The sequence below is a fragment of the Hyperoodon ampullatus genome, assembly GCF_949752795.1.
Source record: "Hyperoodon ampullatus genome assembly, chromosome: 7".
Lineage (NCBI taxonomy): Eukaryota > Metazoa > Chordata > Mammalia > Artiodactyla > Ziphiidae > Hyperoodon > Hyperoodon ampullatus.
The window spans coordinates 15,994,188-16,046,539 of NC_136920.1; the positions used below are offsets into that span (position 1 = coordinate 15,994,188).

The following is a 52,352-nucleotide window of genomic DNA, read 5'->3' on the forward strand; positions in this document are numbered from 1 at the left end:
CTAGTCATATTGGATCAGGGCCCCTTCTAATGACCTCATTTTACCTTTTTAAAGATGGTGTCTCCAGGAAATTCCCTGGCCGTCCAGTGGTTAGGACTCCATGCTCTCACTGCAGAGGACCCGGGTTCGATCCCTGGTCAGGGAACTAAAATCCCACAAGCCAGGTGGCACAGCCAAAAAAAAAGATGGTATCTCCAATAAGGCACATTCCGAGGTTGGGGGGTGCGGTCTACATATCAACACCAACCTATGAACGGGGGCACAATTCAGCACCCCATAACACAAAGGAATGGGGGGTGACTGCTAATGAGCACAGGACTTCTTTTCAGGGTGATGAAAATGTTCTGATGTTAGAAATTTGTGCTGATCAATGCACAAATTTGTGAATACAGGCACACCTCGAAAATACTGCAGGTTTGGTCCCAGACCACCACAGTAAAGTGAACATCACAATAAAGCAAGTCACATGAATTTTTTGGTTTCCCAGTGCATATAAAAGTTACGTCTGTGCTATATTGTAGTCTATTAAGTGTGCAATAGCATTATGTCTAAAAACACAATGTTCAGACCTAAACTAAAAAATCTTTTATTGCTAAAGATACTAACCATCCTCTGAGCCTTCAGTGAGTCATAGTAGTAACATCAAAGATCACTGATTACACCTCACCATAAGAAACATAATAATAATGACAGAGCTTGACATATTATGAGAATTGCCAAAATGTGACACAGAGACAAGAAGTGAGCATACGTTGTTGGAAAAATGGTGCCGATAGACTTGCTCGATGCTGGTTTGCCACAAATCTTCAATTTGTAAAAAACGAAATATCTGCAAAGTGCAATAAAATGAGATGTGCTTGTATACTAAAAGCCAGTGTCCACTCTGAAAGGACAAATTTGCCCTGGGGCAAGAAGGAGTCTGGTTTGCAGAGAGGGAAGAGAAAGATGGGGTGAGTCAAGCTGGTGGGGATGGCAGGAGCCTCTCTCAACCCCATAAGCCCCAGTACTTCACTGGTCTGCTCCCTATATAAGACTTTGCCCTTCTCCAGTGTGTCTGGCATTAAAACTCATTGTAAAGCACTCTTTCAAACTGGGACTGGGATTGGAATTGGGTATCTTTTAAACCTTCAAAGACCAACTTCTGTTCCTCATGGGCAGTTTGCCATGGAGCATACGGACGCAGCTCTAGATAACCTCTTGCTTATTGTCACATAGTGTTTCCTGTGTGTCAGGCAGGCACTGTTCTAAGTCCTTGTCAATTACTAAGTCATTTAGTTCCAGCAGTCCAGTAAAGGGACTTCCCTGCAGTCCAGTGGTTAAGACTTCGCCTTCCAATGCAGGGGGTATGGGTTCGATCCCTGGTCAGAGAGCTAAGGTCCCACATGGCTCGTGGGCAAAAAGCCAAAACATAGGGCTTCCCTGGTGGCGCAGTGGTTGAGAGTCCGCTTGCCGATGCAGGGGACACGGGTTCGTGCCCCGGTTCGGGAGGATCCCACGTGCTGTGGAGCGGCTGGGCCCGTGAGCCATGGCGGCTGGGCCTGCGCGTCCAGAGCCTGTGCTCTGCAACGGGAGAGGCCACAGCAGTGAGAGGCCCGCGTACTGCCAAAAAAAAAAAAAAAGCCAAAATATAAAACAGAAGCAATATTGTAACAAATTCAATAAAGACTTTAAAGAATGGTCCACATCAAAAAGAAAGAAATCTTAAAAAAAAAATCCAGTAAAGTAGGAACCATTATTCTCCTGCCCAAAGTCACACTGCCCATACAGATAATAAACGGCGGAGTCAGAATTCAAACCCTGGCAGCCTGGCTCCAGGGTCCACGCTGTTACCCACCACACTGTGGGGCTCATAGCAAGCCTGTGGGTTAGGGTTTATTAGCCTATTGCAGCCTCAATTTACAGATGAGAAAACTGAGGCCCAGAGAGGTGAATGACTTGTTGGCTGGGGTCGGACTGTGAGTTAGGACACGTTGGGATGGTGTGGGCATGTGCACGGGTAAGGGACCTCGGCGCCCAGTGACTCACAGGAACAGAGCCTGGGGTCGGTGGGTCTGGGGGGAAGGTTGTGATGGGGAGAGGCCCCAGCCTCCTGCTGCCTGTGTGCCCAGCCTCATCCCTGATTCTTCCAGCTCTCAGCCCACCCCTGGAGGCAGCTCCTTGGCAAGGCTGCGGGGACGGCCTGCCTGGCCAGGAGGCTCAGGGCCAGTGTCAGAGGTGCTGAAGAGACGCCCAAGGGGATGCCTGGGGGGGCAGGCACCTTCCTCCCAGCTCGGGAGTGGGTGTGGCAGAGGCCCCGCGTGACCTTGTGGCTGACATTCCTTGGCGGCCACGTGGCCCCAACTGGCAGGGACAGCTGCGGACAGCGACGGACCAGCTTTGTTCGCAGGGTGGCGCCTGCTCTCCATCCAGGCCCTGCGCCTTCTGGGGGCTCGGTGGGCAGCTGGCGCCGTGGGTCCCCCGCCATGAGTGTCTAGAGGCACGGAGCCACCAGGGTCTCTCTGGAGGGGGCTCAGGGCACTGGGAGGATGGGGCAGGACCAGACGAAGCAGCAGATCGCGAAGGGGCTCCAGCTGTACCAGTCTAACCAGACAGAGAAGGCGCTGCAGGTGTGGACGAAGGTGCTGGAGAAGAGCTCGGACCTCGTGGGGCGTTTCCGCGTGCTGGGCTGCCTGGTCACGGCCCACTCGGAGATGGGCCGCTATAAGGAGATGCTGAAGGTGGGAGCGCCGCGGCCGGGCTGGGAGGGCGGGGCCGGGGCGGGATTTCTCCCAGGCCTCCCAGCCCCCCTCCCGCCTCCTCAGGCTCCCCTGTATCCCACAGGCTAGTGGCTGGGGCCTGAGGCTCTGAATCCACTGGGTCTCGGCTTTGGATTTGGGCCTGTGGCCTTGAACTCCGGTGTCTGAAGCTCTGAGACTGAGGTTCTCAGCCTCAGGGTTCGGGGAGCTGAAGGCCAGGTCTCAGAGTCGAGGTTCCAGCCTTCCTATTCGGGGTTCTGAGTCTGAGTCTAGGGGGCGCTGGCTCCAGGTTTGAGGCTGTGGATGGGTGGGTGGTGGAGACTGCAGACCTAGGCTCAGGATGGAGAGGTGGAAGCTGTGGGTCTGGGTTTGGGAGGTGGAGGCTCCTGGGCTGCAGCTTCTGGGGCTTCTGGGACTGGGGAGCAGGGAGCGCATCTGAGGCCAGGGCTGGACGCTCTGGGCCTGAGGCTTTGGGCTGTGAGGCTTGGAGGGACGGAGGCTCGGGTCCCAGGCTCAGGGTCCAGGCTGACGCTCCCGGCCTGCCACCCTGGCGGGCAGTTTGCTGTGGTACAGATCGACACGGCTCGGGAGCTGGAGGATGCCGACTTCCTCCTGGAGAGCTACCTGAACCTGGCGCGCAGCAACGAGAAGCTGTGCGAGTTTCACAAGACCATCTCCTACTGCAAGACCTGCCTCGGCCTGCCCGGCACCCGGGCAGCCACCCAGCTCGGAGGCCAGGTCAGCCTGAGCATGGGCAACGCCTTCCTGGGCCTCAGCCTCTTCCAGAAGGCCCTGGAGAGCTTCGAGAAGGCCCTGCGCTATGCCCACAACAACGATGACACCATGCTCGAGTGCCGTGTCTGTTGCAGCCTGGGCAGCTTCTACGCCCAGGTCAAGGTGGGCCCGGCCCCCCAGGGAGGGCGGTAGAGTCTCGGGCTCCCTGAGAGTCTCCCGTGAGCCACGCTCCCTGTTGCATCACCTCGTTCAATCCTCCCATTTAGGTAGGGATGAGGCAGACGGAAGCCTGGGAGGGAAAAGACAGCCAGGAAGTAAAGACATGGCCAGGCAGGGCAGAGCCAGAATTCAAGCCTTGATCTGTCTGACTTCCTGGGGGAATGGGAAGCTCCTATGTGAGGACAGGCCGTGAACCTGTACTGCCACGTGTTTGTTGTGTGATCTTGGGCAAGTCACCTCTCCTCTCTGAACCTATGAAATGAAGGAGAATGGAACCCACTTTACAGCGTGGTTGTAAGGATTCATTCATCAAATATGTACTGAGCATCTATGATATCCCAGACACTGTTGGCCTAGGGTGCAACAGTGAAAACAACAGCCAAGTCCCTGGGTTCATGAACCTTGCATTCTAGCTGGGAGAGAAAGACAAATAAATGCAATCAGCAAATCAAGTATACAGCATGGTGGAAAGTGCCTAGGAAAAAGGCGAGCAGGGAAAGGGGGTTGGAAGTGCTGAGGATGAGGTGTTGCAATTTCCAACAGGATGGTTGGAAGGCCTTGTAGAGGTGATGTCTGATGTCTTGGAGGAGGTGAGAGGGTGAACCATGCAGAAATCTGGCAAAAGAATGAAAAAGAGGGAACAGTTAAAGCACAGCTCTGCCCTTGGGGGACCTTACCCAGTATGTTCCAGGAAGGATGGAGGCCAGCATGGCTGCAGCAGCTGTGTGAGAAGAAGGTAGGTGGTGGTGGGGTCAGAGAGGTAAGGGGGAAGGGAAATGGCAGACTGAGAAGAAACTGACGGGGTCAGTGACCTCAGGCTTTTGGTCCTGAGCATCTGCTCTCTTTCCCCCTAGGCATCTAGGCTGTGCTTGGCCCATGGGGGATGTTAGTGCCTGGCACATAGTAGATGCTTAAAAAATCCTGGAGAGTGTAAATGCTGATGGATCAGAGGTGGAAGTATGAGGAAGTGAGGGTCATCCACGACCACACTGAGGATTTTGTTTTCAGCAACTAGATGTATGGGGAAGCCATTCAGTGAGATGCAATAGGATTGGAGAGGGATAGGGGTGTTTTATAACCTTTTTTATTATGAAGAAAATTAACCATGCAGGAAAGCAGAATAATATAATGAATCTCCATATACCCACTACTTAGATTTAACAATTATTAATATTTTGCCATATTTGACTTACATATTTTTCACTGAAGTGATGTGATGCAAAATTATAGACATCATGATATTTTACCCCAAAGTAATTCTGTATGCATTTCTGGGAAAAAAAAAAAAAAAAAAAAAGACCGTTTTATATATATATAAATATAAGGACACTTTCTTACACACTTTCTTACATAATCACAATACTATTTATCACACACACCATATTGAACAATTATCTCTTAAATTTCTCTACTTATCCTGAAAATATGCCTTTATCCTCGGCTTGTTTGAATTGGAACACAAACAAGAACCACACATTGCAGCGGTTATTATGTCTCCCGAGTCTCTTTCTATAGAGAATTCCTACCCTTCCCTTTATTTTCCATGGTTTATTGAGGAAGCCGGATGAATTGCCTTGTAGAATGTTCCATCTCATTGTCTCATTGCTTCCTCAAGGAGTCATGTAAGTTGTTTCTTTGTCTCCATTACTCTCTATGAACTAGAACTTACATAATGACTTAGTAAGATTTAGGTCACGCATTTTTGGTGAGAATACTATACAAGCGAGGCTGCGTGCTTCATGTTACATCATATCGGTAGTTAAGAGAGTAACCACCTGATCCCACTGTTTTCAGCTTTGCTGTCTTCCTTTCACGACCGGTAGGTTAACTTGTGGGGTGATACTTTGGCTGTGAATATTCAGTTCTGCAACAACATTTTCCGTAATGGTTTGAGCATCCATTGATGTTTGTTGCCTGAATAACTTCTTTCATTTCAACTCTCATGAAATGGTGATTTCCAAGTTCTATCATGACTTCTGCAATTACTAGCTGGGATTTTTTCTATAAGGAAGAACTTTCCCTCTTTAACTGGAGCTAGTGGATTACTCTGAAATACAGTTCCTTAAGGAAAGGCAGAATAAATACTTTTTCCTTTTCCTTTAATTACCACTTTCCAGAATAATGAGTTGATGTGATAGTTGCCTTCAATGATCACACTTACTTGTTTTGCTTCCTCTTTTTGTAGTATCGTTGTGAAATCATGGATTTAAAAAAATATTCAGAAAAAAAATATTCAGTACTTGTCAGTCAGTTGCAATCATTGTTCCTTTTGATGCTCATATTATCTTAATTTTAGTCAGTGGAATTCTCTTCAATATGGCTACTGTGTCCTATTGACGAGACTTCATTTAGTCTTTAAAAGAAAACATTCTTGTTTTCTGGCACAATAGCCTGTCCCACACTCGTTTTGTATACTGTCGTCCCTCGGCATCTGTGGAGGATTGGTTCCAGGATCCCCCAGGACACCCAAATCCGGGAATGCTCAAGTCACTTATATAAAATGGTGTAGTATTTGCATAAAATCTACATACATTCCCTCCACCCCATACTTTAAATCATCTCTAGATTACTTATAATACCTAATACAATGTAAATGCTATGTAAATATAAACTGGTGTGTGGCAAATTCAAGTTTTGTTTTTTCAGAACTTTCTGGATTTTTCCCCCCAATATTTTCAACCCTCAGTTGGTTGAATTCAAGGATGTGGAACCCTCGAATACAGAGGGCCCACTCTATTTCCTGCTCCAAACCTGGAGCCAGCCATTCCTCCGGGTCCTTTTTTTAGTAGGAAATGGTATTTAAAGACCAAACATGGGCTCTCAGGATGCTCGTGGCTACTGGGTTGTTGCTACTAAATCTCTTCCGCTGTGAGGACAACTGGACTTTATACTGATATTTCCAATTCAAATCCAATGTTTCAGGACTTTCCTTAATTTATTTCAGACTTGATTCTCTTTTCTCTTAGACTGAAAATCTTGGTTTCTAAATATTTACTTTATCCTACAAAGTACATAAAATAATTTCAAAAGACAATACCAATATTGTCTTACTCAAAAAAAAAAAAATGATGAATGAGGTTTGATTTCTTTGCCATTCTTTTGTCTTTATAATATATCCCACTATGGCTGAACTGTTCAAGTATATATTTTAAGGTCCTTTGAAATAATAACTTTTCTGTATGGCTATATTAATATATAACATATATAATATAATATATAATATATTAATATATATTATAAAAGAATCATAATATACTATGATAGAATATTATAATATACCTTGATTGTATTATAATATATACTTATGATTAGAATTGATTATAATATTAATATAATGATATACATTAAGGTCATTTGTTTCCATTTTCTATTTTTAGGGTTTTTAAAATTAAATTTAATATTTTAAAGTCTGTAAAACATTTACATGGCTTCAAGTTAAAAAGTACATAGTAGGGACTTCCCTGGTGGTCCAGGTGAGACTCTGTGCTCCCAATGCGGGGGCCCCCGGGTTCGAGCCCTGGTCAGGGAGCTAGATCCCGCATGCGTGCCGCAACCGAGAGCCCGCATGCCCCAATGAGGAGCCCACGTGCCACAGCTAAGACCCGGTGCAGCCAAAAAGAAATAAATTAGTAATAAATAAGTTAATAAAAAGTACATAGTACAAATTAAGTATGTTAGGAACAGGTTTTTATTGGGGTTACTGAGAGTTCTCTTTTGGTCATATTAGCTTGTTAAATATTAAATAAAAATTCAAATAGGTTTTCTACAAAGAAGAACAGAGAAGTGGGGCTGTAGCTAAATGGGACATGAGATCAAAGAAGGTTATTTGATTTTTATTTTTGTTTTTGTTTTTCAAATGAGATAAGAAATGCCAGGCTGTGATTTTACATTGATAGGAATGATTCAGTAGAAAGAGACTGGGGAGGGGGTTCCAGAGCCCACATGGAGGGGGTCATATTTAATTTGTTAGGAGCAGGGAGTAGCAGGAAGGAGGCAGTGTGGGAACAGATCTGGTGGGTTTGACGGATAAGGTGGATAAGGGAGCTCCTCTCTGATTTTCTTCTCTTTTTTAAAAAATAATTAAGTTATTTATTCATTTATTTTTGGCTGCGTTGGGTCTTTGTTGCTTCACGCGGGCTTTCTCTAGTTGCAGCGAGCGGGGGCTACTCTTCGTTGCGGTGCACGGGCTTCTCATTGCGGTGGCTTCTCTTGTTGTGGAGCACGGGCTCTAGGTGCGCAGACTTCAGTAGTTGTGGTGCACAGGCTAAGTAGTTGTGGCACGCGGGCTCAGTAGTTGTGGCTCGCAGTCTCTGGAGCACAGGCTCAGTAGTTGTGGTGCACGGGCTTAGTTGCTCTGCAGCATGTGGGATCTTCCTGGACCAGGGCCCCTGCATTGGCAGGTGGATTCTTTTTTTTTTTTTTTTTTTTTTTTTTTTTTTTTTTTTTGCGGTACGCGGGCCTCTCACTGTTGTGGTCTCTCCCGTTGCGGAGCACAGGCTCCGCACGCGCAGGCTCAGCGGCCATGGCTCACGGGCCCAGCCGCTCCGCGGCATATGGGATCCTCCCAAACCGGGGCACGAACCCGTATCCCCCGCATCGGCAGGCGGACTCCCAACCACTGCGCCACCAGGGAGGCCCTGGCAGGTGGATTCTTAACCACTGCACCACCAGGGAAGTCCCTCTTCTGTTTTCTTAATGGTGCATAAGGTGAGCTCATGTGCTAATAATGGACAGGTTCAGAAGACATTTGGAAATTTGAGGAGAAAGAAAGGTGAGAGGATGATTTCTTTGCCTTAGCGAGTCTGTCCCAATGTTCTTTCAGCTGACTGTGCTGGCAGTCACCGAACATTCAGTGATGACTGGGTGCCAGGGGGCAAACTCCAGTGGGGTTGGAGTGGGCTCTGATATCCCCACCACCCCCCTTCTGTGTGTCTCGGAAGCCGAGGGGCCCAACTGGGACTGGGTGAGAGGAGGAGCCAACTGTATTTTCTTCCTTCTCATTCATCCGTTCATTCATTCATTCAATAAATACTTACTAAGTGCCAGGCACTGTGCTAGGCTCTTGCCATTCATCGGCAAACCAGATGGAAACCCCTGTGTTCATGGAGCCCACACCCGTGCACTGGCTGTTCCCTCTGTCTGGATCACTCTTTCCCTGGACACCAGAATGAATGAATGAATGAATGAATGAACACGCAGTGGAGCGTTCCACTTAGGGGCAGCCCCTGCCACTCTGTGTGCCCCCTCCCATCCCACCCCCTCCCTGTGTCCCCTGCAGGACTACGAGAAAGCCCTGTTCTTCCCCTGCAAGGCTGCAGAGCTCGTCAACGACTATGGCAAAGGCTGGAGCCTCAAGTACCGGGCCATGAGCCAGTACCACATGGCTGTGGCGTATCGCCTGCTGGGCCACCTGGGCAGTGCCATGGAGTGCTGTGAGGTGGGGCAGCAGGGAAGGGGGGCAGTTAGAGGGTGGGAGAGTAGGTGGGGTCTGGGCCCAGGGCCTCTTCCTGCCAACTCAGCCCACTGAGGCCCCCAAGCCTTGCCCCTGGCCCCTCCTCTCTACAGCTGAGCCCCTGAAGGATGTGTTTGTTCCCCAGTCCCCGTGCCCCAAACCTCATTCCCTTCTAGTCTGTTTTCAGGGGAGGGCACTTCCCTCTGCCCCCCCACCACTGCCAAAAAAAGTGCCCTTATGGGGCACTTTAAGTAGGAAGAGAGCCAGTCTCTGGAGTTCCACTGATCTGGGTTCGAATCCCAACTTTGCCACTTAATAACCTGGTGACCTTGGTCAAGTCACTTTTGTTCTCAGAGCCCCAGTTTCCAGTGCTGTCAGACCTCAGTGGTTCAGTGCATGGGCCTCAGCACCATGAAAGGTGTATTGGGCTCTGAGGATGTTGGTGACCCTGGATTGCCCATCAGAGGGGCCCAATGGGTGAAGGCACCCCAGTGGTGGGGGGCAGACGGGCAGGTCTGAGTAACCGGCCTCTGTCACAGGAGTCTATGAAGATTGCACTGCAGCATGGGGACCGGCCACTGCAGGCACTCTGCCTCCTCTGCTTTGCTGACATCCACCGGAGCCGAGGGGACCTGGAGGTGAGGTCACTGGGATGCAGGGGGAGGTGGTGCGAGCCTGGCCTGGCCTGACTCCACCCCTGACCTGGCTGTGCAGACAGCCTTCCCTAGGTACGACTCTGCCATGAGCATCATGACCGAGATTGGAAACCGCCTGGGGCAGGTACAGGTGCTGCTGGGTGTGGCCAAGTGCTGGGTGGCCAGGAAGGCGCTGGACAAGGTGAGGTGGACCCCTTTCCTGCAGCCCACAGCTCTCCCCAGTGCTCCCACTTGAGGCCAGTAGGTCAACCAACAATGTGTGGGTCTGGTTCTGGGCTGGACTCTTTCAGACACTTTGTCTAACATCAGCCTCACCCCAGTCCCATGAGGCCAGGGGATTCCAGATCATTTTCCAAGCTCAGAGAAGGTCCATGACTTGCCCAGTCAAACAGTTAGTAAAGGGCCAGGCCTGGGGTTTGCACTCAGGACACTTTAACTGCCTCCTGTGATTTCATGACACCTCGTGAAAGAGGAATGTTCTTCCCATTCTATATCTGAGTAAACTGAGGCAGCTCTGGTGACTGTACCCCAGCCTTTTCCTCTTACCTTCACACACAGGGCAGCTGCCCAGAGGTGCTGCCCTCCCCAGACCCACCCCTCCCTACCCCTTCCTTCCCTGTGAGCCAAGGCCTCTGTCAGACAGCTCTGCCTGCAGCCCTGGCCTGTGCTCACCTTCCAGGCTCTGGATGCCATCGAGAGAGCCCAGGACCTGGCCGAAGAGGTGGGGAACAAGGTCAGAACTGAGTCCGTCTGCTGGGTCTGGAGTCAAGAGCCCAAGGTGGGATCTTGGGAGCGTGGGGAGGCCCCCCTGAGCCTGCTCATGCCCTGAGCCTCTCCTGATCTCCAGGAGCTGCCCCCATCATCCCCAGACCCTGACTGTTTCTCTTCCACCCAGAGAGCACTTTGGAGGGCAGGGCAAGAATTCCATAGCTCAGGGGATATCAGAATTCCTCAGAGGTTTCTTGATGGTCATTAAAACTCCTAACAGTGGCCTCCACTCATACAGAGGTGGGCATCACAGGGCTCTTCTAGGTATCGGTTCCAGGCCTCACTGGCTCCCTGCAAGGTGGGTACAGCAAGCCCCATTTTACAGATGAGGAAAGTGAGGCTCAGAGATGTGCTCAAGGTCCCACACCTGGTAACTGGTCTGTCTTAACTCCAAAGCCCGTGTTCCTTTCATAGTATACGTGGCCTCTCCAAATTTGATAATCCTATCCAAACCTTTAAATGTTGAAAATAACCTCAGTGTTTCTCAAAGTCTTCTAGAAGATGTGCATTTCTCAGGGGTCAGGTGCACAGTCCAATTAACATGCCAAACATATGTGCCTTGGCTGGATGATACCTGCTCCGGTTTACTCAGATATCTCGGGCTCTTTAGAAGCACTGATGAGCTGCTGTGTGTATTTAATTAACAAAAACAAGAAAGAAAATTAATTATTATGAAGTCAATGCAGCAGGTTTGGTCAATAAAATCCTTCAAAAACACGGAGTCCCCAGCGGGTTCTAGGAGTAAGGATCACCCGTCTCACCTACCTCCTTTCTGCATGAGGGGAAACCGAGGCCTAGAGAGGGCAGGACGTTTTTCCTAGGCCCACCAGCAAGGCAGGAGTGCAGCCAGGACGGGACCCCTGTGTACGGACCACCCGGTGGCCCCGTGGGGACAGCTTCTTGGGCTGGGCAAGGAGGGAAGCAAGGCAGCTGCTCACTAGCACCGACTTGTCTCATCCCCACGTCCCACTCTCCTGGCCGCACCGGCCCCAGCTGAGCCAGCTCAAGCTGCACTGCCTGAGCGAGAGCATCTACCGCAGCAGAGGTCTGCAGCGGGAGCTGCGCGCCCACGTTGTGCGCTTCCACGAGTGCGTGGAGGAGACGGAGCTCTACTGCGGCCTGTGCGGCGAGTCCATAGGCGAGAAGAACAGCCGGCTGCAGGCTCTGCCCTGCTCCCACATCTTCCACCTCAGGTGAGTGCCCCACCGGTGGACACGAGGCACTCGGGGCCTCTCTGGGGCCTAGTCACAATAGTCATACGAACAGCAAAGACCTACACAGTGCTTTCGGCATCCCATGCCTGTTCTAAGCGTTTCCTATTAACTCATTGAATCCTCCCAGTAGCCCTATGAGGTGGATGTTCTAGTATTCTCCCCAAAGAGGACCAGAGAGGCATCTCAAAGGTCATGGGATTTAGATGCCCAGGGCCAGAGCTGCCTCCATCACAACCTCCTGACTTCCAGCCCAGGCTCTGCCCTGGAGGCCTCCCCAGGCAGAGTGCGAGGGGCCAGCAGGGCTGCTGGCAGGAGCCTGGGGGCTGTGGATACCTCCTGCACCTGCAGAGGAGGGGGGAGGAGAGAGGGCCAGGCCCAGGATGGGAGGACAGGCCCGCTGAGTGGACAGGGCCCTTTGCTTCCCAAGGTGCCTGCAGAACAACGGGACGCGGAGCTGCCCCAACTGCCACCGCTCATCCATGAAGCCTGGCTTTGTGTGACCCCATCAGGTCGTGGGCTTCTGCCTCGCCTCCTCTGCTCCTTCTCTGGCCTCACGCTGGAGGCTGCCCTGACCGGCTGTGCCTCCAGCACCTGTTTACTCCTGGGGCAGCCTCCAGGGCCTCCTCTGGCCTCAGCCAGGGCCTGGGGCCTGCCCACTGCTGCTCCTCCAGGCCCAGCTGCCCTCCCCCACCTCTTTTTACTTTGCTCTTTACAGAAAAATAAACCGTTTGTACCTGGTCCCAGCAATTCTGATTTTCCCTGCCCGGGGTCTGACGGGTGGAGGAGAGTGGGAGTGAGGCTCCCCACGTGAGCTTCCTCAGACACACGTGTCTCTGTGCCTATATGTAGGAGTTCCTCCAGCTGCCCTTCCAGGTTTTGGGGCTGCCACTGTGAGCCAGAGGCAAGATCCTGCAGGTGAGGAACACCTTTAAATGCTGACATGCAGGGCTGGAGAGGAAGATGTGATGAACAGTAAACATAGTAAACCAGCAACGTAGAAAGCCTGTTAGAAAGATGTTATGGATGGAACTGTGTCCCCCAGATTCATGTGTTGAAGCCCTAACCCCCAGCATGACTACATCAGGAGACAGGGCCTTTAAGGAGGTAATTAGGGTTAAATGAGGTCATGAGGATGGGGCCCTAATCCATTAGGACTGGTGTCCTCATAAGAAGAGGGGGAAACACCAGAGAGCTTTCTCTCTCTCTGTGCTGCACAGAGAAAAGACTGTCTGAGGACACAGTCTTACCGCAAACATCTGCAAGCCAGGAAGAGAGGCCTCACCAGAAACCTGATTTCCTGGCACCTTGATGTTGGACCTCCCAGCCACCAGAACGGTGAGGAAATACATTTCTGTTGTTTAAGCCACCCAGTCTGTGGTATTTTGTTATGCTGAAACTAATGGCAGAAACCAGCAGACTAATACAAAAGTGATAAGTGCTTTGGAACAATAAAGAATAGAGCAGCATTCCTCTTCCTCATCTTCATTCCCTTCTCTTCTTGTCAGTCCTAAAACCATTAGGTGGGACAGAGCAAGACAGGCATCCATGTGGAGGGGTGGCCTGGTGTGGGATATCGGAGCCCAACTAGGTGAGGAGAGTGTCCACACAAGGGAAGCCCCAGTGTGGGGAGGTGGATCCTGTGTGGAGAGAGAAGGGTCCCCACGCATATGGGTGCCTCATCCTGGAGTGTAAGAGCCCAAGTAAGGGGAGAAAGGAGTTCACATGAGGACAAGGCTTGGTGCTGGGTATTGGGGCCAAGAAAGGTGAAGAAGACATCCATGCAGATGGGCAGTCTGGGAGCTGGAGCCTGAACAGGGCAAGGAGGGCAGCTATGCTCAGGGCAGCCTGGTGTGGTGTGTCAGAGTCAGAGCAGGGTGATGAGGATACCCTGGAGGAGAAAGGCCTAGCATAGGCACCTGAGCAAAGTGAGGAGAGCATCCACATGGTGGTGGTGGGTGGAATATGGTCCAGTGCAGAGTGTCAGAGACCAAGTCAGGTAAGGAGGGCAGCTGGCATGGGCTGTCGGGGCCTAAGTGGGCTAAGGAGAAACCCAAGTGGGAGAAGGTTCGGTGTGAGGTGTCAGAGCTTTCTTTCTTTTCTTTTTTTTTTATTTAACTTTTTGGCTGAGCCACGTGGCTTGTGGGATCCTAGTTCCCTGACGAGGGAGCGGACCCGCACCCTCAGCAGTGAAAGTGCAGAGTCCTTACCACTGGACTACCAGGGAATTCCCTGTTAGAGCTTGAGTAGAGCAAATAGGGCATGCACATGGGGCATTTGAACAAAGACGGACTGAAGAAGGATCTGTGCCTGGAAGGGAGTGGCAATGAGAATTTGATTACATAGAAGGGTTGATCAAATAAGTAAACATATTAAAGGTAATGGGTGGCAGGTCACTATTGAAGAAGAGAGTTACAAATAAGGAAAGGGAGAAAACCAAAGGGACCCAGTCATATTGAATTGGAATTGTAGAGATTAGTGTGAACTATTGGATTTCTAAATATATAGCTTAATAGAGAAATAAATATAGTTACAAATGTGTGTGTGTGTTTGTGTGTACGTGCAAACACTCGTGCCTGGGAGTGACATGCCAGTAGCAATGAGCACATCTAGCGCCCAGATATTGGCTTCTAAATACCATGTTCCACTAATAGAACCAAGACTCTTTGGAGAAATGGCTGATTCTAGGCCTGGACCAGGGAAAGTACAAGATGAACCTGGAATATCTTATGTCAGAAAGCAAAGAAAGCTGAAAGAATGATGAAGATAACCCAAAAGGACACAGGAGCAAGAATGAATGGGCTCCCACTGGCCCATTAATAATGACTGTCTTAATCAGCTCAGGCTGCCATAACACAATACCATACACTGGGTGGCTAAAACAATTGAAATTTATTTTCTCACAGTTTTGGAGAATGAAAGTACAAGATCAAGGTACCAGCAGGGGTGGTTCCTGGTGAGGCCCTCTTCCTGGCTTGCAGACAGCCACTTTCTCACTGTGTCCTCACATGGCGTTTTCTCTGTGCTTATGTATAGAGAGGGAGAGAGCAAGATCTTCCTCTCGTCCTCTTCTTATAAGGTCACTAATCCCATCATGAGGTCCCCACCCTCATGACCTAATTGAACCCTAATTACCTCCCAAAGGTCCCATCTCCAAATACCTTACATTGAGGTTTAGACCTTCAGCATATGAATTTGGAGGTGGGGATACAAACATTCAGTCCATAGCAATGATTTATTGGATAAAACAAGAATCCATACTGATGTAAATAAATAAATGAATAAATTAAAAATTTGATGAATAAGAATGGGATATTTACATAGTTCCAAAGTACTTCCCCACAAAATACTTATTAATTTCAAGGGGAAAACAATTAACCTCACGGTGGAGAAGGTTTGCAGATACGAGATTAATCAAGTGAGAAAGGTTAACATCTCCAGTAATGGGACAAAATGAAATCAACTGCTACCTGAATGAATGGAGTGAGAAACTCAGTATCTCTTTTGTGATATTCCTGCAAAGATGAATCAGCTGAATGTAAAATCATGAGGAAACACCAGATAAACACAAATTTAGAAATATTCTACAGAATAACTGTAATCTTCAAAAGTGTCAAGGTCATGAAGCCAAGGAAAGACTGAGAAACAACTCCAGACTGAAAGAAACGAAAGAGCTACAACTAAATACAATGCCTAATTCTGGTCTTGATTCTGGACTGGATCCAAGTCCGGAACCAGTATGTCCTTTAATGCTGTGAAGGACATTATTGGGACAATTGGTGGAATTTGAATGCAGTCTGAGGATTAAATGGTAGAAACAAATCAAGGTTAACTTCCTGATATTGAAGGTTGTATTGTGCTTAAGTATGAACATGTCCTTGATTGTAGGAAATTCCCACCAAAGTATTTGAGGTGATGTGGTATCCCGTCAGCAATTTTCCCTCAAATGATGCAAGAAAAAAAATTATTTGCAACTTTTCTTTAGGTTTGAGATTATTTTCAAACTAAAAATATATAATTAAAAAAAAAAAGAGCAGCACAGGGTAAGGGGTTGAGGAGCGTGGGGACAGGAAGGACCCAGCAGGGCAGGCTGCACCATTAAAAGGCTGTGAGTGTGGGTCTGGACGAGAAGGAGGTATTTGAGCAAAGACTTGAAGGAGCAAAGGTAAGGGAGTGAAGCAAGAAAATATCCTGGAAAGAACATTCCAGGAGAATGGAACAGAGTCCAAGATAGGAGCTGGCCTGGCCTGGTCACGGAGCAGCAAGGAGCCCTGAAACTGTGAGCAGGGAAGAAAGGAGTGGGAGTCGAGGTCCTGGAGAAAATCGTGGGAAAGCAAAGACCTGCAGGGCCCTGGGCCTTTGTAGGGACCTGGGGCCGTTGTAGGGACTTTGGCTTTTACTCTGAGTCTCACAGCTGCTGCAGGGTTTTGAGCAGAGGAGTGACATGATCTGATGAGGCTTTAAAATAATTCCTTTGGTTGCTGTGTTGAGAACAGACTACACAAGACAACTGGCCTGGATGCTTCAAAAATGTTGATGTCATAAAAGACCAAAAAAGGTTGGGGGACTGTTCCAGACTAAAGGAGGCTAAAGAGACCTGACAACTGAATGCAGTGTATGATCCTTGACTTGATACAGGATTTTTTTTTAAAGGCTGTAAGGGATGTTTTGGAGATGACTGGAGAAATTTTCATATGGATTATATATTAGATATTACTGCATCAATATTAAATTCTTTAGGTATGACAATATATTATGCTATAATGTGTTGTAGTTACATATTAGAAGGTCTTTACTCTTAGGAGACACAAGCTGAAATATTAGAGGTGAAGTGTCATGGTGTCTTCAACTTACTTTGAAATGGTCCAGAAAAACACACATACACAAACAGAGCAAAAGCAAATGCAAAATGTCATCAATTAGTGAATCTAGGTGAAAGATGTACAGGTACTCATTGTCTATTCTTTCAACTTTTTAATATATTTAACACTTTTCACAATAACAGACTCTAAGAAGTATATTCATCAGGGTTCTCTGGAGGAACAGATCCAATAGGAGTCATATATAATATATATAAAGAGATTTATTATAAGGAATTGGCTCACACAATTATGGAGTTGGGAAATCTCCATGGTCTGTAGGGTAAATTGGCAAACTGGAAACCCAGGAATGCTGATGGTTTAGTTCCAGTCTGAATCAGAAGGGCTGAGAGCCAGTAGAGCTGATGGTGTAAATTCTAGTCTGAAAGCTAGCAGACACAAGACCCTATAAGAGATGATATTTCAGTTCAAGTTCCAAGCCTGGAAAAGACCCATGTCCCAGCTCAAGGCCATCAGGCAGGAGGAGGTCCCTCTATCTAGGGGGATGGTCAGGTTTTTCTTCTATTCAGGCCTTCAACTGATTGGACGAGGCCCATCCACTTTAGGGAATCCCCTAATTCCTAACTGGGCCAGATTTTGAGGTTGAAAACCCCCTTCAAAAGCACCCTTTCAGTTACCCGCCAGATTAGGACTACATTTCCCAAGGGCCCTGCGGGGTGCTCTCGTCTTTTCTCCCTCCCCTTTCCATTTGTTACCCAGGCCCCGCCCCGCTGCTCGTGCCAGCCAATAGCGAATTCGCCTCTCGCGCCGGCATCAACAGGACGGGGGCGGGAACGTTTCAGGAGCCGTGGGGGCGGGTCCTGTGGCCTCGGCTTCATCTTTTAAGTCGGAGAAGCAGTTTCGCTGTGGCAACTGGCCCAAGCTAATTCCGTCAAGAGTCGGACTTGGAGAAGGAGTCTGGCACTAATCAAGAGCAGGCGTGAGTAGAGATAATATTAACCTTTCTCCCCGGCTAATGCCCAGTCTGATCTTCGGCCTTCTCCTGCAGGGGGTGAATCTGCTGCCGAAACTCGAGAGTCCAGTGACTCGGCAGGAGAAGATGGCGACCGTGTGGGATGAGGCTGAGGTGCGCGCCGGGAGAGCTGGGGGCCCTGGAGCCGGGGCCAGTGGAGAGACGCACGTGGCGGAAGCGGAGGCGGTGGCTGGGGGGGGATTCAAGGTCTAGCCCGGTCCCGGGGTTGGGACCGCTTGGGATGTGGGCAGGCGTCCCGACTCCTCCATTCTGGTTTTATGGGCGGGGAGTGGGCTAACTGAGGCTGTGAGTGGGCTTACTCACAGTCCTGAGTTAACTAACCTGACTTTAAGAAAGAAAATTTTGTTTTTCACAGCAAGATGGAATCGGGGAGGAGGTACTCAAGATGTCCACAGAAGAGATCATCCAGCGCACACGGCTGCTGGACAGTGAAATTAAGGTGGGCGCACAGCCCCTATGTCAGGCAGTGAAGCCCTTACACAGCAGGCCCTGGTGATCCACCTGCCTCGCTCACGTCGTTCTCGGCCTCCCTAGGCGAGGCGTGGGGACCGCGGTTTCCTTCTCGGACCAGGAAAAAAGAAAACTAAGCTTTAAACGGGACCAGAGGAGGGACAGGGTGATGGGAAACCAGGCCTGAGAGAAGGAATCATCAGACTGCCTTTCCCAGCAAGGTCTTTAAGTATTCCTCTCAAGAATCCTTTTAGGAAATCCCCATTTTACAGATGAGGAAACTGAGGCTCAGAGAGTTTTTGTTTGTTTGTTTTACTGTGGTGAAGTACGCAGCCTGTAACAAAAGGCAGAACCTAAAATCTGTGTTTGCGTGACTCAAAGTCTTGCTCTTTTCCCTTTAGTACAACTAATACTTCACCAGGAGGTTTCCACACTGGCCTCCTCTTCTGACCTCTGCTGGTTGTGGACACAGGCGCTGAGCATTCAGAGAGCCTTAGAGCTGAGTGAAGGAGGGCAGGAGGGTCCCCCAGGCAGCCTGGATAAGGCTCACCAATTACAAGGCCCTAGGATAAGCTGAGCTATAGCTGAATATTTGCCTCCAATCACCCTCATCCCAGATCATGAAGAGCGAAGTGTTGCGAGTCACCCACGAACTCCAAGCCATGAAGGACAAAATCAAAGAGAACAGTGAGAAAATCAAAGTGAACAAGACTCTGCCGTACCTGGTCTCCAACGTCATCGAGGTGTGTGTGTATGTGGAGGGGAAGAGAGGGGTCAGTGGGGCTTGGGACAGCCTGCGATGGGCCCACTGGGGAAAGAGTGGATGGGTGTTTTGAGGCCTAAATTGCATGTAAGAGCTAAACCTCCTAGGGTTTCCTCTCCAGTGTGCATTTCCAGGGAGATATATAGGGCCTGAAAAAGCCTTGGAAGGCTCGCATGTTTCCTTTTCTACTGGTTATTTTTTCCTGGGGGTAGATGAGCTCTGCAGAGAAGCAACACCTGAGCAGAGATCTTACTAATCTGGTTTATTAACCACACCTTTGCTGGGCTCAGGGCTAGTCTGAGGACTGAGGTAGGGATGGCCAGCCCTGCCAGTGTTGAGATTTTCTCAGCCTCAGAAGCACTGGGCTCTGGAGAGTTCAAGGAACTGAGCTGGGCTTGATCTGAGCTTTTTCCTTTCCCAGCTTCTAGATGTTGATCCCAACGATCAAGAGGAAGATGGTGCCAATATTGACCTGGATTCCCAGAGGAAGGGCAAGTGTGCAGTGATCAAAACCTCTACACGACAGGTGAGGCTGGCCCAGCCATAGGAGAACTGAGGAGGGTGAGGGGTGGATGTGGGACAGGGAGCCTTACTAAGGCAGTAATTGAGGCTGCACCTGGAATCTCTCCTACAGACATACTTCCTGCCTGTGATTGGGTTGGTGGATGCTGAAAAGCTGAAGCCAGGAGACTTGGTGGTGAGTGGTGTCCCTGAGCCCAGGCAGGGCTTTTCCAGCGAGGTTTCTCCCACTGATTAGCTGAGCCCCTGCCCCAGGCCCAGGTCATTGTTGGTCCTGAATGTCTGCAGAGCAGCCTGCAGAGTCTGAGAGCATGTCTGCTGCTCTTTGATTCTTGTGTTGCCCACTCTCATATCTTTCCTTTCATTCTGTAGACACCTGTCACCCAGCCACTCAGGTAGGCCTTGAGCTGAGACAAATCTGAAGTCTTTGTGCTGTGTCCCCAGGGTGTGAACAAAGACTCCTATCTGATCCTGGAGACCCTGCCCACAGAGTACGACTCGCGGGTGAAGGCCATGGAGGTGGACGAGAGGCCCACAGAGCAATACAGTGACATCGGGGGCCTGGATAAGCAGATTCAGGAGGTGAAGGAGGCATGGCAGCCTGACCAGCCTTTTGTATTTCTCTACTTCAGTGACCAGAGCACTTTCCCCCAGTTTGCCTCTTACCCTCATAGCATCCTAGGGAGGCAAGGAGGAGACCATGTAACAGTTGAGGAGACTGAGATCTCCTCAACTGAATGACTTGCCCAGGATCACAGAAGGTTAGGGCCAGAGCCAGGACTGGAACTCAGGCTCCTTTTTCTTGGCCCCGTGTCTTTTCTGCCATATCCATCTGTTCCTGGGGAGTCCATAGCCAGCCTTGGTGGGAGCGAGCATTCTGTGTCCTCTGGATGTGGGGGAAGGAGAGGGCAGTGTCTCTGTACTGAAGTAGGAGGGTTACAGATCGGGGTTGAAGCTATTCAGGGTTGGGCTGTAGGAGCCCACAGGGCTTCACTGTCCTCACCCCGGACTTCTTTCCGGCAGCTGGTGGAGGCCATCGTCCTGCCAATGAACCACAAGGAGAAGTTTGAGAACTTAGGGATCCAGCCTCCAAAGGGGGTGCTAATGTACGGGCCCCCAGGTACGGGGAAGACCCTGCTGGCCCGGGCCTGTGCTGCACAGACCAAGGTGAGTGCTTCGGGAGGGATGAGGAAGCTAAAGCTCTGCCAGTGGGCTGAGGTCGAAGGGGCTTCTCATCGTGCCTTTGGCCTGATATGTCAACCCCACCCCCGCCCCAGGCCACCTTCCTGAAGCTGGCTGGCCCCCAGCTGGTGCAGATGTTCATTGGGGATGGTGCCAAGCTAGTCCGGGATGCCTTTGCTCTGGCCAAGGAGAAAGCTCCATCCATCATCTTCATTGATGAGCTGGATGCCATCGGCACCAAGCGGTAAGGGGGTGCTGAGTGCCACCAAGGGGATTGTTCTCAATTCCAGCTCTCCCACCCTGTTCCCGACTCCCCCTGGGATGGTGGAAGCTCTGTTCTTGTGGTTGTACTTCTTAAATTCTCTTCTAAGTAGCCTCCCTGCTTCGTTTCTTTTCCCCTGACCATCCTTTCTCCTCACAGCTGCCAGCATGTTCCTTTCAAAACTTCACTCAGCTGCACCCACAGTCCCTCACGCAAACAGATCCTGCTTTCCCTTCCTGGGCCTCCCCATTGCTTCTTGGGATAAATGCTGGGCTTGCCGTGGCCTGCAAGGCCCCTGTGTGGCTGCCCCTGCTCCCCTCCAGCTTCATCCTGTCCCTGCCTTCCCCTTCCCCTTCCCTCTGGACTCCCTCCACAGTGTCCCCTCAGTTTGCAGGCCCAGTCTGGTGGGAGAGATTTTGCATCTGCTGTTTCCTCTCTGGAATGTGCTTTTCTTTTTCCCCTGTTCTCCATTGGCTGGTTGCCCAGCCGATGTGTTTTCAGCCTTCAGATCTCAGCCTGAGGGGACACTTCCTCAGAGACGCTTGCCTGGGCTCCCTGTTATGTGCCAAGCCTGGGCCAGATCTCTGTATTTCTAAGTTTTAGCTCAGATATGATGACACGTCCATCAGGGGCATAGGCCAGGCAGTGGGTTTTGCTCACTGTTTTATCTTAAACCCAGCACCTGATCCCAGGAGCTTCTCCAGTCCCTGACACCATTTCTGTGCTGGTCCCTGGGCTGGGGGCCCCAGGTTGAGTGCGACTTTGCCCTGCCCTGGATGGGTTGGGTTGGGCTTCTGGTGGTGGAGGAGAGGAGGGCTCTCCCTGAGCTGTGTCCTCACTCGTGTGTCGTGCCTCCTGTGTGCCCCAGCTTTGACAGTGAGAAGGCCGGGGACCGGGAGGTGCAGAGGACGATGCTGGAGCTTCTGAACCAGCTGGACGGGTTCCAGCCGAACACCCAAGTGAAGGTGAGTATTGTCACTTCACAGGTGAAGAACGTGGGGCTTAGAGTTCAGGGGATCTTCTCTGTCATCTAGCTGATGGAGCTAGAATTAGAATTGGGGTCGGTCTTGAATATTCCCTGCCGTTTCATGTGGACCCTGAGCTACCTCTTTGCCCGTCGTGGCTATGACTGTTGCCTGTCTGTGAACGCTTCCTTCTCAACTCAAGTTTCCGCTTCTCCTGTTGCTCAGGTAATTGCAGCCACTAACAGGGTGGACATCCTGGACCCTGCCCTGCTCCGCTCAGGCCGCCTGGACCGCAAGATCGAGTTCCCGATGCCCAACGAGGAGGCCCGGGCCAGAATCATGCAGATCCACTCCCGAAAGATGAATGTCAGGTGGGCAAAGACACAAGCAAGGCGCTGAGACCTAAAGGGGCAGCAGCAGAGCTGTCTCTGGCCTCTTTGTACTGACCTTCCCCAGGCCTAGGTTCTCCCCCTCTCCATGTCCCTTTCACAGCGAGCGCTGTTCCACACGCTGGCCTCCATTTCTCCCCAGGTGCCCGACAGAGTCGTGCCGGGGCCCAGGCCCCGACTGCAGGTGCTGTGCCCCTTAGGGCCCACCTGCACACACACACCCACAGCCCTCCCCCATGGTCAGAAGGTGTGCAGGCTGGAGGCCCTGTTTCCTGGCCACCCCTGCCCCAGCAGATGAACGCAGCCCAGCATGGCCCAGGGCAATCCTGCCAGGGGCCAGGTGGACCTGGGTTCAGATCTGTGTGACCATCAGCAGGTGGCGTGACCTCTCTAAGCCTCTGTTTTCTCATCTGGGACTTGGGGATAAGGGCTCCGACCTCACGGGGTTGCGGCAATGTCAAGTGCAGTACTTGGCGCATGAGATGAGTAACTGGCAGCAGCAGTGCTGTGCTGATGCAGGGCCCGTGCTGCTTGGGAGGCAGAGGGATGGCTCTTTTGTCTCCACAACCTCCTGTTCCCCTGCCTCAGGCTGAATTCCCGAGTCTCAGGTGCAGACTTCCAGAATGCTAGCGCTCAGGAGACACTAGGAGTAACTTGGTCTAATCTGCTTTGACCTACCTCCGTTCCTCTCCCCCTCTTGTGTGGAGGAGAGAACAAGGCACAGTGGGGAAGGGAGTCGCCCGTGACGGCGGCGAGTTGACCTCGCTGCTTGACGGAGGCACGTGGGAGGACGTGGGCTCCCCCGCCCACTCCCGTCAGTGGCTGAGCCCTGTGATACCTCCCCACCTCCCAGCCCTGACGTGAACTACGAGGAGCTGGCCCGCTGTACAGACGACTTCAACGGGGCCCAGTGCAAGGCCGTGTGTGTGGAGGCGGTGAGTAGTGGGCCGAGCGGCTGGGTGCTTCATGCCTCCTCCCCTGGACAGGCTGCTAAGGGGAAGAGGCTGAGAAGGTGGAGGCCTCTGGGAGCCGGGCTGGGGGTCTGGGGAGGCACCCTAGAGCCTGTCTGTCCTGGGTGCAGGGCATGATCGCGCTGCGCAGGGGCGCCACAGAGCTCACCCACGAGGACTACATGGAGGGCATCCTGGAGGTACAGGCCAAGAAGAAAGCCAACCTGCAGTACTACGCCTAAGGGGTCGCCTGCCACACCTGTTCTCTGGCCTCTTGCTGGTTAAAATTCGTAATAAAGGATGGTTTCAGGTTCCCGCCACCACCTGTCTGGCTCGCCTTCCCTGGGCTCTGGGTAGAGGAGTGGGGGCAGATGCAGGAGGCCCCTTCCCCAGGTGCTGCTACCCGAGACAGCCGAGGGCCTCAAATGCCTTGTCGGGGTGAGGCCTTGGAGGGGTGGGCGCGTGCCACAGCTGTTCCCGGGGGTCTTCTGCCTCCCCCATCATGTCCCTCCAGACCTCTCTCTCCACACTCCCTGACCTGCCTCTCTGAGCTTTTGAGGCCCGTGGTGCTGCAGCTCTAGTATGAGGGGCCTGAAGGGAAGCCAAACTAGTTTTTCCCTTCTTTTTTGAATTTTGGTGCTCTGGCCCTAGGCCTCGCTTCCTTATAAAGCCCCGGCTCTGGGTCTTTGCTCCCTTGTTTCCTGGCCCCCAAGCCTCCTGTTTCTCTACACGTTCCTTTTAGCTGTTGGCCCGTTTCCTCTGGCCGAAAAATGAACGTTGAGCAAGATCTACTCTGAGAGCCCTTCTAGGCCTAAGCGTGGTCACGCTGTGTTCTCTCCCACCCCCCAGTTCTGCTGTCAGCCCCATATCCCATCAGCTTCCTTTACCATCTTGCTGGTCCTCTTCTGTCTACCAGCCTTCCAGCTCCCCGACCTGGAACCTGACCTGGTGGTTCACCGTTCACTGAGCCCTCACCCTGAGCCACGTGCTATGCAGGTCGTGTGCATGGTTTTATTGAGTTAATCACAGTAACTACCAATAGGGTGGCCCCGCTTTATAGATGCATTTCGAGCAACTGGGCCAGGATTGCACAACTCTTAGACGGCATAGCTAGGTTTCAAACCCAGGACTAAGAATAAAGCCCAGTTTATGTTGTGCTGTTTTAGCAGCTTTAACCACCCCCTGAATGGCCTTTCAAAGCAGGAGCCCTTTAGAACTCTCCATCAGCTCTCGCCCCCTGGCAGAAGCCCTTTATCCTCCTTTTCCCATCACCTCCCCTGAAGGGACATGCCCACAGTCAGAGAGCTACTGACTGCCGGCCTGTCTGGAGTTCCCCTCTCTCTAGTCCCACCGCCTCCAAGCCGCCATCCTGAGTGTCAGGGTGCACCCCCATTGCGCTCTCCTTGGTGATCCCACTGACTTCCCATCCCCCGGAGGAGCCCCAGCACAGCCTCGGAAGTGCCCTTGTTCTGGCCCTCTCCTGGGCTTAGCTGCCCCGGCTCCCGCATCTCTCACCCCGACCCCCCGCGCCCACCTGCGTGAAGCTGCAAGCACCAACCTCACCCCTGACCTTGGGGTCCTCATTTATACATGGGGCGCCACTGCCTCCTTCAGCGGGCTGAGTGCCATGACTGCACGTGCATCTGTCATCCAACACACGAGGAGCCCCAGGGCCTGCTCGGGAGGCGGGGACTGCCAGGACAGCCCTGGGTTCCTTCCTCGCTTCTGTCAGGCCTGGACCCACCAGGTCCTGGGTGTGTCACAATCAGCTGAAGCAGAGCCCTTTTTGCTGAAAACACTGAGTCAGGCACTCCCAGCTGAGGATACAGCCCATCTGGGCTTCACAGCCCCCGTATCAGCCTCCGTGACATGGCGCGGATGCGCTGTCCGCCAACAGCCTGCTGAAGTTAGGAGAGGAAGTGGGACTCCACTTCCCGCATCTGCTCTCCTAACAGCACTGGGGAAACAGCTCCCCCCGTGCCTGAGGCTGTCTTCATTCTCAGCATATTCACTGGCGGTGAGGGTATGGTTTAGAAAAAAGATCTCATTTTTTCTTTCTTTCTTTTTAATGAAAAATAACTTTCATGGAGGCCAAACCTGGAGATGACTTTGTGGATGGAGCTCCCTTCCATGGTTAAAATTACTCAGGGGGCAGGCCAGGAAAAAGCCCTTGGTTCGTAGGTCTATGAGGACACCACCCTTGGGGGTGACGCGGGCTGTAATGGCCTAGAGCCAGGCTTGTTTTATTGGCATAAAAAGCTAACAACAAAATAAACCAGGGAAACATGAAATGTATACCCTGTTCTGAGAAGCACCCCAAAAGTAACAGCTCAGAGACGAAGCAGAAGGCCCAGAAGGCGGGGATGACAGTGGAGACCAGCTGGGCGGCCTGCAGGAGCTGGGGCCCGCAGAGCAGCCAACCTGGCTGGAGCACAGGGTGGCCGGAAAAGCCCTGCTTGACCATGGGCTCTGGTATGCAGAACAGAGGCAGCCAGTTTGTGTATATTTATTTGCATCTCATCTATAGAACAGGTATTTACAGATAAAAATGGAACCACAGCAAAACTGCCGTAAAACCATTCAGACCCTCTTGATGGCTACTTCTCAAGACGCCCACGGTCAAGCAGCAGGGCTGGAGCCTGGTTGTGGAGTGGGCCAGCTGAGTACCTGGGCGTCAGCCAAGGGAAATAGCTGGGGATTATGGCTTCAGCATCCCCAGAGCACATTCCTGAGTGCTGACAATGTGGAGCCCTCGCCACCCCCGCCTAGCCCCACCCACAGTGGGACAGGAAAAGGGGCCCGAGCCGGGGGCGGGGGGGTGGGGGGGCAGCCACTGCTCACTCTCTTCCTGCCCCCAGAGTGTCTGCCTGGACCCTGTGCTGGCACGAGCATCCCTGAGCCGACTGGGAAGCCTCTGGCCCGGGGCTGCTCGCTGCCCTGTTGGCTGCTGTTTGGCAGCTGGAGGTGGCAGAGCCGCGGGCGTTGCCAGGGAGCATTCCCTGGGGGAACAGGAGCTGGGCCAGGGCAAGCAGCCACGGGGAAAAGGTCTTAGAAAGCATCTCCCGGCTCCATGCTGGGAAGGGTAGGACTGTCAGTGCTGAGTGGCGCTGGGGGCTACACGAGCACCTGCCTCTCCTTTCTTTGGCCTTGGAGCTGGTGAAGGGCGGGCCAGGACACTGGACACAGCAGAGAGGAGGCGCCCCAGCCTCGGTTCCTGGCTGCCCAGGGCTGGGTGCATGTGCAGAGAGGCCCCCAGCAGGAGACAGCTTTGGGGCTCCCGGCAGCCCTGGGCTCCTTGGGCTGCTCTCACTCCTCCTGGCATCCTGGTGGGCAGAGGCCTCTGCTTGGGACCAGTGTTCTGTTCCTCACTGCCGACTCCAGGAGGTGCAGGGTGACAGGGTGGCAAGGAGAGAAGACCACAGTGTGGCTGGAGGCAGGTGTGGGCATCGGGCCCTGGGCCCAGTACACGAGGGATCACAGTGTCGGTCCTGCACACGGTCACATGTGCACACCACACACACACTCCGTCCTCTTGTCAGGTCGGAGGACTCGCTCGCTCTCTGCCTCACACACACACACACACACACACACACACACACGGTCACAGAGTGGATCTGAGTCTCTTATTGCTGTGCAGGGGGTGGGGCGTCAGGGACAGTTACTCGACGAAGACCGAGAACAGCACCATCACCACAATGCCCGTGCAGAGCAGAAGCACTTGCTGCAGGGAGCGCCTGTGGGGAGAGGGGCAGGGGCTCAGGGGGTGGCGATGGCCGAGATGCGGGGGGCAGAGGCCCTGCGAATGGCAGTGCCAGTGGGTAGCTCACCATGGGTCATCTTCCTCCAAGAGGTCGGGCAGCACGTTCACCAGGGCGATGTAGAGAAAGCCGCCAGAGGTGAAGGGCAGGATCCAGGCCACAGTCTCCTCTGCAGCAGGAGAAGCCCTGACTGGCTGGGAGTCCAGGGGAGCCATGTGTACTACACTCCCTCCCGCAGGGTGGACCGGGGGCAGAACCTGGCCTGGACACCAGGGTCAGGGCAGCTGTGACCTTTGGCTGGGGCCCCTCTGCTGACCGCCACCACCCACCACGCCCGTACCTACTCCCTTGGGGGACTGCGTACAGATGGCGAAGCAGGCACCCAGCAGGCCCCCCAAGGCCGTTGAGAGCTGCAGCTTGGCTGCGCTCCATCGGTCAAAGCCGGCCCGGAGCAGGATGGCAAAGTCGCCCACCTGAGGGGAGGTCCAGACGATCACTCTGGGCCCCAGTGGGGCCAGATCCCCTGAGCATCGCAGGCATGGACACGCACACCGAGCCCCTTGCACCCGCCCCATAGCTGGGACCACCCCGTGCCCCAGCCCGCATCCCCTCGGCTGGGACCCCCGTCCCGAGGATGCTGGAGCACAGCTGAAACGGTGGCTGCAGCCTATAGGCTGAGCAGCTCCAGGCCTCTGTGGTCCAGCCGCCCAAGCCCACCATTGCTGGGTAGTCCCACCCCGAATCCCTGCCCCCAGCTCCACACCCACATGGCCGATCATGGGAACCCTCTGGCACTCACCTCATGGGGGATCTCATGCAGGAGGATGGCCATGGTGGTCAGGAGCCCGATCTGCAGGGAGGGGAGGGAGTCTGTGGGGTCTGTGCCGAGGGCTAGGGCACCCACTTGTCTGCTCATTCTACAAACATTTACTCTGCTCTGGGTGCCCTGGCTGGGTACCATCTGGCTGCTAGAAATATCGTAGCGAATAAAACAGACAAGGAACCTGCCCCCAAGAAGCTAACAGCCTGGAGTGGAGAGGCAAGGACTGAGTAAACAGACAAAGAACCACGTGATTCCACACCATGACAGGTGCTGTGGGGAAAGGATGGGCTGGGTGCTGTGGGACATGATGGGCCTGACTGAGATGAGGGGTCAGCAAAGGCCTCTTTGAGAAAGTGCACTTTAAGCTGAAGCCTGAAGGATGAGGAGCCAGCAGTTCAAAGAGTGGAAGAAAGAACATTCCAAGCAGAGGCAACAGTGAGTTGGAGGCTACCAGAGGGGAAAGAGGTTGGCCAGTTCAAGAGTAGGCAGACCCTGGGGCCAAAGCGCAGAGGGCAGAGGGAGGAGGTGGGGGGGAGAAGCATCTAGAAGCAGGCAGGGGCCAAGCACAGCAGCCTGGCAGAGGCCTGTGGTCCCAACAAGGAGTGTCCGCAGCAAGAACAGACCAGTCGGTGGTGGAGACAGGAGGCTGTGTCCAGGAGAGCAGCAGGGAGGCGTAGATGAGGGTGCTGTGATGGACGGGGCAAGGAGGAGACGCCTGGGACCTATTCTGGAGGCGGAGCCCACTGGTTAACGCAGGCACCACCCTTCCCACCGGACGGCCTGGGTCCCACTGCCCCAGCCCCACTCACCTTCTTGCTCACGAGGAAGCTGGCAGCCACAGCCAGCCCGTGGGTGAAGTTGTCTATGGTGTTGGCCAGCAGGTTGAGATAGCCACTGACCTGGGCGAAGGGAGAGAAAGCTGGGTTGAGCTGGGTGGGCAGGGCTGAGTTGGGCCGGCCACTCGGGGTGGGGCGGCTGCAGGAGGAGGGGGCCCTGGGCGGGCCACTCACTTTGATGTTCCGGACCACGGCGCTCAGGCCGGGCCCTGCAGCTGGCTGGGCCAGATGGTGGCCTCCACTGAGCGCGGCCGCAGCTGCAGGGTCTTTGCTGGGGGCCTAGGGCCAGGAGAAGGAGGGAGACGTGACATTAGACGCCCCCCACTCGGCCAGGGTGGACAGAAAGGGAGTGAAAGATGGAGAACAGATACAAAGGGAACACCCCTTTATCTGGCTGGACTCTGCTGCTCAATCAGCCGGGTGCCCCCGGACCCAGCAGACCCTCTGCCTCCCACACTGCTCTCACTCTTAGTCTATGACAACAAGCCACGGCAGAAGCTGATGCCCAGATCCTTCCAAACAAGCTGCCCCAGCCTCCCAGAGCTCCCAGGAAAGGGCCAAGAGACACTCTTTTCAGGGCTTGACTCAGAACTTGGGCCTCCAGGCCCTGGCACCACCACAGAGCAGAGGCTGACCTGTGTAGGCTCTGGGGTTTGGGGCTCACCTGGCTAGTCTCCTCCTTGCTGTCCAAGAACATCTTCTCCAGCGCCAGGAAGATCAGGAAGCCAGCAATGACCCACAGTCCCAGCTGCTGTTGCTGCTGCAGGCTCTGCCCCTCACCACCTGCAGGGGGCAGCACTGATACACCAGGCCAAGACAGGGCCACAGAAGCGGGGCTACCTGGGATGGGACCTAGTCCAGGGCAGTGACAGGGGCAGGGTGCCAGGACTGGCTGGTGGGGCAGTTGGGCCCCAGGAACTCCCACAGGGACCAGGGCACTGGGACCAGGACAAGTTCCCTGCCAGACGTCCAGAACCCCCTCACAGTCATTCTACAGAGCAGGCAGGGTCTAGGCCATCCCTGGGCATGGGCACCAGTTCCCACCTATCGCCTGCCACCCTCCTGCCCCCGGCCTGTGGTCTCACTCACCAGGGCTGGCACTGTACGTGTAGGCCCACGCCTCGGGCAGCAGGTGTAGAAACACATTGCCCAGGAGTCCCCCCAAGGCAAAGCTGAGCAGCTGCTTCAGGCGCCGGGCCCCAGCTACAAGGCAGAGATGTGAGACCTGGGAGCTGGGGCACCAGAGCCCCTGGCCTGACCTCTGCCTCACCCAGCTTACTGGGCTCCTAGTGTGGTCCCAACCAGACTGCAAGTCTCCGGAAGGCTGGACATGGGCTGCTGGCCTTCCTGGGTCCCCAACCCTTCAGTCCCAGCAAGGGCTGGTGCCCAGCAGGAATACACCACGACCTGCGGGCCGACTGTGGAGCCACTACTGCTTCAGGGTTAAGAGACTGGGCTTGGGAGGCTGACAGGTCCCAGCTCCCCAACCCACCAGCTGGTAACCTTGGGCAGATTACTTCTGGGACTCAACTTCATCATCTGTAAACTGGGGACAACTGTATCTATCTGACAGGGATCTTGTGTGAATTAAACCAGCGGTCCCCAACCTTTCTGGCAACAGGGACCGGTTTAGTGGAAAACGATTTTTCCACGGACGGGGGTGGTAATGCGCGCGACGGGGCGCGGCAGATGAAGCTTCGCTCGCTTGCCCACCGCTCACCTCCTGCTGTGCGGCCCGGGGGGTTGGGGACCCCTGAATTAAACAACAATACATATAGCAAGTGCTTATTAAGTGGGAATTTTTCTCTTCTCGGCCACTGTTACTCTCAGAAAAGTGGCAGAGATTTGAGGACTTGTGCAGACGTGCAATATCCAGAGTTAGAAGTGCCCTAAGGGGGCCATGTCGAAACCCTTGGTTTGATAGACAAACTGAGGCCCAGAAGGAAGAGGCAGCTTGGTGGTGGGGTGGGATCCCAGGGGGAAGCTGCTGCTTCCAGGCTGTGTGACCTTGGGCTCCTCCAAGAACTTCCCTGTGCCTGTGCTTCCCCATTTGTAAAATAGAGCTAATAATCCAAGTCCTCCCTAGGTTGACCTCTCAGGGATGCTATGAGAGGGGCTGAACTGATACACAGGCAAGACAGCAGAAGAGGGCCCTGTTCACAGCTAGGGCACCAGCCCTCAGCCCAGTGCCTGGCACAGTTGCGTTCATAACCATCGAGCCCCTGGGGGACCCTCATTTCAAAGACTCCCGGGGCCTGGTCCAGACCTACTATGTCATACTCTTGGGTGGGGGTGACAGGCACCTGCATTTTTAGCAGCTCCCCATCTGATCTTCTTTATCTTTCATTATAGCATGTCACCTATGGACACATGCACAGCCAAGGAAAAGCCTCTGCCAGGCCTGCACCCATCTCCCAGCCCCCCTCTCCAGAGGCAGGCCAGCTACCAGCCTCTCGTGTGTCCTTGGGTGAGGCCGCCCCAGGGGCTCTGGGTCTGAGCGCCCTCTTGCACTGTGAGCAGGGACTGAAGGGAGAGGCAGCACGACGCCCAGCACTGGCTCGCAAACATGGAGCCCCGTCCCTGCACCGGGGCCGTCTCCTAAGTGCTTTGCCGACGTTAGTTCATTTAATCGTCACAATAACACCTGTGAGGTAGATACTATTATTATCCTCATGTTTAAGGTTGGGAGCTTAAGGCAGAGAGAAGTTAAGGAACTTGCCCAATACCACCCAACTGGTAAGTGGCAGAGCCAAGATTTGAACCCAGGCAGCCCGGCATCCTATTTCCAGCCTTGTTTCTTGCCTCACAGTGAATGTTTGCTGACTTTCATCTTTCAGAATAAACAGATGCACAAACGAATGAACAATTGAGCACGGCGCACCCTGGCTCACTGGACCAAGGTGAGGAATTGTGCTGGGTCCCCACCCTCCACCACAGACACACTGCCACTTGGGATCAGAGACCCGGCTCTCCCAGGAAGAGCAGCAGCATGTTTCCCGCGCCATCGGCTGCCCCTTGGTGCCAGAGGAGGGTCACCCACCTTCTGAGCGCAGCATGGTCCCCATCTCCAAGGGAATGATGAGTAATGGGAAGACCCCGCTGAGCCCCACCATGAGTGAGCCCAGGAGGGAGCAGATCCACGTGTCTAGCCTCTCTCCGCTCAGCAGGGCCCCCCAGGACTCGCTTTCCTTATTGTCCAGGCGACAGGCTGCTGCCACCCCCCGGCTCCGGAAGGCCTGCTGGGAACCCCCAGCCCCTCCCAGGAGCTCCAGGGCAAGAGCAGCGAGGAAGAGGAGCCTCTGTCCCGCCATGCCACAACCAGGGCAGGGACATCCAGGCATGCCACGTGCTGAAAAACAAAGTTCACTTACGTGAGCTGCCACCCTTGGCCGCACACCTGCTTAGGAAACGTGGCATCTTAACCCTCCCCCCACTCCCAGTGGCCATGGCACCCGCCCTCCTGCTTGCCTCCCCCAGGGCCTCTGAGGATCCCAGCGATGGGTGCACAGAGCAAAAGGGCTCTGCTCCGCCACATCCCACTCCCGAGGAGCACACATTTTTTCCTTGGGAGCCAGTTCCAGGCTGTGTGTCAGCCTGTCCGCCTGAGGCTAAACTTTTCTTAATGACAGGGTGAGGCGCTGGCTGGGTTCCCCTCAGGCACCGGTAGGCCTGGCCCAGCTGGGTGTCTGGCTGCCAGGAGAGGCTTTGCTGCCAGGATGCGCCCCAGTGAGGACACCCCCAGGGATGGCGGCCAGCACAGTCTAGCTTGATGGGACAATGTTAGGAGGTGCAGGTGGGGAAACCAAGCAGCTGAGATAGGTCAAGACCATCAGGGCTTCTTCCTAGGAAATGAGTCCAATATCCCTGGGGCACGGAGACAGAGAGGAGGTGGGAAAACCAAGCAGCTGAGATAGGTCAAGACCATCAGGGCTTCTTCCTAGGAAATGAGTCCAATATCCCTGGGGCACGGAGACAGACAGGAGGTGGGAATAAGAGAGAGGATTCTTCAGTTAGGAGCTGCCTCACAGATGTGCAGAGCACAGGCTTTGAAGACCCGCCCTTGACTTTGTGCTCTGCATTTACAGCTGCTTGACTGCGGACAAGTCCCTAAAGCCCATCTCTGAGCCTCAGTCTCCTCGTCTGTAGCAGGGAGATAAGTATTGCCTCCCTCACACAGTGGTGAAAATGAGATGAGCTTGCTAATCAGGTGAGCGTGCCTGGCATGGAGGAGGCACAGAGAACCCTCCTTATGTTGCGGGAGCCCAGGAGCACCAGGCAGCAGGAGTGTACCCAGCAGACGGATCACAGGATCTGGATGTGAGTCAACCAAGACGGAAGTTCAACCTGGAAACTCAGGCATGAGGTTTAAATGTGGTCTGCCCTCCCTCATGCTGGCTGTGACCTTGAGCCAGTGATGTCCTTGCCTCAGTTTCCTCATCTGCTGATGGAGGTGGGAGGGAGGGAAAGCAGCTGGAAAAGATGCTCGGGTCTAGGACCTCCAGGCCTTAACGGGACCCTGATGAAACCCTCTGGGCTCCACTGGGGACCAAAGGCAGGACTGCGCCAGGCCGGACTTGGGGGCAGAGGCGGGTCAGGGGACAAGTTTGAGGACAGGAGAGGTGAGGGGACAAGTTTGGGACAGGAGAGGGGGTACCGAGAGAGTCGGAGAGCAGAGGGAAAGCAGAAAGCAAGAGCGGGAGAGCCAAGAGTGAGAGAGCCAGAGACGGATGCGGAGGCGGAGAGAGAGGGAGAGATGGGGAGCGACGCGTGGGGAGACAGGGGAGAAGAGCCCAAGGAAGTTTAACTCCCGGGCTCTGGGCGAGAGGCCCAGGTCTGATCTGGACAAGCCGGGTCGGGGGCAAGGGGATCGGCAGAGTCCGTCTCGTCAGGGGCTCTGGCCCTGGGGGTGCGGCGGTCACTCACCGTGCGGCGGCGACGGCGGCGGAGGCGCTCCGGACGGCCCCGGCCATCCAGCTGCGGCACAGCGCCCCGCCCCGGCTCTGCCCCGCCCGGCCTGGCCGCCCGGCCCCCGGCCCGGAGCCGCCCCCTACGTGCGGCCACGTCACACGGGACCTGTCCGGAACCCGACGCGCCGAGCGCCGCGGGGTCGTGGGGAGCGGCGGTGGGAGAGCGCTTCCGCCTCGAGGCCATGGGGGACCCGGGAGGCTGGCGCACTTCCGCTCGGGCGGGCCCGGGACGGCGGGGAGGGTCGGGCGGAAGTGGGGGCCCCGTGGGCACCCAGCACAGTCCGGCTGCGCAGGGCGGAGACGGCGGCCCTGCGGGGACCGCGAGCAGTTGGGTGGCTGCGCTTGCGGGTCTGCCCGCCGCTTCCTCTCTCGGGCGGCAGTCCCAGCCGCGGCCGCACGGGGGCGCGCTCTGCTGCCAGACTGCACCGTCCCGGGACGGGGTCGGGGTAGGAGGATGGCTGCGGCGCTCCTGCTCTGAGTCAGCCCGGCCTGGCTCCTCCATGAGCAAGGGAAAGGGGAAGTGCCTGCCGCAGGGAGGGGCCTAGCCCCGGGAACCTCAGAAGAGGGAATTTTATTCTTACTCATCGAATTATTTTTATGCTTTGGTTTTTCACTGGGAACCTCAGGCCTTTGTCTCCAGGCTTGTAACCCTTTGGAGTCGAGTCCAATGCACGGTGGCCTGACACTGCTGCTGGTAACCCCAAACCTGGGGGAGCAAAGGCTCTGTGCTTCCCTCACCTCAGACTGGGGCAGCAAACAATAGCATTATTATAACTGCAATTTACTGAACACCTACGAAGTGCCATTCACTCTGCGTGTATTGTCTCCCTGAATCCTCAGTCTATCCCATTGAGATGGATACTGTTAGCCCAGGGTCACACAATAGCACAGATGGCAGAAGCACGATTCAAATCTGGGTGTCCTTGAACCCAGAGCATGTGATAGCACCTCTCACTTATAGGGTCATGGGAATCTGCCTTGGCATTTACACTTCGCATTCTTCTCATCCAGGACCATATAATACTCAACAAGGGGCACTTGGGTACTCACTGGGGCAGAGATTGTGATGGGGTGGGAGTCTCCCAGCCTCTGACCCTCATCTGCCTCATGCAGTAATTCCTTCATCTGTCCTGTGTCACTCTCCCTTACCAGGGGCTCTGAGGGCACAGGGCTCTCACAGGCTGCACCAGTTGCCCGATTCCACCTCACATTCCAACATCTGCCCTTCCTAGACCCCCAACTCCTACCAGGCGGGATCAGCTTTCCTCTGAAAGCCTCGTGTCTGCCTCACCCTCCAGGCCCATAGGTCTACAGGGACGCCCTCCTGTTCTGCTCCCTGAGTTCTGAAGTGGAAGCCCTGAGCTGGTTACTTTGCAAAGGGAGGAAAACATTCAGGGATGCTGCTCAGGGATCTCTAAGATGCGCCCCCCCCCCATATATGCAAATCACTCCATCATATGCAAAGCAATTCACAATATACAAATGATTTCACAATAACACAGTCAGCATTCCTGCCTCTAGGAGCTGAGGGCTGCTGGCCACCAGCAAGCGGATGGGCAAGACCCAGCTAGAAACACCACTTGCTGCCTTCTCACTGCCCTTTCCTCTCACCTGGCCTGGAATTTCCACCATCAGACTCCCTAATGTATTGGGGGGTGGGGATGGGACTCTAGAGGATGACCATGAGCCGGGAGGGCCAAGTAGAAAGACAATGGGTGGACTAGCGTGTGGCTGTTAAAAACAGCGAATTAGGGGCTTCCCTGGTGGTGCAGTGGTTAAGAATCCGCCTGCCAATGCAGGGAACACAGGTTCAAGCCCTGGTCTGGGAAGATCCCACATGCTGCGGAGCAACTTAAGCCCATGCACCACAACTACTGAGCCCCCGTGCTGCAACTACTGAAGCCTGCATGCTCTAGGGCCCTGCGTGCCGCAATTACTGAGCCCATGCGCCACAACTACTGAAGCCTGCACACCTAGAGCCTGTGCTCTACAAGAGAAGCCACTGAAGTGAGAAGCCTGTGCACGGCAATGAAGAGTAGCCACCGCTCACCGCAACTACAGAAAGCCCGCGCACAGCAACGAAGACTCAACGCAGCCATAAATAAATAAATAGGTAAATAAACAAATAAATAAATAAAAAGAAGAGTTCTGGAGGAAAAAACAAACAAAGAAAACCAGTGAATTAGATCTGCCAGGGGCTTCCAAATATGGACGAGTGAGAAAAGAGAGATGCAGAAAATTTTTTTACTATAATCCACTAGTTTAAAATAACGACAAAAAGGAAACTTGTATAGGTACATGTGATTATAGGTATTAGCATATATAAGTCCATTTATAATTGTGAGTAAATAAAAAATATAGAAGATCTCACGTCAGCATGGTAACATGGATTCCATGGTGGGGGGAGAAAAATATATAAAAATATTACAGGAAAATTTGTGAAAACATGTTAAAACATGTATATGATCATAATTTATACAATTATGTAAAAAAAGATATGTAAAAGCTTTTATATATATCATATGTAAATTAAATATATGATATATATATTAATTGACTCCCTATGCCTCAGTTTCCTCATCTGTAAAATGGATTGCTATATCAAGTAGTTGTGCAAATTGAATGAACACAGAAAACACTTAGAACAATGCCTGGCACATGGGAAGTTCTACTTAAGGGTTAGATGTTATTATTATTTACATGTGTGGACACGTGTATAAAGAAAGTATTACAGTAATGAAAAGAACAGATAAAGACACAGGGTGGGGGCCACCCCTCTCCACTCCTTGCTGAGCACAGATGAATGTTTTCCAACACATTTATCAACTGGTTTGAAGGCCTCAGGGTCTTCCTGGGTCGTGGCACTGGGCAGACAAACCACAGCAGGGCAGGGTGAGCCTGGACACTGCTTGGCTCTGCGTGGTTGGGAGGCATCTGGGATTGGAGGGGCTGCAGACCAATTTCTCTGATCTGGCCCTTCTCAGCGACCAGGTCTCAGACCCCTATTTCTAGAAGGTGGGACTGCTTCTGGGCCTACTGACCAGGCGACGGCTGTGAGGCCAGCACAACCTGGCGTTGGCATTGCCGATGCTCTGACAACCCTCCCCCTCCTCTGGCGGTCAAGGGCTAGAGGCTCTGGGATGGGCACATTACTTCTGCTTCCAGAGTATGGCCTTCTGTGAGAAAGCAGGCCTTCACCTTCTCAGGGCTTTCCGTGGGGGTCTGCAGGTAGGCAGCAATCTCCTGTAGAAGGGCATCTGAGGCTCAGGGTGACCAAGGTCGCCCTGAGGAGGGGAGGCAGAGCCGAGTGCTCACCCAGGGCCCTGCTGCTTTTACTGTGGCCTCTCCAAAGTGGACCTGCCCCTCTGGAACCCCTGACCCTAACCCTCTCTCAACTTGTTCTTCTCAGGGCAGCCTTAGCTCCCTCGTGAGTTCCCGGGGTGGTTTCTCCCTTGAATTTCCAGCCCTGGCCTGATGATGCCCCAGTGACTCCACAGCAGCCCCCTTCCCCCACCCTCAGCAACTCTTCCTTGGGCAGCCCAGGCTCACTACGTTCTGTCTCTGGCCTCTCTGCCTTTACAACCCCCTTTGTAACTCCCACCCCACCCCTGGCAGGCCTGGCCTGTTCTTCCCCTTCCACCGTCTCTGTGGATTGAAATCCCGCCCGTTTACAAGGCCGCTTCCTCTCTGAAGCCTTCTGGGTCTGTCCAGGCCCTCAGTGTTGTGTCTTTGGAGCCGTGAGCCCTGTACCCTGAACACAATGGGACTTCTTCACCCTCCCAACCCCCATTCCTGCTGTGGGCTTCTGGAAAGAAAGACAAGCTCTTGCCTATACCCTGAATAGAAGTCTGTCCAAATGAATTTAATGTCTCTCTTTCCTCTCTCCTGCCTCAGGAGCACAAAGTGGGGTGAAATTCCTGTGCACTATGCACAGTAATCTGTGCCTTCGCAGGGCTCTCTTTTATTTAATTTATGTGTATTCACAGATTTGCTTGCTTGTTACCCCTTCCCCATCCCATCTCACTGCTTCCTTCTTGGGAGAATCGGAATGTTAACAGTCCTTTTTTTCCCCTAATAAACAGACAATATTCTGTCCAGTTTGGCCTTTCTTTTTAAATAAGGAAAAAAGCTCTTTTAAGGTTTTCTTTTACGTTATTCAGTGATGTTTACAATTGCTCTCATATAGGTCCTGCATAACTCTTTTTTTTTTTTTTTTTTTTTTAATGGTACGCGGGCTTCTCACTGTTGTGGCCTCTCCCGTTGTGGAGCACAGACTCCGGACGCGCAGGCCCAGCGGCCATGGCTCACGGCCAGCCGCTCTGCGGCATGTGGGATCCTCCCGGACCGGGGCACGAACCCGTGTCCCCTGCATCGGCAGGCGGACTCTCAACCACTGCGCCACCAGGGAAGCCCCTGCATAACTCTTAATAAGTTTACTTTTAGGTATTTTACATTTTGTGGGTATTTAAAAGAACATATTTCCCATTACATTTTAAATGTAGTGCACAGGAAGGCAAATTATTTTTACGTATCCCTTTGATACCTGGTAAGCCAACTACATTTTCTTACTGGTTCTAATCATTTCTCAGTATTACTCTTGAGTCTTTTAGGTGGGTAATCATGTCAGCTCCTAATAACAAAAGTATGAAAAGGAAGGAACCAACATTGTTTTTTGTAGAGGTATGGTTTGGCTTGGTTTTGAACTTCATAGGAAGTATTTGTCTTCTGGGACTGGCTTTTTCACTAAACGATACGGGTACTAAGATTCATTCATGATACGGGATGAAACTGGTTCATTTGCTTGCACTACTGAACGATGTGCCACTGTGTGAATGAATCCTCTGTAATTTACTTACCCATTCTCTTGTCCATGGGCATTTGGGTTATTCTCTAGATTTTTGCTGTTCAGAGCAGTGCAGCTTTGAATGTTCTCGTTTCTGTCTCTTGGAGCACGTGCCCAAGTTTCTCGTGATTTTAAGCCTAGAGGGGGATCTGCTGGGCCTCGGCTTTATAAGGCCAGATTGTTTTCCCCAGAGGTTGTAGGGAGTTGCACTCTGACTAACAACGCACTGGAGATTCCGTGGCGCCACCTCTTCTCCAGCACTTGGTGCTGTCAGACTCGTTAATTTTTGCCCGTCAAACGGTATAAAATAGCATCTTATTGTGGTCTGCATTTGCATTTCCCTCATCACCAATGAGCTTGTGCATCCCTTACATGTTCATTGGACAAATGGGTTTTCTTCTTCTGTAAAAAGGCCTGTTCACGTCTTTCATCTGTTTTTCTGTTGGATTACTTGTTGTTTTTTTCCCATGGATTTCCAAGAGTCCTTTATGTGTTTTTGATGTTTATCCATTGCGGGTTGTACACGGCAGACGTCAGACGTCTCACGTCTCCTCCAGTTTGTGGCTTGCATTTCACTTTCTCAAAGGTGTCTCCACTTCTCTCTTCCCTCCCACGCTTGGGCCTGGGATGCTAGTGCGCGTGTGTGTGGATGGGGGGCGGTTCGTGCCCCTCAGAACGCCGTGCAGAGCAACCCCACCGCTCCTCCTGTTCCTTGGGGCTTTAAGGGACCCTCATCTCCCTCCCAGATTTGGCTGAGGCGGCCTGGATGGGGAGCCCCCGTCTGGTCTGCTTGGGGTGGCCACGCTGCGACAGGGAGGGCCTCGCTGCGATGGTGCCCCCCTCCCAGGAGTTATTTATCACTTCCGGCTCCTCACCTGGGGGCCGGGCGCCTCTCTGCTCGGCTGGGCAGCAGCCCGCGGCAGCTCGGGCGCTCCCTGGGGGCGGGCGGCCTCGGGGGAGGGGCGCTCCGGGCCGGCCCCTCCGGAGGCGGAGGCGGGGGCCAGGCCTGCGGCGGGGGCTGGGATGGGGGGCGGAAGCTGCCCGAGCAGATAAGGGCCGAGGTCGGTCCTGCGGTGAGACTGTGCGGGACGCTACCTCCGCCGAGCCCGCCCCCGCACCCTCTGGTCCCAGCTCCCTGAGCCACGGTCGGCGCAGCGGCCCCCTCCCTGCAACCCGGGGCTCGGCATCCTGGGTGCTGATCCCAGAGAGCAGTGAGGGATGATGCTCGTTCCGTTCCCAACCTCAGTCATCGCAGCTGGAACATGGGGGTAGGGTCTCCAGTTACGCCCCAGGGCCGTTAGGGATGGAACAGGTGCAGGCTGGTGAAATCCCTCTGTAGATCTGGGCCTTTTCTAAAGGATGGGTACCCTGAGTTCCTCGCATTGCCCCTGCTGTACCCGCTGACTCTCCAGGCTTCATCCCCGTTGTACAGATGGGAAATTGGGGGAGTCACAGAGCCAGCCAGCAGGAAGCAAGTGGGGAGAGGAATGGAACTCTACAATCTGGGGGCCCTCTTTAAGAAAAAGATTACAAAATCACAAATACAAATTTGCTGAGGCCTCTCCCAGGGCCTTGGAAGAGGCCCAAGTAAGTGAGAAGCGTAAGTCCAACTTCTTGGTTTCCTGGCCTCACCCTGCAGGCCCCCTGGAAGGGCTTACACCCCTCCTCCAGGAGAGGGTCAGACACCAACATAGTTGCAGGGTAGGCTCAAGGTAGTACAGCAGGGGCCTGGAGGAGTCCCCACTGCAGCTGGGCCCAACCCCTTGCATATGCCTAGGCAGCCCTCCGCCAGCCCAACCCAAGAGCAAGAGCAGTCAGGCATCTGGGGACTGCACCACAGCTGGGCAGGGCCAAGCCCTTGAGGACCAGCCAGTCAAGGTTCACTTGCCACTCAGGGCCTCTGACCCTGTGGGCTGGCAGTGGTAGGGAAAATTCCTAGGAAAAAAGGAAGGGGGAGCCTGCCTGAGGCAGTGTAAGTGCATCTGACTTGGAGTCACACGGGACTGAGGTTTAAGCCACTGCAAGGCCATGTGACCTTGGGAAGACTCCTTCATTTCGGTTTCTTCATCTGTAAAATGGGAGTAATAATAGTACCTACTTGTCAGAGCTGTAATGAGGCTTAAATGAGGCCATGCATGACGAAGCTTGGCTTTTAGAAGCAAATTTCCCTTCTGTGAAATCTCCAGGTCAGGAGAGGCATCTTTCTCTCCATATTAGGATTAAGTCACTTACCCAGGGGGTGGTCTCTTGATTGCAAAGTTGAGATTTAAACTCATGAATGTCTGGCAGCAATGCCCTGGTTCTAACCATCAGGGAACACTGCCCCCTTGGGCCTGTCTCCCCCGGGAGTTAAGTGCCACTGCTAGGTGTGCATGCCCAGGGCAGGGAGCCAAGGGGAGCATTTGATTCAGGAGGTTGCCCACCTTTCTGGATTTTATAATCTCTTTGCTCTCATGGGCACCTGAGGCTGGAATTTTTCTAACTCTGGCATCCTACAACCTGGACCAGGAGAAGCAGGAGACTCTGGTGATGGAGACAGGGCAGGGGAGCTGGGAATAGGCCATGACCATGAGCCTGGGCAGCAGTGGCATCCCAAAGGACTCAAAGTCTTCTTCCAAACAAAGAGGTGCTGCTTTGCCTCATGGTTTGCATGGGATTTCTCCTGGGTTGGTGGACAAGAGAACTGAGTTCTCAGCTCAGAGATGCCCCTCTCTAGCCAGCTAACCCCACACCAGTCACTCCTCCCCTCTGAGCCTCAGTTTCCTCGTCTGTGAAATGGGGATAAGAATACCTGCAGCTGTGAGGATTACAATATGTTGTGTACGTAGAGTGCCTGGTAAATGTTACTAGTTGTTAAAACAGGCGGTCTGAGGATGGAAGAGGGTGTCTTGGGAGGGCAGGAGGTATGCAAGCAGAAGTGGGGAGTCCTGTCAGGGCAGGAGTTTGGGCTTCTAAGGTCTCCGTCTCACAGATGGAGTGCCTTGGGGTAGGGCTGGGAACCCCAGCTCCAGTACTCTCCCAGATCAGGACAGGTCAGAGTGAGGTCAGGGGCCCTGGGGGTGCAGAGAAGAGCAGGGAGCAAAGGTTCTCAAGCAGGTGAAAGGGAAAGGAGGGAGGAAGTGGGGGCTTCTGGGAGGAGACGGGAGTGGCGGTTGCTGGGTGATGCCGGCCACACAATCGCCCCGAGGCCCCATTCCATGACCTCCTTTGTCCCTCATTGCAGACTTTCAAGTTAGGCATTTCCCACATGGGGAAACCGAGGCTCAGAGAGGTGAGATCACTTGCCCAGGGTCACACACTGCAGGCTCCCCAATCTGTCTGGCTCTGCAGCCTGGACTCCAACAGTCACAGCCACTTTCTTATCTCATCTCCCTGACAAGGTTGTGAGTGAAGCAGCGTGATCTCAGAGGCTCAGAGGGATCCCAGACCCTGCCGCTGTCTCCCAGGAGCCCCAAGCTCTAGGCTGGCAGCTGTCCAGGAGACATCACCAGGAGACGCGGGACGGGGCCCAGGAGGATTTGCTCACGGTGAGAGCAGAGACCCCTGGAGTAAGGGAGCGAGCACGCCATCTCAGGAGGGTTCAAGTAGAGGCATCCTGTGTCTCCCCAGCAGCTGGGAATCTGGAGGCATGACTCATAATGGGGCCAAAGCTAGCCAAAATATTTCTGAAATTCCTTCTTTTTATCTTAAAAATTCATACAGATTTGTACCCTTTTAAATATGTGGGCTTCCCCCTCCCCTTTTTTAAAAATAAGTTTCCACTCTCGGTCTCTATCTGAATGGACACTCCAGGAAGACGTGGGGCCTCCACTGGCTGTGTGTATCTGGTGCCTGCACCGTGGACCCCATGCCCTGGGCCTCTGGCCTGGTTTGCGAAAGTTCAGGGACAGAGTTGCGGTCAAGGCCCTGCCTGTTTTCCGTCTAGGGCCCTCCCCACCCCTGCTCCACGCTCCTGCCTCTTGCTTTGGCTCTCCCATCTCCTCTCACAGAGGTTTGTCCATCCCAGTCCAACTCTCCCACTGGGAGTTCTCAGAATGTCTCACCCCCCTCTTCATGCCCTGAGGGTCCTGGTCCGGAGGGACACTACTCGTCTTCAGCCCTCTCTGCTGGCCAGCCTGACCCTTCACCTCCCCAGAGGAGTACTCGACTTGGGGAATTTCCATGCCCATTTGGAAGAAACGGAGGCACAGAGCTGAGAGATGCTGGACCTCCAGGATGCACAATGAGAAGGGCTGTTGGATGCCCAGGGGGATCTCTGGGCAGGTGGGGTGCCTCAGCTTGGGGAGAGGGCACCAGATCTGGGCCCCAGCCAGGGATGCAGGAGGGAGGAGGGAAGGCCATGGGGTGCCGGGGGCTGCCGCCTGGCAGGTCCCTGTGCCCAGGGTAGGGAAGTTTCTTATTTCTCCTGCTCCGACTTCCCCCTTTGATTTATTATAGCCATGAAATGCTCTACTCTCTTCTCTTTTCCTTGCTGTCCCCGGGGCTGGAGGAGCACAGGCCTCCCAGGCACGGGGCCTTGGCCTTGTTGGACTCCCATCTCCTTCCAAAGGTTGAGCCTGGGAGGCCCAGAAGTGAGAGGTGAGTCAGGGCAGGCAGGGTGGGACGAGGAGGGGCCCCAACCCCCCAAAGGCTAGCCTGGGCAGGACCGCAGGGGCCGGCACAGTCTCGGTTGGGAAGGGCTGGGGCCGGGCAGAGGCTGTGGCAGGTGTGGACTTGACAGCAGACAGCTCCCTGGGGTTGTGGAGGTGGCAGGCTCTGGGCCAATGGCCTCTCAAGTCCTGGCAGGTCTGAGGGCTGCTTACAGAGTCCTCGAATGCTACCCACCAGGTCAGAGAAATGGCTTCTCTGCAACCCCTGATGCCATCTTCGGATTTAATGGTGGCCAGAGCAGGCCTGGCCCAGGTGCGTCTGCGGATGGGGCTGAGAACCCAGAGGAAGGCGTGAGGGCCCCGTGCCCAGACCTGGGGCTCCTCAAGGCCACCGCTGGACCTCACCTCATGGCCTAGTCCAGGCAGGTGAGGGCTGGAGTCTGTCTGTCCGGCCCCTTGGCGGACCTGGCGGCCAGAGCGTTCCTGGCCGCTGCTGTGCAGCGCCTGTGGTAACGGGGCTGTTGGCGTTTTGCAATGGCCGGGGGTGGGGAGGCTGCACACACATGCTTCCTGTGGTGACTGGGCGCTTCCTGTTTTCTCAGGCGCCGGACTTGCTACTGCCGATGTGGAAACAGGGGCAGCTGCAGCCTGGGTGGCTCCAGGTCGGGCGCCTCGACCTTGCCCAGAGGGGCCTAAGTGGGCCCATCACCCCAGGCCCCGACCCAGGGCAGTGGATGGCCCGAGTTACCCCCCCACACAACCAGGCCCCCATCCTTCCTGTCCCCAACAGCTTCCGCCAAGAGGAAGGGGCCAGGCAGGGCTATCACTCAAGGCTGAGCAGGTGGTCCAGGAGGTCAGAGGTCCAAGGGTGGAAGCTCTGGTCTCAGCTCTGTCCTTTGCTCACGGAGTACCTTTGGCCATCCCTGACGTGATCCAGGCCTTGATTTCCTCTTTTGTGTGGTGATCATGGCACCCGTTATCTAAAATCCCTCACCCATTTCTGCCCCAGTTCTGACCTCCCTTGATTTTTCCATCCCAACACCCTCAGCTTTGGGGACAGGGTGAGCACTAAGGCTGGGACCCTCAGAGGGGGGCTTGGCATAGGTCTTGACAGAGACGGGCTTGGAGAGACTGGGGAGAGGGAAGGGCACACCAGGTGGGGGAACCAGACTTAGAAGAAGGCATGGAGGTGGGAAGGCCGGGACCGGGTTTGGAGATAGGGTGTTGATGGGACAGATGGAGAGTGGTAGGCGACAAGGTTGATCTGGAAGGATTCAAAGCAGGAGGAGAATTTTAGGATCCTCTTTATTCCTGAAAGCGTTAGGAAAGTGTCTGATACCCCCTCACATTCCTCCTCAGAAGAAAGGCAATGGGGGTGGGGGGCAGGGCCAGCCCTTCCCATCCATTCACCAAGGAGATGGGTGCCCATCTGTTGTGATGCCAGGGACTCAGGAGGGATGCGAACCTTTCTCCAGGTGTCAGGTGCCTGGAGTTCCACCATCAGGGCCAGGCCTTAGGATTTGGCACAGCCCTGTTCCCGAACAAGTTTTGTTTTGTTTTTAAGCTGCTATTGCAAGAAGGGGAGGGGAGATGACTTGGCTTCTTGTTGAGTATGTTGACAGCATCTGACCTCTGGAAGAAGAGTTTCTTTGCAGGAAGGCCAAGGCCTGAGCCCCCTGGGAACTGACCAGTCCACAGACTGAGTTCAGCCACACGCTTGGCCCAGGAGGTTCTGAGGTGCCCACCTCACAAGTGGCTCCTCCTAAATCTCTAGGCCTGCCCATCATGGACAGCCAAGGACTGGTTCCAGCCAAAGAGGCCTTGAGGATCCCAAGACCCTGAGGCCCAGCCTGAGGGGCCATCAGGCCAGCCTGGCCCCCACCATCCTGTCCCCTGCCTTGGTGCCTTGGGTCAGCCTAAGTGCTGAGTTGGCGGCTCAGCAGCTGCTTCTGCCCACGGAGGCCCAGTTATAAATAAGCCCAGTGTGGCCAAGTCATCAAGTTCTGTCCCAGCTGCATTACCTCAGTGACCACAGGTTGGGGCTGCCCAGAACCAGGCCCACCAGAACCTGCATGCCCAGGCCAAAGGCTGGGCCAGCCTTGATGCCTGCAGGGGTTCTCAAATCCAGGGTTGGGGTGTCTGCAGCTACTCAGACCTGGACCGCCCTGGACACAGGCCACAGAAGGGGCAGGGCCCATCCCGCCTGCCTGGAGCCAGCCGCTATTTACAAACCGAAACCGGGAGAAGTGAAGCGGCTGTGGCCAAAGTGGCTCCAGGCCCCCAGCCCCCAGTCCCGCTCCATCCCCGGCAGGCCCATCCCCCCTCCTCATGGCTTCCTCTTTCCTTTCCCACACAGCTCCCCGACCTCCCACTGCCCGGCCAGGTCTCTCTGGACAACCTGCCAGTACTTCATGGTGACCCCCGGCCCCATGGCCACTTGCCTGGGGAGGATCCCCTTCTACTACTCACCCCCAAGACCCCATCAGTCTGGGCTCCTTGGAGCAGCCTCCTCCCACCCGGGCCCAGCCCACCGTGGCCTCCCCAAAGCACATTCCCACAGTTCTCAGTTCCCCTTCGTGGCTGGAAAAGCTCCAGCACCAATGGCCACCATGACGCTGCCCGGCCCTGCCTGAGGGTAGCTTCTCCAGGGGACCTTGACCTTCAAGGGGGTCGCCAAGTAATCTGGGGAGCTGTGGTGGAACTTGGGGGCACCTGGGGCCTTAAGGGGGCATGTTTCTGGGCAGGAGGCCCCAGCCATCACTCTCTTTGAGTTCGGTTTCGGCCCACTCATCCGGCTGGCATGGGTCACAGGCCCTTGTGCAGGTCAGAATGGAGCTGAGACAGACGGACACTGGGCCCGAGACCACGGCACACGCTGCTTAGGAAGTGGCAGGCAGGATGGTGCCGTAGCAGGGACCTGTTCCAGGGAGAGACAACAGGCAACGTAAGTAATACTCACTTCTAATAATAGACGAGCTCCCTCGCAATGGTGCAGAGGAAGTCAGTTCTTTCTGTCCCCCCAACAAGCTTGTCCCATTATCTCCATCATAAATGGACATGAGCTCACAGGGGAAGTCACGTGTCCCAGGCTACACAGCTAGAAAGTGTCTGGACTGAGATTCAAGATTTCCTGACATCCAGCCCCCTTCTGTCTCCGTCTGACTGCTCCTTGCTCCATCTCGTCCCTCTGTCTCCTGCCCGGGAGGACAGGAGTTTCCCATGCTGTGACAAGGCAGGAGTGGGGCTGGCCCAAAGCTTGAGAGGGAAGCAGGCCTTGGACAGCAGAGTTACCAGATGGGGTTCGTCAGTGCCCAGTGCCGCCTTCCCTGCCCCATTCCTTGCCTCTCACTAAGTCCCAGCTGAGGCAGAGCCCTGGCCCCCCTCAGCCACAGTCAGCTGGCTGCCTTTCACCTAACTTCTCTGAGCCTCAGAATCCTCTTCTGTGAATGGTCATTCCACAAACACAGAGCACCAAGTCGATGCCAGCCCTAGGCTGGGTGCAAGCAACCTCTAGAACTAGGGCATGGCCCCTGTCCACAGTCTTGTGGAGAAGGCAGATGAGTTACAAGATCCTGAGTACTCCGAGAGGGAAACTGTGGCTGTGAGACACCAAGAACAAGTGATGAGTGCTGCCCGGTGTGAGGAGGGGGCCACTGGGGTGGGATAGGAAAGAGTTCCCCAGCCAAAGCTGGGGAACCGGCTCTCCATGCTGAGTCACACCGCTGTGCCTTGGCTCTGGTAGTTGCCACGGTCCGAGTCAAGTGCCCTTCCTCCCTCTGGGCCCGGTAAACTCCTATCCATCTGTCAGGACCCGTGGACACACCGCAGCATGACCAGGCCTGGCCTGGCCTGATGGCTCCCCACCTCCCTCTTCCCACGCAGGACCTGAGCACACCTGGAGGTTAGGCCTCCTTGGTCACTATGCCCTCACCAACCCCACCCAGGCAGGCATCTGCTCCCGGGCTCAAGCCCCCACCGTCCTCTGCTCCGAAAAGCACCGTTTCCCTTTTCTGGGTGACCACACGCCATACACAGGGAATTTCCATCTCAGCCTGTGGAGCCTCTGATTCACTCAGGCTCCTTATGCATTTAACTCCTTCCGGGTCCGTGCCTCCTACTTCTGCACCCTGGGCTGCCCCTCAGACCCACCCGGGACCCCTAGGCAGCTTCAAACTAATCTTGGGCTCCACAACCTGGAAATCAAGCCAGCCCCTCACTCACTGGCCCCCTCAGGGCCCTCCCACTCCCATCCTATGCACAGAGACCCCTGCTCCTGGCACACACGCTGGGGCAGCTTTGGGCTGAGAGCACAGGCTTTGGAGTAAGATAAGCCTGGTCCAACCCTGATTTTGGCCCTTTCTGCTTTGTGACCTGGAGCAGTTTAAGTATATGCTCTGAGCCCCATTTCTCATCTATAAAATTGCGGTGATTCCTGTCCCATAGCTTTGTTGTAAAGATCCAGTGTGCTGGGCCCATGATGGGAGCTCAATAATGATTACTTTTCCTTCTTTGCAAAGGCCCCTCATCCTATCACAAGGTCCCTACTCCAGACTTGGGCCCCCTTTCTCTGGCTGGCTTTCCCCTCCCGAGAGCTGGTTGCTCAGGCAGGGAGAAGGAGAGAAGTATGGGCAGAGCAAAGGAGGGCGAGATGCTGCTGTCTCAAGGCTCTCCTCCGCCAGCTTCTCGACTCCTCACATTTCTCAGTTTTTCCAAGGAGGCTTTGGAGAGGCCAGGAGGCAGGAGCTCCAAGGAGCTGAGGGCTGCAGAGCTCCTGAGCTCTCGGGGACAGGGTCGAGCCTTCCTCCTCCCGGGGGATGCCGGGTGTGCACATCACACACGAACATCTCACATGTGGGCTCCTCTAATTCTCACGGCCCGGTGAGGTGCATCCTGTTATTGCTCCCATTTTACAGATGAGGACACCGAGGCTTTGAGAAGTGACTTGCCCTCAGCCAGGCAGCAAACAAAGGGCAGGGGTAGGATCCGAATCAAGGTCTCTAGAGCCATACTCCTAAACTCCACAAGGCTCAGTAAGCATTTGTGGAGGCCAATGAGGGAAACGTGGACTAACTGAAACCCTACTGTATACAAAGGGAAGGCTCACACAGATTGTCTCTTTCTGCCCTCTGTACAATGCTGCGGGCTGGGTCTTGTTGGCCCCTCTACAGAATTGAGGCATGTGAGTTTCGGGGAGGGGAAGGAGCTTGCCCAGAGGCCACACAGCCAATCGTAAGGAGGGATCCAGGGGTACCTAGATAGAAGAGGACGGTGTCAGGGGCTTCACAGAAGAGGGGGCCTGGAGGGGGAAAGTGGCTCCTGTCCTCAGTGAGTGAGCCAGGAGTGGGGGGGTGATGCCCGTGGTGAGCAGGAGGAAGTCGCTGTGGGTGGCGGTGGGTTTGAGGTGCCGGAGGCTGAGTGATGTGGCCGGGAGGTGAGCTCCCTGTCTGCAGGTCTGGTCAGCAAGAGACAAGGGTCTGGGGGGGGTGGCGGCAATGGGATTCGGGGCACGCAGGAGGTCAGGCCGCTCTGGAAATCTGTGCCTACTGGCCACTGGGGCTGGAGAGCAGGGGGCAGGAGCTGGCGCAGAGTGCAAGGAGGGACTCAGCAAGGCTGGGGAGAGATGGAGGTGAACCGGGAAGGGAGAATCTGGGGGGACAGCCTGGAGGAGGCGAGCCCTCAAAAGATGGAGGGAGGTCTTAGGGTGTGGGAGGCGGTGGGACTGTGAGCAAAGGCCATGGGAGATTGAGAAAGAGGTTCTGGGAATGTTGAGTAGTGTCTTCTGGCTGGAGGTGGGGGTGGGGCTGGTCCACTTGGGGTGGCGGAAGGTGGAAATACTGGCCGGACTCCTGGGTGCTGGGGGCTCCAGCACAGGCCTCAGAGCTTTGGACTTCAGCCTGTGAACAAGCCAGAGCCAAGGACAATTTTTAGGTGGGGAAACACCCATGGGAGAAACTCGAGATAGAGGCAGCAGTGGAAGCCCATGTCCCAGGGCCGCTCAGAGTGGCAGTTACCTCCCACCCCCTGGCCAGCTGTGTGTGTCCTTGGGCAGCCCCCTCACCAGCTGAGCCACGCGACCCTTGCCATTAAAATGGCACTGATAGTAAATTCACAGGGTCATGGGAGGTGGGGCGAGTTAATGCTGGTTGACTGCATCACCTCAGCCGATGCTGGGCCTTTTGCCTTGCCTTGTCCTGGCTCGCGGCACTGGGTGAGAGCCTGCGGTGGATACCACCCGGGGTCTCCAGCAAACCTGGTTTAAGCCTCACCTGTCCCTCGATTGGCTGAATCATGGGCCCCTTCTGATCCTCGGTTTCCTCAACTGTACGACATGGATGATAACGGCCCCAACTTCAGATCTGAATAAGAAAATGAACTTTGCAGTGGTGCTCCTGTTCTCCCGGAATCAAAACCAAATTCCACACAACACGCAACGTCCCCCAGCGCCCTACCGGACCAGACCCTCACCTCCCTCACCTCCTACCACTGGCTCTTTTCACACTGGCCCCTTGCTGGTCTCCCTGCCTGGAGCTCTTCTCCCAGGTGTCTGCTTGGCTGGCTCCTTCACTTGTTCCCAGGGTTTGTTCAGGTGTCCCCTCCCCCGTGAGGCCTGCCTTTCCTGCCCTCTTCACTCTGCACACGGCGCCCCCTTCCCCAGCTGGGTCATCCTCTTTCGTAGAGCGTTTGCTGCCTTCTCACCTTCTCTGCATATCCCCTGCCTTCCCTGCTCCAGAACAAGCCCCAGGAGGACAGGGATTTTTGCCTGTTTTGTCACCTGGCCTGTAGAGGCCCTGAGCAAATATTTGTTGGATGTCCTAATGCACTAAAGAGCCAGCCCAGCACTCTGACCAGAGCTCGAGGAGCTCAGAGGGGCCCAAGGAGCCTCTCCCAGTGTCTCAACTGTGAGAGGAAGTTGCAAGAAGGCCATTTCTGTACACGGGCTCAGCTCTTTTTGGTCAACTTGCCCAGATCACGCTCTGAGGCCTGAGTTTTCCCACATGCCCCATCAAGCCCCATGGGGACCGGTGGCTAGGAAGCGGGGCTGAGGGGAGTGCTGTCCCCTCCTTTCAGAGCTCTTTGGGCTGAGGTTGAGGGGTCTGTGTGATGAGGGGCCATGTCTCCCAGGTGGCCAAAGCTTCGAGGACACAGTGCCCATGTTTCCTGTTGCCCATCTACCCTGTGACTGAAATAGCACCCAGCCTACCCCATCAGCCACCCAGCCCAGCGGGGGCAAAGGACACCTGGTGCTCCACCACCCAGGCCTGCCTGACCTCCCTGCAGGGCCAGCCCTACATGGTCACCTACTTGTCCAGTGGGGTGGGGAACAGCACTGTCATGTGCTGCTGGTAGGAGGGTAAGTTGGTACAACTTTTATCCAGGGCAACGTGACAGTATCTCTATATTTATCTACCTATCTACTTAAAAGTTTCAAATGCCGTACAGAACGTCCCTGGTGGCGCAGTGGTTAAGAATCCGCCTGTCATGCCGTGGAGCAACTAAGCCTGTGTGCCACAAGTACTGAGCCTGCGAGCCACAACTACTGAAGCCCGTGCGCCTAGGGCCCGTGCTCGGCAACAAGAGAAGCCACCGCAATGAGAAGCCCGTGCACCGGAACGAAAAGTAGTCCCTGCTCGCCGAAACTAGAGGAAGCCTGAGTGCAGCAATGAAGACCCAATGCAGCCAAAAATAAATAAATAAAAAATTTAAAATGCAGTACACAAAACTAATATAGTATTATACGCCATTTATACCTCAATTTTTAAAAATATGTCTCCTTTGACATCAAAAGAGGTGAGTCAAAAATTTCTGTGACCCGGCTCAGCCAAATAAATAAATATTTTTTAAAATTCTGTGTATACTTCAATAAAAAAATAGAAATAAAAAATTTTAAATTAAAAAAGTTTCCTGCACCTACATTAGAGCACCTAAATAATTATCTGGTCTCTTTCCCAATGAGTTAAGACCGAAAGCTATGCCATTTTCTTTTCTTTTTTTCCTCTGTGTATTTGTTGTTGTTGTGCTTTTTTTGAATTTTATTTATTTATTTTTTATACAGCAGGTTCTTATTAGTTATCTATTTTATACATATTAGTGTATATATGTCAATCTCAATCTCCTAGTTCATCTGCCATTTTCCATATTACTTATAATTGAAGAACTTTTTATTTCTATTTTAGGTAACTTCTGATCCTATTTATTAGTGTCTACAGGGAGGTGCACAAGGGTTTTTGACTCAGCCTGCATTTGGTTGTGGTGATTTTCTTTTCACTATCACTCTCTTAATAGTCAAAATTAGACTTGGAAAATTAAATATAGAGAAAGAATTTATAGCATTTTACTTTCTTTCCCTTTGAACATTTACTTCTGCAGAAGTAGGACTTTCTCCTACATAGTTTTCATTTAAGGCGGAAAAATATATTTTGTTCTTTACTGTTGAAGGATGTTTTTTAGAAGCAAGCAAACATGAAAGCATGAGAACCGCCACCTGGAGCCAGCACTACAGTCCATCCAGCCCAGCGAACGACCTTTAACTCAAATCTTCCCCCAACTATTCCAGTGGACACTCCCCTCTAGTGTCCCTGGGGAAAAAAAAAAAACATAAAACCACTGCTCTTTGACCCAGTATTTCAACTTTGGGGAATTTATCCTAGACATACACTTGCATATGTGTAAGTTAACAAAGTTTATCTATTGCAGTATTATTTGTAATAGCAAAAGACTGGAAACAACCTGAATGTCCATCAATAAGAGACTGGTTAAGTAACTTTTTAAACAATGGAATACTATACAGCAATGAAAACAGACTGCGGCTACATGCAACAACGTAGTGAGAAAGAAGAAGTGGGATACAAAAGAATATTTATACTATGATTCTCTTTGTATAAAGATTAAAATCTGTTAAGGTAAAAACTAAACTATATTGTTAGAGGTGTTTACATAAGTTAGAAAACTATAAAGAAAATGAGGACATAATTAATGAAAAAGTTAAGATAGTGTTACTTCTAGAGAGAGGGAAGGGATTTGGGGGATACTTCTGTAGTGCTGGCAATGTTTTATTTTTTGACCTGGTTGGTGGTTACATAAGTGTTCACTTTATAATTATAATTATAATAATAATAATTTTTTTTTTTTGTGGTACGCGGGCCTCTCACCATTGTGGCCTCTCCCGCTGCGGAGCACAGGCTCTGGACGCGCAGGCTCAGCGGCCATGGCTCACGGGCCCAGCCGCACCGTGGCACGTGGGATCCTCCTGGACCGGGGCACGAACCCGTGTCCCCTGCATCGGCAGGCAGACTCTCAACCACTGTGCCACCAGGGAAGCCCTATAATTATTTTTTAAACTGTACATAAGTGATTCATGCAGTCTTTTGTATGAATGAGGTCTCTCATGATGTTAAACTATCACAGTCCATCCAAACAGTGGAATACT

At 53.7% G+C, this 52,352-nt stretch overlaps 3 protein-coding genes across 9 annotated transcripts; 2 read left to right on the forward strand and 1 right to left on the reverse strand.

Moving 5' to 3' along the window:
- Positions 1–2,525: 2,525 nt before the first annotated feature.
- On the forward strand, positions 2,526–12,431 carry RAPSN (receptor associated protein of the synapse; the record flags this gene model as incomplete). Of its 5 annotated transcripts, XM_079708626.1 has the most annotated exons (8): positions 2,526–2,717; positions 3,294–3,632; positions 8,968–9,126; positions 9,681–9,779; positions 9,856–9,978; positions 10,477–10,530; positions 11,559–11,758; positions 12,207–12,431. In XM_079708626.1, 8 exons carry the CDS (start codon positions 2,526–2,528, stop codon positions 12,277–12,279), a joined length of 1,239 nt encoding a protein of 412 aa, XP_079564752.1. In that variant the 3' UTR covers positions 12,280–12,431. The 5 variants fall into 5 exon arrangements, with proteins under 5 accessions (XP_079564752.1, XP_079564753.1, XP_079564754.1 ...); XM_079708627.1 differs by lacking the exon at positions 10,477–10,530; XM_079708628.1 differs by lacking the exon at positions 8,968–9,126.
- Positions 12,432–17,994: 5,563 nt separating this feature from the next.
- PSMC3 (proteasome 26S subunit, ATPase 3) lies at positions 17,995–23,429 on the forward strand. The gene is made up of 11 exons (XM_079707506.1): positions 17,995–18,068; positions 18,697–18,822; positions 19,264–19,368; positions 19,477–19,539; positions 19,806–19,943; positions 20,385–20,528; positions 20,639–20,787; positions 21,674–21,770; positions 21,996–22,141; positions 23,013–23,094; positions 23,241–23,429. Exons 1-11 carry the CDS (start codon positions 18,015–18,017, stop codon positions 23,349–23,351), a joined length of 1,215 nt encoding a protein of 404 aa, XP_079563632.1. The 5' UTR covers positions 17,995–18,014; the 3' UTR covers positions 23,352–23,429.
- Positions 23,430–25,599: 2,170 nt separating this feature from the next.
- On the reverse strand, positions 25,600–31,867 carry SLC39A13 (solute carrier family 39 member 13; the record flags this gene model as incomplete). Of its 3 annotated transcripts, none has more annotated exons than XM_079708350.1 (9): positions 25,600–26,843; positions 26,937–27,036; positions 27,208–27,340; positions 27,667–27,717; positions 28,500–28,589; positions 28,701–28,805; positions 29,191–29,366; positions 29,628–29,729; positions 31,567–31,867. In XM_079708350.1, the coding sequence occupies 9 exons, from the start codon at positions 31,865–31,867 to the stop codon at positions 26,768–26,770; spliced, it is 1,134 nt and encodes a 377-aa protein (XP_079564476.1). In that variant the 3' UTR covers positions 25,600–26,767. The 3 variants fall into 3 exon arrangements, with proteins under 3 accessions (XP_079564476.1, XP_079564478.1, XP_079564477.1); XM_079708352.1 differs by having other exon boundaries at positions 29,191–29,309; positions 29,616–29,729; XM_079708351.1 differs by having other exon boundaries at positions 26,937–27,057; positions 29,191–29,309; positions 29,616–29,729.
- Positions 31,868–52,352: the final 20,485 nt, after the last annotated feature.

Excerpts from the sequence above, each read along its gene's own strand:
- PSMC3 (XM_079707506.1), top strand. The coding sequence starts at position 18,015 with ATGTCCACAGAAGAGATCATCCAGCGCACACGGCTGCTGGACAGTGAA. Across the intron at positions 19,540-19,805 it reads TGAAGCCAGGAGACTTGGTG|GGTGTGAACAAAGACTCCTA; the intron begins GTGAGTGGTGTC and ends CTGTGTCCCCAG. Across the intron at positions 22,142-23,012 it reads TCCCGAAAGATGAATGTCAG|CCCTGACGTGAACTACGAGG; the intron begins GTGGGCAAAGAC and ends CCCACCTCCCAG.